The 72,089-nt window shown below is 38.8% G+C and overlaps 1 long non-coding RNA gene across 3 annotated transcripts; it reads left to right on the forward strand.

Annotated features, from left to right (window-relative positions):
• Positions 1 to 2,182: 2,182 nt before the first annotated feature.
• LOC150000895 (uncharacterized) lies at positions 2,183 to 40,171 on the forward strand. Of its 3 annotated transcripts, none has more exons than XR_016513580.1 (5): positions 2,183 to 2,233; positions 3,189 to 3,262; positions 13,881 to 14,069; positions 20,242 to 20,438; positions 40,101 to 40,171. It is a non-coding gene; the product is annotated as an uncharacterized LOC150000895 (long non-coding RNA). The 3 variants fall into 3 exon arrangements; XR_016513581.1 differs by lacking the exon at positions 40,101 to 40,171 and adding an exon at positions 30,260 to 30,501; XR_016513579.1 differs by lacking the exon at positions 40,101 to 40,171 and having other exon boundaries at positions 20,242 to 21,236.
• The last annotated feature ends 31,918 nt before the right edge of the window (positions 40,172 to 72,089 follow it).

A 72,089-nucleotide genomic window follows, 5' to 3' on the forward strand; every position in this document is an offset into this window, starting at 1 on the left:
ATTCCATTTTTATAAATATCGGCAAATATGTAATTATGTTTGTATCTCCCTTTTCCCTTGGATAAGTGGTAACAAACTTTTCCTGTCTTTTACACCTAAAACATCCTGGCGATCACACTATGGTCTCTTACAGAGATACGGCTCATTCCTTCGTACCGGACTGCGAAGGGCAAACGCATCACAGCTTATTTAAACAGTCCCCCAAGGATGGACAGGTGGGTGGTTTCCAGTCTTGCAACTGCAAAGTGTTGCAATTCATACCGTAATACGTCTATCTTTTCACAGTTTTGTCTGGAATACCTTTAGGATACATTCCTATAGGAAGATTGTTAGATGAAAATGTCCATGCATTAAGACAGGCTTCCAGGTAACGTCAGTAACTCCTCCACTAACAGTACATGAGAGTGACTTTTAAACTTCCCACACAGTCACACCTATAGTGATGTTGTCAAACTTTTAGATCTTTGCCAGTCTGGAAGGTTCATGGTATCTCAACAGAGTGGAGAGAGGTCAAGTGCAAAGGGTGGATCCATAGAAAGATATGGTCCAGCTGACAACAGAAGGACATTTTTCAGGACAGAAAAATGACAGGACTTGGTGTATGACGTAATTCAGAGAGAGAAGGAAGGGAATACTAGAATATAAATATATATTTTTACTTGTACACTAGTTCCCCCTCCCATCCTTGCCCTTTAAAGAATAATTTTTATTTCCCCTTTCTCTACATGGAATACTTTTCTCTTTTATTTGTGAAAGTTCTAAACAACATTTCTGTGAAATATATGAAAATGCATTAACTAAAACAAATTTTTCTGAAGAGATTTAAATGGGTCAAGATGAACGTGTAACATTTGAAATGTGTTTAATGCAAATTCCCCAGCTTCTCATTTGGGAGTCTTCCCTCCTCCCCTAATCCTAGCTGAGCTAAACAGGAAACCAAAACATGCCCTTAAAGTCCGAATAGATTGCGGGAGAGTTTCATTAATTAACACTGATTCTTGGGATAGCAATAAGTACACAGTGTGGGTGAATTTCCTTCATTTGCTTCCAATATCATCTCTCTCCTCTTCCCGCCCTCCCACTGTCAGTCCAGCTGCCTGTGCCCAGCGGGCGGTCCCTTCCTCCGCTTGGGCTGCACTTCTCTCTGCTCAGCCCCGGTTCAAACCCTACCTGCACTTTAAAGTTCACATTTTAAAGGTTCGCCTGTATTCTTAGAAACCTTTCTCTATAGTCTTAATACACACATGGGCCTTTCTTATTTTAAGTGTAGGAGTGCACAAAGCAGTAAAGGGAAGGTGGGATGCGCCAGGGGGCTGGAGTGCAGGGGCCAGAAAAACAATGGATTTAATTCGAAGAAAGAAGACCTGGGCCTTTGTTGTTTTCTTGGAATCTGAAGCTAATTTAACTTAATGAACTCGAGACAATTTAGCTTTTCAAAACCAAACTTTCTTCTCATGTAAAATATTGAGAATGATACCTTTCCTGGTTCTTCCTTGTTAAAGAGATGTCATTGTTTAAGAAAACTTTATGAACATGTAGTAAAACGGTACAAGTAGTAAATAACCATGAAGAATTTCTTACCACCTTTTTACATGTCTGTATTAAACTTGTTTAATCTGGATATACATGCAGAAGTTCAGGAAGGTCATTTTCAGTCCGTACTTTAGAACACAGACTTTAGAACAGTTTCCAGTGGCTATAATTTTAAAAGGTAGGTTCTGATAAAAGCCTGTTTAATCTGAACTATATTAGAAATACTGTGCACACATACTCTGTGCATGTGTACATATGTATAGTACAATATATTAGGTTGCAAAATTGTAGAAAACATCCACTAGCAGGTACTAGAAATGAAGGTTAGTAAAAACAATCAAATTTAATCATAATGATTATTTTTAAAAATTACTCATTACTGGTACTTGAAAAAAAGTGGATTTAATTAGAGGAAGTGTAGGAAGTAGATACCTTTTACAGGGATTCTGAAGGAGATTTCTGAACACTTATACGCACACTTTCATAATTATTTGGTCTAAGAACCTTAGAGCATAATCATTAACACTAGTCTTATTCATGTTGTCTTGATGAAAAGTGAAGTGGCAAAATGAGAGAGGGAGGTTAATTCCTAACCCATTAGCAGGAAGTAGAAATAAAAAAGGTTTTAAAGAACTTATTTAATAGGTATCACTTCCTGAAGGATTACTATGAGCGAGATAAAGTGGTCTTCTTACACTCTGTAAGTATTGACATTTTATCTGTTTGTTTGCTTTTGTTTGTGGTCAGGTTTTCTATCAAAAGATAACATATTACATATTTTCAAAAATGCACAAATTCTGAGTGCTCACCTAGATAAATGTTCATAATTTGAAAATGCCTGGTGTGTAACGAGCACCCCGATCAAGAAACGGAAAATGACTCAGAGATGCCTGCTGTGTTCACCTGTCTCAGGCACAAAACCCCGCATGGCTAAGCATTGTTCTGACTTCTAAAACTGTAGGGCACTTGGGCTTGCTTTTGAACATTGTATAAGTGGAAGCACACAGTATGTTCCCTTCTGTGTCTGGCTCCTCTTCCATTTGGGGTCTGCTAGCCATCCATGCTTTTGTATGGAGCTGCCACGGGCTCATTCTTGTTGCTGGATAGAGCACCTCTTTGAGAAAGTGTCTTCTCAAGTCTTTTTGAGTATTTTTACTGGGATGTCTGTCTTTCACTTCGCAATTTATGGAGTTCCTTGCAGGGTGTGAGGTCTTACTCACATTAAATCATATGACGGTCTATGACTATACATATAGGCCATTATTTTTTCCCACTCCATGGCCCATCTTTTCACTTTGCTCCCAGTGTCTATTACGATTAACAAATAAGAACTTTTTTATGTTATTTTATGTAATGCTTTATTACAGTAAAAGCAGAATGTTGTTTTTATTAAGCTTTATCTACCCCAAGGTCATGAAAACATTTTGCTCTATTTCCTTTAGATGCTTGCTCACTTCCTTATTTATTTATTTACCTTTTCTCATTTAAATATGCAATTATCTGGAATTGATTTTTGAGTACAGTGTCAAGTCAGAGGCTTAAGGTTCATGCTGTCTTATACTGGAACTCATATTCGCTTATGTTGCTGCTTTAACACAGTCCCGCAAATTTGGTGACTTACAACAACACAAATTTATTATCTTTTAATTCTCTAGGTCAGAAAGCTGACATGAGTCTTGGCGGCTAAAATTGAATGCTGCAGAGTTGTGCTTCCTTCTGGACACGCCAGGTGAGAATGCAGTTCCTTGCCTTTTCCAGCCCTAGAAACAATCTGCATTCTTCGCTGCGGGGCCATCTTCCTTCACCTTCAAAACCAGCAGGAGTCAAATTCTTCTGCATCAGGTCACATGTCCATAGTTGCCTCTCCCTCTGCCTCGGGCCACTCCTTTCTCCTTCCGCTTCTAAGTACGGTTGCAGTTTTGTTGGGTCCACCCAGATAACTCGGGAGAATTTCCTTATTTTAAGATCAGCTAATTAGCAAATGAATTTCATCTGCAATCTTAATTCCTCTTTGCTATGCAACATCACTAACTCGAACATTTTGGAGATTAAGAAACGAACGAACGTCCTTGGGAGGCACCGCCCTGCCTATCACAGTATCCGAGGGTTGCCGCTGCAGTCGGGTGTCGTGGTTGTCACAGAATAAGTTCACTGATTTCTATTTTTTCCGTTCCAATACTCTTCCTGCATATTCTTGTGTTAATAATATATTATATTAATTATTGTGCTCAATAATAAATTTATTTAGTGGTTAGGGTGTCCGTTTTCATTTTTAAGATTTCTTGGCTCTTTGCCTTTCCACGTAAATTTTCAAGCCAGCTCATCAGTTGGAACAAACTGATCCTGTTTCAGACCACAGTGCAATGATAAACTCATTGACAAAGAACGAACAGTTTTGTTATATCAATGTTTACGTTACAAGTGCATATCTTCCTAAAACTGGGGAAGAAAAGTGGTTTTCTTAACTTCTCATAGTAATGTTTTGTATTCTCTGTGTAGATGTCATTTACAACTTTTGTTAGATTTATTTGCAGGTAGTTGATTGTTTAAAGCAATTGTAAATTGCATTCTTTTTAAGAAGTTGAAATTTTAATTTTCACATTGTATCGAGATGTTGCTATATTAACTTATTAGTTCTTATAATTTACCTGTAGATTCATTTATATTTTGTATGTACACTACTATGTTGTCTCCTAATCTGATATTTTTACTTTTTTCTTTTTTCCCATGACACTGCCTAAAACTTCCAGCAAAATGTTGAGAAGTGGTGATAATAGGTTTTATTGTTTCATTCTTGACACCAGACAGAAAGTTTTCAATATTTCACCAGGAAGTAGACTAATTTCTGTATGTACTTTGTAGATAACTCTTAATCTGATAGGAGAAATGTTAAGAGTTTTATATACGTGAATAAGCACGGAATTTCATCAACTCTTTTCTGTGCTTCAATTGTGATAATCACATGGCATTTCTCCCTTATTCTTTTAATATGGTGATTTACTCTGATTGGTTCTGAAAAGTTAAGCAAATCTCACATTCTTGAAATATACCAATGGTGTAACCAACTATGTTATCCTTTTTCTCTATTGCGGAATTCAAATTTCTAATATTCTATTTAGGACATTTATGCTTTCCTATAATGTGCATGGGAGACATGGGCCCATAACTTTCTGTTCTACCTGAATATGTATCCTTCGGTCTCATTGCAAACCTGGTAACATTTAATTGAATGCTAGACATTCCACTTGGAAAACTTCAGATTCAGGATGATGGTGTCTTTTTTCCAGACATGATTTAGTTCTCTTGTTGGTAGGCAGTTAGGCTGGGGCAGAGGCACAAGCACCTGGGTTGAATGAGGAATTACAAGTTTTCATGGCTGAGTTTTAGTCTTGGTAAGCCCTAGTCTTTTTTGGTTTGTTTACTCCTACAGTTTGGTTCTTTATGGTCGTCAGCTGAAAGCCAGGGTGTTTACAGGGCAGACCCCTTTACCAGACCTGAACTCTGATTACTGGGCTGACAGCTTCTTCTATCTTTCCAGTTTCTCTCTTCAGCTTGGAGGATCATCATGCTGCTTTGTGCGTTTCAGGAAGAGGCAAATTCATTGAGGGGGAAGTTATGCATGATATTGGACAAACTTCTTTGCAAATCTATTTTTGCTGAGAAGTGGGCCTCTCAAGTCCTAGTTGCCTTGGTTGCCCTTCAATGCCTTCAGATGCCTAGTCATTTTTATTTTATACAATTTCTATAATTGTTCTCAGCAGGAAGTCTAAGCTGTTAAACTGCTCCATCATAACCAAAAGTGGAATTCTTTTTTCATTTCTCCTTACAATATTCTATAACATGTTATTATTACTGTCATTTGACAGATGAGAAAATTGTGTCTAAAAAAGTGATATAATTTATTCAAGGTCATACCAGTGAGTGGTCGAGCTATTCTTAGTTTTCTGATTCTAAAAACTTTGCTATTTATGAAGCATTATAGTGAGGCAAAACATAAAGAGATTCTGAAGCAGAATGAGAATACAATATACAGAATGTACTCAATGCCATCAAAAGGTTCTTGGAAACTGCAACTTTAAGTGAAACAGCATATAATGAAACTAATTTTCCCATGGGCTGATTGATATAAACAAGAGTCGAGCCCCTATAGCATGTTTCTGGTCACGAAAACATCACCAAACTTCTACATGAAGATCTAAAACACTTCTATTCTTGAACATTGAAATAAATGAGAGCTTTACATACATTTAAGGAAGGTTAATAAAAACAAGTAAGACGACTCTTTTCCAATTCAGGGTTCTGGGTGGGGGGAGCCAATCCTAGCAGCTCAGGGCACAAGGTGGGAACCAACCCTGGACAGGACACCCTCGCATCGCAGGGCCACTGACAAACCCACATTCACTCAGACTGGACTATGCAGACATGTCAATTTGCCCAACATGTACAGCACTGGGATGTGGGAGGCAACTGGAGGAATTGAACAAAACCCATGCAGACATGGGAAGAATGCGTAAACTTCAAGTGGTCCCCACTGGGAATTAATTTTTTTTTCTCTCATTACCCTTATAACAAAAACATGTTAATGAAATGACATTATTTGAGGACCTGCTGTACTCTATGAATATGAAAGAAAATGGTAGAGAAAACAAGGCCCCAGAACCAGTTAGTAATTAACACTCTGCGTCCACCATGAGTTGGTGGCAATGTCAGTAGGGACTGACAGTTAATCAAAATTTAGTCAATGCTTATATGACCTCTTCACTCAGATACATTACAAATTTCTTAAAAATACAAATTATTTACTGTGTCATTAATACCACTAACTAGGCCAAACACAGCATTGTATGAACTGCAGACAACTTGAATGGCAATAAATTTAACTAAATTGCCATGACACCTTGCCCCTATTCTAGTTTGCACTTTAAAAACTAAATATATACTCTAGCTGTTAACATTTCTAATTATGAATGTTATACTTAAATATAATGTCACACCACCAGTTTCAGAAAGACAGCAAAAGTGCTTTCTCATGGAAAAATCCAAGCAAATTCTCTAGACTTTACGTTCCATGGTAGCAGTAAATCAGTGTCACCTTACTTTACCTACCCACAGCGAACTTCAACTTGCACCACTGTTGAAGAGTTGATGGACACACAACAACTTCACATACACACAACTCTTAGCCGGGGGGCGGGGGGTGGTGGTGGTGGGGGAGATACAGACTTGAGAACAGTGGAGTGACTGCATATGTAGTAAGACCTTAGAGACTGTTGAAAGACTTGATCCCTTTCTCCAAATATCTCCTACCTGCCAAGTTTCACTAAGTAAATCATCCTCTAACAAGACAGACTTCCTCCTCTTAAAAAGTTGCCAAAGCTGCTTAGAAAGTTAATCTCTTATTGATTAAATGCTTCTTGCCAAGAGTAGGCTTATTACCTCATTTATGCATTTAATATATATTTAGTACTTGTTCTTTGAAGTAGCAAATTTGTAAATTGAGTACAATATAATCCCTGCCTTCATGAAACTCATAGCTCAGGATTAGGTACAATAAAAACAGCTGTAGCATAGCATAATAAAGAGTTTCAATTTGGCAATGAAATACTTTTGAATAAAATTCTAGTTTTACTACTTCATAGTTTGAGCTTAGATGAATCAATCAACTTTTCTAAACCTAAGTTTCCTCCTCTGCTAATTGAACAACCACGGGGGTACTTTAACATTTTTATTGAGAAAATATTTAAAGTACTTAGCACTTTAAATATTGTGCTAGCTAATTACAAGCACATACTAAAATTGTACAGAACCATAAAAGATGTCAAATAACTAAAACAACATCAAGAAAGAACGAAGGTGCTCCTGAATTTCAAACTATATTACAAAGCCATAGTTATCAAAACAGCATGGTAATGGCATAAAAACAGACACGTCAATCAATGAAACAGAATAGAGAGCTAAGAAGTAAACTCATAATTATGTGGTCAATTAATCTATAAGAAAGGAGCCAAGAATTCACAATAAATAGTTTCTTCAATAAATGGTGTTGGAAAAACTGGACAGCCACACACAAAAGAATGAAACTCAACTAGTATCTTAAATCACATACATAAAAATTTGAGTTAATTTTAACTCAAAATGGATTAAAGACTTGAATATAAGAACCAAAACCATAAAACTCCTAGAAGAAAAAAAGAAAAAAGCTCCTTGAAATAGGTTTTCATGTTTTTTGAAACTGACACCCAAACTAAACAAATGGGACTACATCAAACTAAAAAGATTTTGCACACAGCAAAGTAAACCATCAATGAAGTGAAAAGGCAACCTACTGAATGGGAGAACATATTTGCAAATCATATATCTGATAGGGATTAATATAAAAAATATATAAAGAACTCACAACTCAATGGCAAAAAACAAACAAGCAAACAAACATTCTGATTAAAAAATGGGAAGAGGATCTGAATAGACATTTTTCCAATGAAGACATACAGCTGGCCAACAGGTACATGAAAAAGATGTTCAACATCATTAATCATCAGAAAAACCCACATCAAAAGCACAATGAGATGTCACCTCACACACATTAGGACAGTGATTATCAACAAGACGAGATAACAAGTTTTGGTGAGGATTTGGAGGAAGGGGAACCCTTGTTGACTGCTGGTACAAGTGTTAATTGGCACAGCCACTACGGAACAGAGTACGGACGGTCCTCAGGAAATTAAAACTAGATTTAGCAATCCTACTTGTAAATGTTCTCTGGTCCTTCTCCGAGTCCTCTCACCTCTGCTCAGCCTCTTTGGCTGCACCTGCCTTCCTGCTGTCTGGCAGGTGGTCCATGAGACTAGTTCCCACATCTTCTTTATGTTTTGTAAAGATGTCACCCTCTCAGTTACCACCCTGCTTAACATGGCAATTTCAAGAATTCCTCCCCTGCATTGTTTTCCAATAGAGCATTTATCAGCTGTCACACACATTAAATATATTTGTTACTTATTTGCTCCTATTTTCATACAGGCAGGGAATTTCTAGAGGGTTTTTTCACTTCTATATTCCCAGTCCCTACAGCAATGCCTGGAACATAGAGAAGACTCAACAAATATTTGGTGACTAAATGATTGATAGAGAACTTAAGCCTTTGTCATTTTTCCTGTGTCGCTTAATTCACATGAAGCAGATGTGAGTTATCTGCACATTAAATCTGTGGTGAGCAGAGCATGGACCGTTTTTACCTCACTTCAATGAGAGGGGAGGAAGCAAATATATTTGAGAGCTGGAAACCCAGTTAACATCCATGCAACGCTCTTTGAGTAATGGGAACAGCCTTTAAGAGGTTTTCTCTACTCCCCACTGAGACCTGAGCTGAAGCAGGCTGTTAGTGTGTGTTGTGCACAGGGTTCCGGAATGTTCTGTAGCGCAGGCTGTACTGTGCGTTTGTGGGTTTGTGACAGACCACACAGGGGCAACAAGGCTGAGGAAAACATATCACAACAATTTATTTTAATCTGTGTGCCCATATGTCAAATGTTTAAAAATTTCAATGGTATTTTAAATTGAAAATAAATATGACTAAAAGCAAATCAAAGAAATTGGGGAAAAGTTTTAACTAAATTTTCTATTTGCTTAGAATAAAAACAAATAGTACATTTGCTCTAGTTTTCTCATAGATAACCTTTGTCCAGTTAAGAAAATGATCTATTTTTACATGTTAAGGATTTTCTTTATAAAGTGTTGACTCTATTGAATGCTTATTCTGCATCTATTGAAATGACCACATATTTTGTTCTATCTGTTCAAGAGGTATATTTCATAATATACTTTGAGTTTAAACAATCATTCTATTCCTGAGATAATCCCTACTTATTCATTATGTGTGTGTGTGTGTGTGTGTGTGTGTGTGTAATTTTACATACAGTGTGACTCAAAAGTAGGTTTCCAGTTGTTCATATGGAATACAATAATTAATAATAACACAAAATAAACTGTTTCATGTACTTGTAACTGTAAACCTATTTTTGTCCCACCCTGTATTTAATGACTAAATTAATTTTAGAAGCACCTCCTGAAAGTTAATAGAAAGATAAGAATGGTCTCTCTCACTACTTCTTGAAAGTGTATTAGAGCATCCAGTCAAGAAAACCAAAAAAAAAGTGGTACAGTGTGGTACAGGAAGATGTCTTTGAAGTTACATCAATGTATTGGCTTCATACAGCGATCTACGAGGTCCTGTGTGACCGGACCCTACCTACCTCTACTAGCTCCTTTCCTCACCTCCCTCCTGCTGTGCGTGTGGCTGCATTTTCTTACTATTAGATTTTTACTTAGAGTCTATAAACTGAGTATTTTTCCCCTTCTTTTTCCACAATGTTTTTCTCCTGGCTCTATTCATGACCGGCACCTTAGGCTTCAGTCCCAGCTTAAATGTACATTTGCTCTAGTTTTCTCATAGATATCCTTAATTTTTCCTCCCTTGCACTTGTCACAGTCTGTAATTCGTGTCCCCTACTAAGTTGTCAGCTTGGTCAAGGTATAAAAAGTCTTTCTGTTTACTGTCACATCTTGAGAGCCTGGCACAGTGCACGGCACAAGACACTGCTCCATCAGGATTTGCCAAAGGAGTGAATGAGTAAATCAGCAACTATCTTGATATAAATACTACCTACCACCCATAATGTACAACATCTTCTTTCCTGGATATTTTTTGAGATGCTTTATCAAAACTCTCCATTTTTATAGGCATATAAATTAATGTTGCTTGTTTTTTGAACTGAGTGTGGTGTTATTATTTGGACATAATTTCTCTTCATTACAATCATAAAATCATAATACCGTTATATTGCACTGAAAGACTCAAGCTAAACTTAAACCCCCTAGGTTCAATCTGGGGTGATCAGAGATCATTTCCTGTCATTTGAAAAGTATCTTTAGAGATCTCCATGGACTGACTACATCCTAGCAAGAGGAGTAGGAAGGAAATGTATCATACATATGGATGGGTTTCTACACACATACATAAAATGATCTAGACCTGATTCCTATATATATTGATATATTTTATCATTTACTTACAGATCTTTAGATAATATATATTATCAAAAAATAATAATATAGTTATATAAAGCCTATAATTGTATTGTATACAATATATAGGTGGTGGATAACTTATGTTACTTATATATTTAATGTATCATCTTCTTTTCAGGAAAAATAGTTTTCCTTGGAAAGCTATTATTAAAATAATAGTGACTTAGAATCAAGAAAATAAGGTAGCCAAGATAGAGTGAAATATTTATCAAATGAACTAGTCATGAGGATCTATATTTAGATATCCTCAACCAGATGCCCCTTCTCCAGAAACCCTTTGATAAAGGTGGCAAATCATTGATACTTGTAAATCAATCACTCCAATTCACACTAATGAATTAAGAACCACTTTGTAAAGACTCTCCAATTCCCGGCTAATGAAGTGACAGCTAACTAGACCAGGCCTACGGAGGAGGATGATATTGTCAACCAATAACTTCAGATCTTTCTCCTGTCATTTTTAATGAGACCCTACATCAATAAATTTGAGGCAAATATAAGAGAAACCTGCATGACGAGATGTTTTGTTCCATTGTGCTTAATTTTCTTTAACCACTCTCTGTGAAATTTTAAATGAAAACAGTCAACGGATTTCTGCTGCGTTCTCTGATGTGAAGCAACACAGATATCCAGGCCCACAGGGAGTAGCCAACTGGGAATCTGAGAGGTCAGATGAAACCTATCTGATGTCCAGAAATGCACAGGCAACTTGACCCCACATCTGGCTGCCAAGGCCACAAGAAAAAGTGATTGCAATGGGACTTTCTCTGCATCTTGTACATACTTAGGAGATGATGTGGAAAACACAGGATTACTGTAGGGTCAAGAAACCTGGTCAGAGAGACACCGATGAGAGTGGAAGGGTGGTGAGCTCTGGTTTCACGTTGGAATCTAATGACTCCTGCCATGTTCCATACGCTTTGCTCTCATTACAGAGAAACCTACAGATTTGCTTCTTTAAGAAAGTCATAGAAATATTACATTAGTTTCAGGTGTACGCCCCAATGATCAGACATTATATAACTTACTAAGTGATCATCCCAATAAATCTAATACCCATCTGACACCATACATAGTTATTAGAATATTATTGATTATATATTCCTATGCTGTACTTTACATCCTCATGACTATTCTATAATAATCGATTTTTACTTCTTAATCCCTTCACCTTTTTCACCCATCCTTTCAATCCCCCGTCCTATAATATTGTATGTCAACTGTAATTAAAAAATTAAAAATGTTTTTTTTTTAAAAAAAGAAGTCATAACAAGATGGATGGAGAAACAATTTCAAATAACCTACTAGAGTTAGTTCATGGTTTATCAAAATTTTGTCCTGAATAGCTGGTCTTCAATATTTGTTCCTTCATCCCTATGTGCAATCTGAGTTTCCCCCATGATTTGGCTCCTGTGGTCTCATTGATGATCTTAGTTCGATGCTTCAATGTGCACCTCCCCCTCATTCTCACCTAGTCCCTGGTTTAGTGTTACAATAAATCAGTGGAATAACATGAACACAGAAATGGATGGTACCAGGCACTAGGACGGGGCACTGCCCTGGCCCTCTGCTCTGTGGAAGAGCCCTTTCAAGTTCAGATACTTCGGCTTTCCAAATTGGATCCTATTCTGGCTGCAATGCACAACCTAACAAAAGCATGCCCTGTTTCCTCTGGGTAGCCAGTCCCCTTGACAGTGGGACGTTAGGGTCAGGCTGTGCCACGTGCTGCTTTTAACTTCTACAACATTGTGTTCTAAATCAGAGCAAAGCATCCGTTTAGAGGGGGCTCAGCACTCAGTGAGTGATCAGGTTCCCTGCAGCCATGATACTCTAGGATTCTGTAGTGTCCTCTAATGTCACGTGGGCATGGCTCACTGGCCAGTTTGGTTATTGTACGCCCTCCACAAGTCACAGTAATGGTCAGGATTGATGTGATCCTGCATCTCTATAAAATACGTAAGTGGCTAAGGGTGAATGTGTTTCTGATTTAAAAGGGGGAAAAACTTCAGTATGAAGACCTATTAGAATAAATAAAAGACCTCAGTGGAGATGATTGCTGAACACAACAGAGTACGGGATTAGAATGTTGGGGCTTTGGTTCAGAACAGAACCACCTGGGATGAAGATGTTTGTTCTGCTGCTGGGTCACCTCTGGTGAGCCATTTAATCTGTATGAGCTTTAATTCCTGTTTTTTATAAAATGGGAATAACAGACTTCATTCATAGGATCATTGTAAAATTAAATAAAATGCAGTCCCTAACACGTAGTGTAATGCCACCAGTTAGCAAGCAGTCACTTAAGGTTTGCAGCTATTATTAGATAATTTATTTATTTCCAATTATTTTCCCTCTCACATCTGTAGTTTTACTTAGGTTCTCTGGGTTTACTTTCCCATTTGTGTTAAGGCTCTTCTCCCATGCAAGCTAACACAACAAGCTCTGATTCATTTCATTTTCATGGAGATTGCATCCTCCTTCATGAAAATAGCAAAGTGGAAAACAATTCCCAATTCTATGCATTGCATGTGTTGAAAACCAAAGGGAGGGAAAAATACTCTATCACATCATCTTTAAATCGAAAATTGTGGGTTACTGGATTTGGGTGGTTAACTCAGTCGGTAATTGACATTCCTGAAGCTGTCTAAGCAAATCCAAGGTATGACAGTTTTTGCATTTCCTCTGTGTTATATGCAGTCATGCACTCAAAAACTATTTTATTATACAGTAGAATAAAATAATTTTGATGCTAGTAGGGAGCTTAGAAATGATTTAGTACAATGTCTTTTTTTCAAGAAATAGGTTCAAAGAGATTAAGTGCCCTGTTTTTAATTCCATAGTGTGTAGAAAATAAACAAAGCAGAACAAAACATCCTGCAAGGCACTCTGGGAAATAGAACGATGAGTAGGAGATTCCACTTAAGTCTCCAGGATCTCAAAGGTTAGCAGGAAAATGAGACGTGTACACCGATAAGTGTAATACAGGATAGAAAGTTGTCAAGTGCTATAGGAGTTTTAATAAGACAAAATATTACTTCTAGCTACATAGAATGATTAAAGTAGAGTCTTTTTTCTTAATCCTCACCTGAGGATATGTTTTTATTGATTTCAGAGAGAGAGACAGACAGGCAGGCAGACAGGCAGACATCAATGCAAGAAAGAAACATCGATCTGTTGCTTCCCGTATGCTCCCCGACTGAGGATTGAACCTGCAGCCTAGGTATGTGCTCTGACTGGAAATCGAACCTGCAACCTTTTACTTACAGGATGATGCTCCAACCAACTGAGCTACTGGCCAAGGCCACAGAACATATTCATGAGGCTTTGGAAGCCATTTTTTACTAACCTCAAAAGGGGATCTTAAAATCTATTCAATACAAAAGTCATCAAGGCTGAAAGACAGAAACATATACATTCTTAACGACATCATTTGAGCAGCTGGATCCAGCTATATGGTAAGTGAATGCTATGCCTGGTCTTTTTCTTTCTATAAGTATGTAAATTTACCCAGTTTAAGGTGGGATTTTAATTTGCAAATGAGAGCAGTGATATTTTAACTTGGCGTTAATGGGCTGGCAGACATTAGACTTGTGTGTGCATGAGAAAGAGAAAGTAGAGCTATAATGAGAAAGCAGATATAGGAAAAGCATCAATTTATCTGGGAAATACAAAGCTTGCTGCTTGGTTGCAGTTAAGAGTGAGTGAAGAGACAGAGTGGGAGGATGACTTGGTAAGCGTGGGATAGGATTAGATTTTGGAAAGTCTTCAATCCTACACCAAAGGGTCTGAACTTGGAGGAGAAATATGAGACACCAAAGACTTTTCAAAGGAGGCTGGCAGAAGCAGAGCTGTGCTTTGGAAAGAGTCAGCAGAATATTGTATACAGGGCAGATTTATAAGGAAACAATTTTCTCCCTTTGGTAGAGGAAGCCGTGTGACAGACATCTTATTAATGTTCTTGTAAAGTTTCTCTGCTTTCTCAGAGGCGGTGCCATACTTCTATTTCCTTCTTGACATAAATTTGTGTTCTGTGAGTCGATTTGTTCCGCTGATGTTTTTGATAGCTTAAATGTCACTCTTGGTTCCTGGAAAATTCCAGGGGTGTCATTTCACATTCAGGCACACACATTCACATCCAGTGATTATTTATAACATCTAATTCCTCCTCCTTGAAATTGCCTTCAACCCAAAGTTTCTCAAACCGATTGTCATCGGCTTAGACTAACATGGGAAGCATTTTGTTCATCACAAGTGTGGCTATTTTGGGGAATCGGTTTTTAATACTTTACATTCCTATTAACTTTTTCCATTTTTTTTTGCATGTTATGCAATGAATACTTATTTATTTATTTATTTATTTCCTCTTTTATTTTTTGGTTTTTCAATTATAGTTGTCCCACTTTTCCCCCATTTCTCTCCCCCACCCAGCCCATCCCCTCTCCCACAATCACATCCCTCCCCGTTGTCCATGCCCATGAGTCCTTTATACACGTTCTTCGACTAAACCCTTCCCTTACTTATTCCCCTTCTCTCCCTGCCCCCTCCCACCTATTGACTGCTATTCTGCTCCTTGTCCTATTTAGTTCGTTTATGTTGTTCTTTAGTTTCCTGTATTAGGTGATATCATACGGTATTTTTCTTTCTTTGCCTGGCTTATTTCACTAAGCATAATTCTCTCTAGTTCCACCCATGTTGTCGCAAATGGCAGGAGTTCCTTCTTTCTTTCTGCTACATAGTATTCCATTGTGTAAATGTATCACAGTTTTTTGATCCACTCGCCTACAGATGGGCACTTAGGCTGTTTCCAGCACTTAGCTATTGTAAACAGTGCTGCTATGAACATAGGGGTGCATAACTTCTTTTGAATTAAGGTTTTAGGATTTTTCGGGTATAATTCTAGCAGTGGAATCGCTGGTTCAAAAGGGAGTTCCATTTTTAGTTTTTTGAGGTAATTCCATACTGTTTTCCATGGTGGCTGCACCAGTCTGCATTCCCACCAGCAGTGCAGTAGGGTTCCCGTTTCTCCACATCCTCACCAGCATAAGTTGTTTGTTGATTTGTTGACGATGGCCATTCTGACTGGTGTGAGGTGGTATCTCATCGTGGTTTTCATTTGCATCTCTCTGATGGCTAATGATGTTGAGCATTTTTTCATGTGCCTATGGACCTTCTGTATGTCCTCTTTGGAGAAGTGTTTGTTCAGGTCCTTTGCCCATTTTTTAATTGGGTTGTTTGTTTTCTTGATGTTGAGTCGTATCAGCTCTTTATATATTTTGGAGATCAGTCCCTTGTCTGTGATATCATTGGCAAATATGTTTTCCATATGGCTGGTTTCCTTTTCATCTTGCTGATGTTTTCTTTTGCTGAGCAGAAACTCTTTAGTTTGATGTAGTCCCATTTATTTTTTCCTTTATTTCTCTCGCCTTAGGAGATGTATCTGTGAAAATATTGTTATGTGGGATATCTGAAATTTTCCTGCCTATGTTATCCTCTAGGACTTTTATGGTGTCACGGCTTACATTTAAGTCCTTGATCCATCTTGAGTTTATTCTCGTGTGTGGTGTAAGTTGGTGGTCTAGTTTCATTTTTTTTGCACGTCCCTGTCCAGTTCTCCCAGCACCATTTGTTGAAGAGGCTCGTCTCACTCCATTTTATGTTCCTTCCTCCTTTATCAAATATTAGTTGACCATAGAGGCCTGGGTTTATTTCTGGGCTCTCTATTCTGTTCCACTGATCTATATGTCTGTTCTTGTGCCAGTACCAGACTGTTTTGATCACAGTGGCTTTGTAGTATTGTTTGATGTCTGGTATCATGATTCCTCCTGCTGTGTTCTTCTGTCTCAAGATTGCTTTTGCTATTTGGGGTCTTTTTTGGTTCCATATGAATTTTTGGAGTATTTGTTCTAGGTCCGTGAAATATGTCATTGGTATTTTAATAGGGCAGATATGCCTGTATTGCTTTGAACTTTCCTCTTAGGACTGCTTTTGCTGTGTCCCATAGGTTTTGGGCTGTTGTGTGTTCATTATCATTAGTTTCTAGAAATTTCTTGATTTATTCTTTGATGTCATTGTTAACCCATTCATTATTTAATAGCATGTTATTCATTCTCCATGAGTTTGGGCATCTTTGATTTTTTTCTCTGAGGTTGATTTTTAGTTTCAAGGCATTGTGGTCTGAAAAGATGCTTGATTTAATTTCAATTTTCTTGAATTTGTTGAGGTTTGTTTTGTGTCCTATCATGTGGTCTATCTTTGAAAATCTCCCATGTGCATTTGAAAAGAATGTATATTTTGCTTCTTTGGGGTGGACAGTTCTATATATATCAGTTAGGTCCATGTGGTTTAGTGTGTTGTTCAATGCCTGTATATCCTTGCTGTTTCTTTGCTTCGAAGATCTGTCTATTGTTGATAATGGAGTGTTGAAGTCCCCTACTATGAGTGTGTTGTTGTTAATATCCTCCTTGTGGTCTTCTAGTATTTTCTTTATGTATTTGGGTGCTCCTATGTTGGGTGCATATATGTTTATCAGTGTTATATCTTCTTGATGGATTGTTCCTTTAAGTATTATGAAATGTCCTTCTTTGTCTCTTTTTATTGCCCTTGCTTTGAAATCCGTTTTTTTCTGATATGAGGACCGCTACCCCAGCTTTTTTTCAGGTCCATTTGCTTGGAATACTTCTTTATATCCCTCTACTTTCAGTCTGTGTAAATCTTTTGTTTTGAGGTGTGTTTCTTGTAGACAGCAAATATGTGGGTCCTGTTTTCTTATCCATTCCATTACCCTATGTCTTTTAATTGGAGCATTTAATCCATTTACATTTAAGGTTATTATTGACAGGTATTTATTCATTTCCCTTTGTGCCTGTGTTCCTCTCCTCTTTTGTTCTTCTTTTTTCTTAAAACATTCTCTTTAGCATCACTTGCAATGCTGGTTTGGTGGAGATGTATTCTTTTAGTCTTCCTCTGTCTGGGAAACTCCTTATTTCACCTTCCATTTTGAATGAGAGCCTTGCTGGGTAGAGTATTCTTGGTTGTAGGCCTTTGTTTTTCATTGCTTGAAATATTTTTGACCATTCCCTTCTGGCCTGTAGTGTTTCTGTTGAGAAATTGGTCAATAGCCTTATCGGAGTTTCCTTGTATGTTATTTGCTGTTTTTCTCTTGCTGCTTTCGGGATTCTCTCTTTGTCTTTGAATGTTGCCATTTTAATTATGATGTGCCTTGGAGTGGGTTGTTTTTGGTTCCTCTTCATTGGAACTCTCTGTGCTTCCTGAACTTGCATAACTTTTTCTCTCATCAGGTTGGGAAAATTTTCTGTCGTTATTTCTCCTATCAGCTTTTCTATTCCTTGTTCCTCTTCTCCCTCTTTATCCATTTTTTTTAAATAGAGCTTCAACAACTATTCCTTCCTTTGAATATCCAAATATCCTGTCACGTATCTAGGAAAGTTTTTATCCTGCTTTAACCAATTAGGTGACTACAGCCCACAGATGCTAAGTTAAATGCTTAGAGAGAGAGGTCATACTAATCACAGAGCCAGAGTTTTAACTCCAAACTTCAAATACTACCCCAGAAGTCTTTCCATGATTCTAACGTAATTTTTCTAAGAAATTGTAAGTTGAAAGGGAACTCTCCATCTAGCTAAAGAATAAATTCATGTAGGGATGTTTTTATGTTTTAGGATGAAATGTGATGAAGGATTTTGTGATTGACACGACCTCATGTTTATATTAACTATAGAGAGAGGGTAGTTTATATTAACTATACAGGTTTTAAAATAGCTTATATTAACTATAGCTTACCCTATGGCCACTAATTTGACAAAGACCTAAGAAAGAAGGGTTGATCAGTTTTCTTCCAACAGGAAAATCTTGCTTCTTCTTTAGAGATGCTTAAGAGCATTCCTTTCAGAACAGTGTTGCTCAAATATCAATAGACATCAGAATCATCCACGGTACCTAGGAAGAATGCAGTAATTCCTCAGGCCTCCCTGCACAAATTCTGACTTAGTGGGTGGGGCCCTGTAATCTGTATGTCGTACATAACTCACACTTGGAAGCCACAAAGGCCCTCTGACCTTGTTAGCCAAGCGGGTTCTGAGCTACGTCTTTGTAGTGAGATTCCTATAGGAACATTGTGAAGAGCTCCTCCACGCCAGACGTACGTACTACTGTTTGCTGAGAGTTAAACAATGAAGAGAGGATTCTTTTAGGGGGATGTAAAGTCACTTTAAAGAGTCCTTATTCACAACCAGATGGGACACTAGAATTAATAAACCTGAAGCAGTAATGGGTCAACCGGAAGAGGCCACTTATAAATAAAGCACAGGAAAATGGTGCCCCAGCAGCAGAGAGCAGCAGCAACTGTCCAGGGAACTCAGTTCTCTGGCCCACTCATGGAGCTCCCCGCATCCACGGCAGGTAGAGTCTTAACATGAAAATCAGCTGTTCAAGGCTCTGCCAAACTGCACCATCGCACATTTGAAATGAAATAACTTCCTTTTTCTGGTTTATGTTTTCCAAGAAAACGGAATTGTTTCATGGTTTCTCATGTGGCTTTCTGTATAGAAAATGATTACAGATATCCTGGCTCATGTGACATTTAAAAAATTTTAAATGACAAACATCAAGGTCATTCTGGAGTCTATCAGTTTTTATGATCCTGATTAATAATGACAAAGCTTGTTTTATACTTCATTTACTAACAAAAATAAGGTTTCTAAATTTGCAAGACTGGATCCTCTTACGATTGAGCAGCTGGGCTTTCTTTATACACTGGGTGTGTGTAAAGAACTTACAAAACTTAACGCCAGGAAGACAAATAATCCAATTAAAAAAGGTCGTTCACACCTTTTCCCCCCTAATTGTTGCCCCAGAAAATTCTATTATCACATATATATTGCATATGTCTGTGTTGCATATCTCTCTGTTGTGAAATATGTGTATCTGTAATGTATGCATCAAGAGTAAAATATTTCACTCCTCCCTCTAAGAATCAATTTTTGCCCCTTTACTGCCCCTATTGAGAATGCATGCTCTCAAAATCCTCCAAACTTGATCCTTGTCTTGCAATTAAACTTATACAACAGATTTTTCAAAGATTCCAGCATGTTTTCATTTATATTATTTTAGTGGATATTCTTAGACTGATGCTCTAAAAACAACCATGAAATTATCTTTCTTTGTATGGAATATACTTATCTATACTTAAAAATGTGAAACTGCAGATACTGGCTTGTTATTTAGCCAGATCAACTGATCTGATCTCAGGTTGGCCCCTGTTTCTCTTGTTGAAAGTCACTGGCCAAAAGAAAAGGACCTGTTAAGTCTTGTTGCTAGTTCTTAGTTACTAGAACCACACATAAGTCTCTCTAGACTTTGTAACTTTACTTTGTCATTGCTCATATTTGTTAAATGTCTCCTTGTCTGTTTTTCTGGGACAGGGGTCTATTTATTTCACCCTTGTCCCCAAATACAATATCTATTCTGTTCTCTGTATTTTTGTTACTGCTTCTCTTCTTGCCTAAATGTTATCCTCCTTTTACCCGTCAAAATTCAAGGCACATTTTTTTTTTTTTTTTTTGGTAAAGCATTCACAGCCCACAGTGACCTCTTTCTTGTCTCTTTCAGCAGCGTGTCCTCTCGCTAGTGCTCATTGGTATGTATTTATGCACTCCCTATGGACCAAGAACAGGACCCACGCACACGGCACCAGAATGAAGTGGAGGTTCTTTCCACTACTTTACCCATGATACATCAATAATCAGTCACCTCAATCCCACTGAACAACAAAGAAACTCAAGAGGGATGCTTCTAGGGATGCCAAGGTAATACACAAATAAAAGCTGATTGCTTTTTGGGCTTTGTTATCTTTGTAGATCCAGCGCCCCCAGCACAATGTTCTGCACACAGACTATCCTCAGAAATAACTATTTCTTTGGTAAACAAATGTATGAATGTATCTGACTAATGTGGCTGCCTCCAAGAATGACACAGCCCACATCCCAGAGCCCAGTGGAAACCTGAATGGCAAGGTCAGAGAGAAATGAAGACATTCAGTAGGAGATAAATATTAAACAGATCTGGGTGACCTGAACTCTTATTGTCTCTGATTTTCTATTTCTTTTAGAAAGTGCCGAGTAATTTACTCTTGGACCAAATCCTTAAGTTTCCCTATATCTGAATTCTTAGAATAATTATTTCTCGTTAGTGCCTTGGACATGAAAACATTTGCCAAGAGAACAGAGGCTCAGGTGGGCCCCAGTAGCTGCTTTCGTATATAGGGAAAGATGACTGAGCTTTCAGCTTAATGTAAAGAAGAAATTTCTTACAGTAAATGCCAGTCAAGGTCATAGCACACTTCCTTTGGTGATGAGTGTGCCCTGTCAGTAGAAGAGTTGACGATATCTTTGAGAGGAACCATTACGAGAAATTCAAATATCAGAAAGGAGCAAGAGGAAACTGGATCACCATTAAGTTCTTCTCCAGCCACACAAGACTGTAATTCAGATAGTTTGAAGGGGTTCAGAACAAGTCTCCTCAGAATGAACCACTATGGCATACAGACTATTTTGAATGCACGACAATTAAGGCCCAAAAGCCCCAGGAGGAGCTGCCTTTTTTTTTTTTTTAAACTCCTTCTGCTTAATGGCCTGAAATAATTTAGATAGAGGGCCAGGTTCAGGAAGAGAACTAACATCAGAGATAACTAAAGAGTGAGGGCTCGGTATGGTAAGCTTGTGGAAGGTCAGCGGGGCCTGGAGGTAAAATTCCTATCTGTGTCCCATTTTATCTGCATGGCTTGGCAGAGAAATATCTTTTTCCTGTTAATCTTGTATACCAAACATTTGCTCTTCCCATTTCCTGTCAATTGTCTTCCTCCCCTTTGAAGTCCCAGACCCTACTCCCCTCTTCTTAGTTCAGGGTGGCACATAAGTCTTCTGACTGCCTGGAGGACTCTGATTTTTCTGGGGCCCCCATATGTACATAATTAAATTTGTTTTCCTCCTGTTAATCTGTCTTCTGTTAATTTGTTGATTAGTCCATCCAAAGGACCTAGAAGGGTGGAAGAAAATAATTTTTCTCCCCTATAAGTTCATTTCAGTGCTACCTGGATCATTTATTGAAAGTGTCATGTTCAAACAATACAGGCTATTCTCTGAAGGGCCCTATCCCTTTACTCTCATGAGGACACAAACTATACTCTCAAACCTTGCCACTGCCTATGCTCAGTGACAATCAAACAAGGAAATCATCACATTGAAGAAAAACAGAAAATAGCTTTTACATTTATTACTGCTGCAAAGAAAAGTGTTGGCTAATTTCCACCCTTGTCCTCCTCACAGAATTACCAATATGTTTTCCTCAGGTACAAAATAGTTGTTTTGATTACAAGTTGTTTGAATATTAACATTTCTTTCCAGACAGCAACTTTGTGTTGTAGGTAAATTGAGCTATTTCATGTAAATATAGCCAATGTTTCAGCAATATTTTAATTACCAACTCTATTGGGTACCTGACCTTTTATTTTGGCATGGTTTTATACATTGAACTTTCTAGAAATGTAACTATAAGGAAGTCAAAGGAACAAACTATAGAAAAGATCCATGAAAATAAAAATCCTAGAAGAAAACATAGGCAGTAAAATCTAAGACATCTCTCATAGCAATTTCTTTGCCAACACATCTCCTAGGGGAAGTGAAATAAAGGAAAAAATAAAGAAATAGGACTGCATCAAACTGAAAAGCTTCTGCACAGCAAAAGAAATCATCAACAAAATCAAAAGGGTACCCACTGATATGAGAATATATTTGTCAATGATACATTTGATAAGGGGTTAATTTCTAAATATATATAAAGAATTTACACAACTCAACACCAGGAAGACAAACAATCCAATTAAAAAATAGGCAAAGGGCTTGAATAGACACTTCTCCGAAGAGGACACACAGATACGGCCCGTAGACATATGAAAAAAATGCTCAACATCACTAATTATCAGAGAGATGCAAATTAAAAGCACCATGAGATAACATCTCACACCTGTCAGAATGGCCATCATCAATAAATCAACAAACAACAAGTGCTGGGAAGGATGTGGAGAAACGGGAACCCTCGCGCACTGTTTATGAGAATGCAGATTGGTGCAGCCACTGTGGAAAACAACATAGTTTCCTCAAAAAATTAAAAATAGAACTGCCTTTTAACTCAGGAGTCTCACTTCTGGGAATATATCCTAAGAATCCCAAAAGACTAATCAGAAAGAATATATGCACTCTTGTGTGCACGGAAGCATTATTTATTATTGCCAAGGTTTGGAAACAGCCTAAGTGCCTATCAGTGATGAGTGAATAATGGAATTCTACGTGGCTGTACCTCTTGTGACATCATGGATGGACCTGGAGAGCATTATGCTAAGTGAAATAAGCCAGTCAGAGAAAGACAAGCACCATATGATCTCACTCATATGATCTAATCAACAAAATAAACGACAAAATAAAGCCAGAGGCGTGGACATATGCAACAGACTGATAGATCTCAGAGGAGGGGGACTAAAGAGACTAGCCAAAGACATATATGCATATATACAAAGCCAATGGACAGCGACAGCAGTGGGGTAAAAGTGGGAGCAGGGGGTGCTTGGAGAGGGAAAAGGGAGAAAAATGGAGGATATCTGTAAGACAGTCAACAATAAAAAGTAAAAATAATAAATAATAATGCTGAGAAACCTTGTCCTCATAAATATGAGATGTCAGTGTCAAATTCCTTCTGAGTTACATGTCAAAAGCCATATACATATCTACCAATAAACATTATTTTAATGATAAAAAAAGAAAGTCAAGGGCAGATTGCACTTTGTTTTGTTCAGTGCTTTACTAAGACTCATTTACCACTTGAGTAAACCATGCAATCAACAACAATACTGTTCATGGTGTTTGCATCAGTCTGCATTTGCAGCTGTGACAGTCATTGTGATGCTAACCCTGTGTGTCTATGTGTGTAAGTCCTAATTTCAAAACAGCAGCTATAAGAAAAAGTCTTGCTTATATTCAGTTAGATGTTGTCTTGCTTCTCTCATATCCAAACACATTCATTACAAGTAGAGGTGGGTGTTAGTATGATTGTACCCAAAGGCTAAGGGAGTAAACCCCGACAGAAAATCCGGAGCCGGAGTCCCTAAGGCGGTTTGACATTGTAGTCAACACCGGCAACTCCTGCGGCGCACCTGAAGCCAAGCTGTATTGACTCCGTCTTTCCCTTGGACCCTTCAGCTGCGAAGAGAGGGGGGGTCTGCTGCATGGGCAACAGCAGACCCTCCATATCACCCTGCCCAGGCTCTGTAGCTTCAGCGTCATCACAAGATGTCGATTCAACACGAGAGGAGACAGATACCGTGTCACTCCCGAGTCGGACTGCACAGCCATTCTCGGCGGTGCAGATAGACTCTTAAGAAGCTACACCATCGTCTCTCGAGACGGACGGCTGCCAACAACAACTAAGTAATATCTCTTTATTATAAATTGATTTAAATTTTTTTCTTTTATATTTTATTTAGAGCATTATATTAATTTTATAAAAGTATACATGAAAGTGGTTATGTTATCTATAAACTTTGTATGAGGGTATAAAAGGAGCACATTACAAATGCTTGTTATAAGAGGAGGGCTTTGGGTCTAGTAAGGCTGAAATATGGATGAATAAATGGTGATGTCTTGATGTTTGTTACCTGGACTATCAATGCCACAAGCCAGGGGTCTGTTATGTTCACCACTGTAGCCCTGATGCCCAGGACAAAGCATCTCGCCTAGTGGGGTCCCTCATTTGCTCCACAGACACTTGCTGAACTCTTGGTCAGGCATAACAGGGAATATGACCATGGATGAGCCAAGCAACCAATCAGCGAACAGATAATGATGCACAGATGGCAATGATGTGCCAGGAGGAAGATGCTGGTGCAGAAGGGTAACAGATGGTAGGGGCAACTTAGAGAGCATGCACATCTCTGTGAGAAGGTGGCTTTTATACCAAGGCTGACCCATGAGAAGGACCCCGCAGTGTGAGAACCAGCAAGAGCATTCGAGGCAGAAGGAGCAGCAAATACAAAGACCAGAGGCAAAATAGCGCTTAGTGTGGCTGGGGATGGTGAAAAGGAGAATTTGACACCTCTTGGCACATGGATTATTTTAGGTTCATTACTTTTAAGAAACAGCAGACACAAAGAAGTTACCCATTTGTAAGAGACATGTACATTTCTAAGGAAATCTCCACTGGTAAGGGTGTCTCCCGGGTGTGTGAGGAAGAGGGGGATGACCTAATGTCTAGAAACTATCAATTGGGAAGACAGACACTTCAATCTGCATCACAGCCATGCTCTTCCTCATCATTCACCCTGCTTTGGCTGACATCCTTCCATGACTGGCTTCCCACTCCCCAATGTCGTACTCCCCAACGTCGTGGGGTGGTGGTGGTGGTGGTGGTGGTGGTGGTGGTGGTGTGTGTGTGTGTGTGGTGTGTGTAGCTGGAAATGGTATTTAAAGTGATGGCTTGAAGCTTTTGGGGAAGTTATTAGGTTTTTCTGGGTCCCTCTCATGTGTACAGGAGGTATACATGTTGTTAAACTTGTCTTTTTTTTCTCCTGTTAATCTGTCTTTTTATTATAGGGGGTCTCAGCCAGGAACCTAGAAGAGGAGAGAAAACATTATTTTTCCTCCCTTCAGTGGTGATGGAGATAATGGGGGATGAGACTGATACAAGATGAGTTGACAGAAGCAAGCAAGGGCCAAACAGTATTTGGCTTCATAGGTCCTAGGAAAGTATTTAGGTTTTATTCCAAGAATAATGTGAGGCTCCTGAAGTGTTTTAGACAGAAGGGAAATAAGGAAAAAACAGCACAGGGAATATATAAAATGAACTCACTTTAAACAGGCTGCTAAAATTATTAACGTTATGAAGGTTAAGGCATGAGGATATGGTCCTACTCTTTTTTCTAACTAGCCTGGTAACTTCAACTTTTGAACTCTCTAGTTCTGCATTATGGCCTGGATAGACATCATTTCATGTGTGTCAATACCTGGGTATACACCAGACCTCTGATTAACCCTGAAGGACTCATGTAATCAGACCACCTGACACCCACCAGACATCTATTATCCAGACCACTGGATGTGACCAGATTTCCTGGTGCACATTTTCCAGACCATCTGGTATCTATCATCCAGACCCCTGATCTCTGACTCATAACTATCTTAGAACAATACAAGAGCTAAGAACAAAGGACTGATAATTCTCAAGAATGCACTTTTCACTATAAGAACTCCTTAACTTTTCTTTCTTCTTTAGAACACTTCCCAGTTTTGCCTAGCTGTGTTTCCAGTTTGCAAACTCTAAGACCCTTCAATAAATCTTTATCATTTATTTCTAGCAAAGACTCCAGACTCTTTTGAGTTTGTTTGACAGAAATATGATCCAGCTTCCATTTTGAAAAGATATATCTGGCTGCAGTGAGGAGAATGAATGGATTATTGGCATTCACCAGATGCTTAATTAAATGCACAGGTACACACATCCCTGCATTGAATGAATAAATCTATGGATTCAGTGGTGCAGAAAAAGCCAAGGGCTGCATGCCTGTGCTGGGCTCTTCTGTCTTGCCCATCAGTTCTTTCCTGAGCCTCAGGTTCCTCATGGGAAAACAAGAGGCCTTGATGATCCCCCTCCAGCTCTGAAATAATTCAGCAGCTCCTGCCAACCCACCCTACTGCCAAGGCTCTCAGGCTTCAAGCAGCTGGAATGAAAAGCTGCTGAATGCCTCTGCTGTTTATCATCCTCCGTTTGGCATTTTGTCTGCAGCTGGGGCCCTCGCTATAAGACCACTCAACATCTATAAGCTGACTAATTTCCACGCTGATTGCAAAGCTGGAAATGTATACACTTGTCATTCTTATTCTTGGCCCAAACGCTCGTGCTGACAGTAGCTCTGATGATGGGGCACTGACACCACTTGCTAGTTATTGTCTGATGTGCAATTGACACGAGCGGGTTTAGGAGGATGTACAATTTGATAATCAGACCCCATCTGCAAAGCAATCACGAGTCACATTATGGAAAGAGTGCAAGTAAAAGCTGGGGGTGTGGCTCTTATTTTCTACTTCCCTTACCCTGGCAAAGACTGTGGAAAAAGATGTTGCTGTGAAAAACAATTTTGTATACATTTTTTAATACAATGAGCATCTCTTAGTGCTTTGAATTTATACAAGTACAACAAGCCGCAGACTATGAAACAAAATGCTTTTGTGTATATGATCTCACTTTGCAAATGCATTATATTAATATAGTTATAAAGTAACGTGTTTGATGAAGATACTAAAACCACACAGAAGCATGTAAAATGTGAAGATAATATACTCTGCTCACCTCAGTATGATGCAGTGGTGGAGAGAAGACTATATAATCAGACTACATGGATCCTGTCTCAGCCTCTTCAGATAATTTTCTGTTATAACCTCAGGCATATTATCTCACTTCTCTTACTCCAGTTTTCTTATCTCGTAAATAAAAATAATAATAGCACCTGTATAATGGCATTCTGATGGGGATTAGTTTATAAATGTAATGTAAAATATGAATGTCAAGTTTAGGATAGTACCTGACATATATTACGAGCTTCATAAATATTAGCTACTCTTACTCTCTATTTTATTACTCCTCCTCTCTAAAGCCAACTGCACCTGGCAGGTGCCCTACATACAGCTTCCAATTTAACCATCTACTCAAGAAATCTTTTATCTCTATTTTCTTTGATTAAAAATGGGACTGCAAGCTAAAACAGGTTTTTCAAATTTCTTTTCTTCCCCAGCCAAAATGTATCATGGCAATTCTTGTTCTTATCAATATATAGATCTGCAATGTTCATAGTTTTATAGTATTTATTTTATGGATAGGCTAGAACTTACTTTTCTTCAGCTGATGAATATTTAGGGTGCCTGCGACTTTTTGCTGCTACAAGTAGTGTTGCAGTCAAGTTCATTGTCAATGTCTCTGCATGTTCCTAATAGTTTCTCTACAGGATAGATTCTGAGAAGTTACAAGATCCCCTTGGTTGTATATTCACCAAAACCAAGGGGGAACCAGGGTGAGTGAATATTGGAGGGGGAGCTTTTCTACTACTCTTGTAGGTGTTTTGACTAATCTAATAAGACAGATACACAGGAGGGAAAAAAAAACAATTTTAATTTCATATGTACAGGGGCTACCTAACAATACAAGGGTCCAAGGACAATCAGTCAATTGAGGCTTCTATGCCATCCAGAGATAAGGAGAAGATGGTCAAAGTCTGAGATTTCAACAAGGAAGAAGGCAATTCACAAAGCTATGGAATAACAAATGTTTGGTAAACAAATGTCTGCCATGCCATGCAGAGGCCAGGGGACACAGAGAGGACTCTGAACAAGATTGATTTGCTAGGTGCTCCCAGTCCACCATTCTCAATCATTAATTATACTGTAGAAAAGAAGGAGGCGGAGGAGGGGCAAGGCGACATGAACATGGACATTTATTATCACCCTGGCTGGTTTGGCTCAGTGGATTGAGCGTCGGCCTGCGAGCTAAGTGTCGCTGGTTCGATCTTCCAGTCAGGGCACATCAGAGAAGGAAAACTCTGATTCCAAAAAACCTCTGCTGCCTTGCGGCATACCTCTTCAGGGGAAAGGCTAAGGGAGTAAACCCCGACAGAAAATCCGGAGCCGGAGTCCCTAAGGCGGTTCGACGTTGTAGTCAACACCGGCAACTCCTGCGGCGCACCTGAAGCCAAGCTGTATTGACTCCGTCTTTCCCTTGGACCCTTCAGCTGCGAAGAGGGGGGGCGGTCTGCTGCATGGGCAACAGCAGACCCTCCATATCACCCTGCCCAGGCTCTGTAGCTTCAGCTTCACTGGAGAGGACACTCCAGCGACATCGCAAGATGTCGATTCAACACGGGAGGAGACAGATACCGTGTCACTCCCGAGTCGGACTGCACAGCCATTCTCGGCGGTGCAGATAGACTCTTAGGAAGCTACACCATCGTCTCTCGAGACGGACGGCTGCCGACGACGACGACTCTAGGCCTTCAAAATAAAGTATTTCCTGAAACCCTGCAAGCACCTGGAAGTTTAGCAAGAAAACAAAAGAAAGGAACAATTTGATTGGTTTAGTGTAAATGAATCAGGAACTTATGTTCTGGGTTTCTCAATACGGGAACATGGCTGGCAAAATTCACTTAAGCTGCGCAGAGCCCATGGGATGTGAAAGGAGCGTGCAGGTTGAATTTATATCCATGCTGCCCTGTAAGCGATACAAATAACTCTTAATTTAAGCCCAGACTTTTCCCCACAGTGGGCCAGGAAACCTAACTGCATGATAACAGCTTGCATTTTCATAGCTATGATTTTCCCCCTCAACAATCCTGAAATACTGTGAGCAATGCATCCATTTCCCTCTCCCTACTTAAACAGCAAGATGGTTTTGTGTGGCAGAACAAACGTGAAAAACTTACAAACATACATCAGATATACATATATACACACATATTAATCTTGTGTGTATATAGAAAACATAAATGGCATCCAGTTAAGTTTAAATTCCATATAAACAACAAATAATATTTTAGCCTAAGTATATGCCATGCAATATTTGGAGTCACATTTTTATTTTTAAAAAATGTTTTAAAATAATTTTTAGTATAAATATGTGTCACACAATATTTTGGATATGCTTGTACTAAAAAGTACTTGTTTACCCATGATTAAAATTTATCTGGATATTCTGTATTTGTATTTCCTACATCTGTTGACCCTAGTTCTTTTGATTTCCCCACCTAGACCAATGAGACAAGACATGTAGTTTTTGATTTAGAGAAGGCCATCTTTCTTCAATGGAAAACACATCTAGAATAGGAAGAGGATGGAGGTGGTAGGAACTATCCATCAATTAGTGGGCTCAGCTAAGTATGTTTAGAAGGAATATGGTGTCTATAATCTATTTGCAAGACTCATTTGGAAGGCAGAGCCCAGGAGGTCACTGCCCAGCTGAGTGGGAGAAGAGAAGGGCAAACTCTGAGTGAGGACACCTGGTAGGTGGGTGGGTTCCCCAGGGAGAGTGGTGTCTCAGAGAGGGTTGCAGACTCAAAGTCAAGAGTCCTTGTGAGACTCCTACCCTCTATTTTGTTATATTCTCAGTTCTCAGTACAGTGCTTAACAGGTAAGTACTCAATAACTTTGTGGAGTAAATTAATGAGTGGGCTTCCCTGTCTATAAAATAAAAAAATGGTACCAAGTCAGGTTAAACTATTGCGTTTCAAACCAAGTCATGTTTCGAACTAGGCCTCAATTTCTGAAGAAATATATCTGGGTTTCCCTGGATTGAAGAAGAAACTGAAAGAAGCAGGCAGGGACCCAGGCACACCATTTCTGCCTCAGCCAGAGACCCTTCTTTCTAATTCTCTTTTACACTGAGGTTCAAATGAGATTTAACTTAAATATGATTCACTGTGAAAACTAAATAGTTATAAAAATACGTTGAAGATTTAGAAGAAATGTTTCAGTTCTAAGTGCTTTGACTCCACCCACATCCTTATTTTTCCAAACAAAACGATCTGCATGTTTGCTCAAAGCTGGCAGGAGGTGGCTGAGAAGACACAGTCTCGAGAACAGGAAGAAAAGGGACTTGCAAGAGGACTTCTCACTCTGGTCTCCAGTTTCCCCAGCCAGTTCACCTCAGTAGCAGCAAGTCTTGCCTGGAGTGATAATTACTTGTCAAATCCCCAGACAAAAATGAGGAAGACAAATAATCCTGTGCAATCTCTCCAGCCGTCTGTCGCGCTGAAAATGTGGCCTAATTGATTCTGCAAATGCACCCGGGGAATATAAAACTGTAATCAGTTTTTCCATCGTGTTTATATCTATAGTGACGGAAGTCTAATTGCAAAATTTGTCATTATGAAATAAACTAGTGATCACAGGTATACATGGCAATCCGCAGGATGGTGTTACTAGCTTTTGTGCAAATCACTGATGGCATTTTTGTGTTCAGCACACAAACCCAGTCTGGGACAAGCTCCGTTTTGACCATGTACGATATTCCAATTGCTAAGTGTTTCAATGACCTATGCCATCTGTTAAGTGTGATATTTCTGTCCCCACCTTCACCTCCAGGAAATGTCTACCTGTCTCTAGCTTATCAACTCAGATGAGGATGTTACATGGGGGCAACTGTCAAAGGGCCCTTGAGCCACGCTCTGGTCTGAGCAACAGGCTTCAATGGCCGCCCAGTAGCCCGGGACAAATTCAAGTTGCCTCAACAGCTGCAGCTACCCTTTTGGTCTCGCCACGCGCCCATTTCTCCCCAGCTCTATCGGACTGCTTGCCCGTCACTGCAAACGTGATTATCCTGTCCTTCTCCGGTCCTTTCTTCATTTCTCTGAACCCTCGGGTTTTATATGCATATTAAAATGTCTACGTATAGCCATTCTGACACCAGGCATGCTTCTAAGCCCGTAGCTGTCCTTCGGAGAAGGGTAGCAGACCTCTGCTTCTGGGAGGATAGAACAGATGCACTTTTCCCCTATTTCTCCAGGCAAAGACTTTGTATAAAAAACAGACAGAAGACGACTGAAAGGTGAGGGAAAGAAGGCAGGACAGATGGGGCACTGTGCCCCAATTCATGAGTTCTCTGTTTTCCTTTTGCTTCATGTACCCACCCTGGGTGCCCACGCAGCCTGTCACTGGGAAGTGCCAACAGACACGACCACAAAATAAGACACGCAAAAGTCAGCCAAAGGAAAGGGAAGGCAGGCCGAACAGAACATTTTTAGCCAATAATTACTGTACTGTAGCCCAACAGCACAGAGTCCGTGGCCTCACCTCTACCTAAGACTGAGTGGGAGCCTGCATCCACCCTCACCGGGCTATAAGGAGGAACGCTGACTGCACCCCAAACCCTGCCTGGGTGGTGTCTGTGAAGGCCACATGAGAAGCTGGCACTTTCACCCCTGCTGGGCAGAAATAACCCCCCCCCCCTTTGCGTCAGTGTCAGAACAAATCACGTTGGGGGCCTGAACCACCACCTAAATATGTCAGTAAGGAAGCACATGCCCCTCCCCTCCCCTGGGTGCTACAGCAGGAGTCCTGATGGAGAGTCAGGCCTTTAACACCACCCAGTGGTGACAAGCCACTCCTCCACCTTGGTGTCAGTGGGGACCACTGAGGAGCAGTCAGATGGACTCTTCTTCCTCCCAGGGAGGCAGGGAGACTTCAGTGGAGGCCTAATGGGGAACCCAAAGTCCCAACAATGCCCAGCCAAGCTGAGAGGCTCCCCACCCTCAGGTGTAAATGTAGGCCAAGTGGGGCACCTGGACATCTACTGCCCCCTGGCAGTAAGGGGAATAGAACCCTCCCACATGGCCTCTGCCAGGCTGGTGTCAGAAAAACTAGTTAAAACAAAAGATATAAGTAAGATCCAGAGAGACACAATATAATACCCCCCAAATCCAGATTTCCGTTAAAAACCACTCATCATACCAAGAACCAGGAAGACCTCAAACTGAATAAAAGAGCATTAATAAATACCAACAATGACACACTGGCGAGGCTAGACTTATCTGCCTCAGGCTAGACCTATCTAACAGCCATCACAAAAAGTGCTTCATCAAATAATTAAAAACATACTTGAAACAGAGATAAGGAAGAACCAAATGTAAATGGAGAATTTCACATACAATAACTAAAAGAAAGAAACCTATGATTGGGCTCAAATTAAAATTTAGGAGAAAGAAGGGAAAAATCAATGAACTGGAACACAGAATAGAAATTACCCTATATGAACAACAGAGAAAAAACAGACAAAAATAATAAACAGAACCACAGGGACGTGTATGTCATCAGTCCCAGAAAGAATTCACATTACAGCGTTCTCTCTGACTACAATGGAATTGAACTATACAGATCAATAACGAAAAGATAACACTGACATCTCCAAACATGTGGACACTAAACAACCTACTTCAGATAATCCATGAATCAAAGGGAAAGCTGCAAGAGAAATTTTAAAAAGTTACTTAACTGGATGAAAATAAAAATACAACATATATTATCTAAGGAGATAGACAGATGGCAAAAAAGCATAGGAAGGGATGTTCCACATCATACATCATCAGGAAAATGGACACTAAACAACATGAGATTCCTGAATACATCTATAAACACTAAATACATCAAATGTTGGCAAGGATAAGGAGTGGAGGGAACTCTCATCGTGGCTAATGGGAATGCAAAATGGTACAGCCACTTTGGAAGACTGTTTGGTGATTTCTTGCAAGATTAAATATTCGTAACATACCATCTAGTCATCACATTCTTTGTTATTTACCCCATAAAGTTAAAAACATATGTCCATACCAAATCCTGTACACAGATGCTTATAGCAGTTTTATATTCATAATTGCCAGGACTTGGAAACAACCAAGGAATCCTTCAGTGGCCAAATAAATAAAAAAACTGGTATATCCAGACAATGGCATTTTATTCAGCACTGAAAAGAAATGAGCTATCAAGCCATGCAAAGTCATGGAGGAACCTTAAATGCATATTACTGAGTAAAATAAGTTAATGTGAAAAGACTACATGACATTCTGGAAAAGGTTAAAATCATGAAAAAATTAAGAAAGATCAGTAGTTGCCATGGGTTAAAGGGGAGGAATAGATGAATAAGCAGAGCATGGAGAATTTTTAGGGCAGTGATACTATTTTATATGATACTACAATGGTAGATACATGTCATTATGCATTTGTCAAAACCCATACAATGCATAACGCCACGACTGACTATAATGCAAACTATGGACGTTGGGTTATGTGTCAATTCATCAGTTGTAACAAATGTACCAATCTGGTGGGGATGTTTTTAATGGGGAGTCTATACAGGTGTGGGGCAAAGGGTGTATGAGAAATCTTTACAACTATCCCTTAATTTTGCTGTGAACCTAAAACCACTTTTAGACAAGTCATAAATAAATACACACAAGCATGAGCATACACATACGAACATACCCCATGTCAAAATCTGTGTAACGCAGCTAAAGCAGTGCAGCAAGGAAAACTTATAGCACTAAGTGCATACATTTGAGAAGAGGAAAACTCTCACATCAATAATTCATGCTCCCACAGAAGGAAGAAAATAATAAATGGAAGGGCAGAAGTAAATGAAATTGAAACAAAAAAGTAGAGAAAAATCAATGAGGTGAAGAGCTGGCTCTTTGTAAAGATCAATAAAATTGATAAACCTCTAGCAAGACTGACAAGCACCAAGAAAACACAAATTACTAATATCAGTTTTGACACAGGCTATTATAACAGAATCTGCAGACATATAAAGGATAATCAGAGACTATTACGAACTCTACACACATAAATTTGAAAATTTACATGAAATAGACTAACTCCTTGAAGCTACCATAACACTAAAATATGAAATAAAGAATTTAAATAGCTCTATAACTATTAAGATAATTTAATTCATAATTAAAAAACTCCCAATGAGGTAATCTCTAGGCTCAGATGGTTTCATGCAGAATTCTACCAAATTATTAAAAAGAAGTAACACCAATACTGCACAATCTCTTCTAGAATCCAGAAGAGGATAAAACATTTTTCAATTTCTTTATGAAGCTAGTGTCACCCTGATACCAAACCAGACAAAGACAATACAAAGAAAGAAAACTATAGACAAATCTCTTTCATAAATATGGACACAAAAATCCTTACCAGGATATTAGCAAAGGAATCCAACAACACATAAGAATAATTATACACCGTGATGAGGTGGAGTTTATTCTGGGGATGCAAGGCTGGTTCAATATTTTAAAAAATCAATGTAATTCACCATATTAACAGGTTAAAGATGAAAAATATGATTATATCAATCAATACAGAAAAGGCATTTGATGAAATTCAATATTTATTCAAGATGAAAAAAAAAAAAGCACTCTTACAAACATTGGAATAGAGAAGGATTTTTTTCACCTAAGAGCATCTACAAAAAGCCCTACAGCTGACATAGAACTTAGTGGCCAAGGACTGAAAGGTTTTCCCCAAAGATCAGGAGCAGCCAAGAGTATTTGCTCCCCCTTTTGAATTCAACATGGTGCTGGCAGTTCCTCCTAGTGGGACAGACAAGGAAAGGATATAAAGGGCATAGAAATGAGAAAGAAAGGAATAAAACTGCCCATACTTGCAGATGATAAGATTGCCTATAAAGGAAATTACAAAGATTCTAAAAAACCAAAAAACAAAACACAAAACCTCCTAGAACACATGAGTTCAGCAAGGCCAAAAACTATGAAATAAATGTACAAAAAATCAGTTACATTTCTAGTCTATCAATGAGCACAAGGACATCAAAATTAAGAATAAAATGATTTATAATAGCTCAAAATGAAATACTTAGGTGTGTATCTAACAAGGCATGTATAAGACTTGCGTGGTGAAAACTAAAGACTGCTTATAAATCAAAATATACCTAAATAAATAGACATACTTTGTTCCTGGATCAGAAGACTCAATATAGCAAAGCTGTCAGTTCTCCCCAAATTGGTATATATAAGCTTAATGTAATTCCCGTCAAAATCCCAACAAGTTTTTGTTTGTTTGTTTTTTGTAGATACAGGCAAATTTTTCTAAAATATATATGGTATTGCAAAGGAACCTGGATAGATAATACCATTTTGAAAAGAAGAAGAATGTGGAAGGAATCAGTCTACATGATTTAAAGATTTAACATACAGCTTCCATAATGAAGACTGTGTAGTATTGGTAAAGGTACAGATAGATAAATTGAACATAGTAGAGAACCCAGAAACAGATACACACAAATATACCCAACTTTTGATAAAGGTACACAAGCTATTTAATGGAGATAAGAAAGGCTTTTTAACACATGGTACTGGACCTACTAGACATTCATAGGCCAAAAATATTTAGTTTTAAACCTAAATATCAGTCTCACACCTTATAAAAAAGTTAACTCAAAACGAATCACAGACTTAAATATCAAATGTAAAGCTATGAAAATTTTATTTAAAAAAACAAGATAAAATCTCTAGTATCTAGGTCTATGCAGAGTCTCTTTATAGACTTGACACCAAAAGCATGAGCCATAAAAGAAAAAAAAATTGAGAAATCGGACTTCATTAATATTAAAAACGTTTGCTCTGTGAAAGACTGAATTTTAAGAGATAAAAAGCAAGCTACAGAGTGGGAGGAAATATTTACAAAACACATATCTGACAAATAACTCATATCTACAGAATAGAAAGACCTTTCAAAAGGTGACACTAAAATATCAAAGAATCAAATGAAAAATAAGCAAAATGTATGAATAGACATTTCATAGAAGAGGAGTAACAGGTAACAAATGAGCAGATGAAAAAATGTTCAATATCACTAGTCTTCAGGAAAATGCAAATTAAAACCACAATGAAATAAAACTACACACCTAGCAGGATGACTAAAATAAAATATAGTGAAACCCCCCAACTATTTGTGAGGATCTAAAACTATTTGATCATTTGATCACATTATTGGTGAGCATGGAAAAAGGTACAGCTAGTCAGGAAAACCTTTTGGCAGTTTCTTAAAAAATAAAACATGTAACTATGGTACTACCAAGCAATTGCAATCTTGGGCTTTGTCCCAGAGAAATGAAAAATTTATGTTCACACAAAATCCTGTATATGGGTGTTTATAGCAGCTATATTCATAATTGCCCCAAACTGGAAACAACCCAGATGCCTTTCAGCAGGTGAATAAATTGTGGTAAATCCACACCTTATAATGCTGCTCAGCAAAGACAAACAAAAAAACAAAACAAAAACTAAAAGAACCCACTGATCCATGTGATCAGGTGACAACCTAGATGAATCTTCAGAGATTAATTCTGAGTGAAAAGCCAGTCCCAAATATTTGTATATACGGCATGATTTCATGCATATAACATAATTGTAATGACAAAATCACAGAAATGGGCAAATTAATGGTTTCCGGGGGTTAAGGAGTGAGAAAGGAGCAGAACCAAGTGAAGGTGGGGTATGAAAGGGCAAAGTGATCCTTGAGGTAGCAGAAATGTTCTGTAGTTTGACTGTGTCAATGACGATGCCTAGGTTGTGACCCTGTACTACAGTTTTTAAGATGTTAACTTTGGGATAAAATAAGTAAACGGTAACTAGAATCTTATTTCTTCAAACTGCCTATAAATCTAATTATTTCAAAAGAAGTAGTTTAGCTTAAAAATTTAGTAGCATGGAGTAGAGAGAAGGGTGTATTTCTAAAGAGAAATAAGGGACAGCTGGTGCATCTGAAGGAATCGACAGCAGAGGTCCTCTCCTACTAATTGAGAGGTGGTAGTATATTCTCTGGCACTTTGTGTAACATCAAGCCTTGTCATGTGATTTTATTCCTCTCGCCCTCTTTGGTGCTTCTCTCTCTTTAATATCACCCACCTCCCCCATCTCCTGGGCCCATCGGTCAATCCCTGTTCATTAGTTCTTGGCCAACAAGTCTTCGAACAAAACTTCCCATCTCTATATTGTAATTTAGTTAGTGCCTATCCTGTTTAAGGCAATGGGGACACAGACGATTTTAGGGGCTTAGTGTCAGGAGGGACAGCTTGGCCCAGATAGCTCTGCCTTGGGGTGGGTGTACTCCAAGCCCTGAAAGAAAGGCACAGCCTCGGGGGAAATAGAAGTGAGAGGTCACATGTTACGAAAAGGCTAGGGGGAGTCTTTGTGGTGATGGGCAAAGTGTTCTGCCATCTCCAGGGTGGAGAGGACTGAATCTGCCAGAGGTGACCGAAGGAACACTGTGAGGAACTTGAACAGGAAAACAGGGGCCACACCTTGGAGGACTACAGACCAAATGAGGTCAGCATTCCTGTGCTTGCCAACACACCCAGTGCCCAGACGTGGCAGACTCATAACCCATCAACGTCAAAGCCAGAAGATATGTCAAGGACGTGGCCTTCTCTTTCCTTTTTATACAGAGACTAAGTATATGGGTCAAGTTCAAGAATTGGGATGAAATCCAAGGATCCTGCCTCTTATAAACACCATGTTTTTTTCCAGTTTCCAGGGGTCTGCTCCTGGGTACAGAAGCAACCAATAAAGATCACTCACCTCTGTTCCTCTGCTTGAATCCCACTTTCCCCAGATTCTACACTAATAGAGACTTTTTCCTCATTGTTCAAGTCTCAGCTCAAAAGTCCCCTCCTGGGGGAGGCCTTCTCTGACCACGCTGTCTGAAGCAGCCTCTCCTCACTGTCCAGCCTACCAACCCGATTGTCTCCACACCTGGAACCGCACTTCAAAACTACTTTGTTCATTTCCCAATTTGTTTTTTGTCTGTCTTCTCCTTTACAACGCAAACTCCATTCTTTGTCTCTGCTTCTGCCACAATTACATCTTGGATTGCCAGCACTATTCTAAACCTAGGAAAACGGAAAAGTGAGAGACAACCAGGAAGGTTAAGAAGGAGAGAGGAAATTTGCAAGGAAGTTAACTAGTTTATTCAACAAACTGTGAGCACCCACCGTTTGTGAAACACTGTGCCAGAGAGTAATGAGAGGAATACAAGAGTGAACAGACATGATGATATGGCCCTTGCTCTCAAAAAGATGAAAATCCAAGGGTGAAGTCACAATGTACCTGACTCGTTCACCAGATAAAAATAAAACTACAGCTAGGATTAATGCAATGAATGAGAAATATAAGTTGCAGTGATTCACAGGATAGCAAGGTTTGACCTTATCATGGAGAGAGTCACTTGGAAAATGATGCTTGCGCTGAGACTGGGGAGTAGGTATGAGCAAATGAAGTGAAGAGGAGGAGGAGCACAATAGGAGGAGGGAGCGGTATCTCGGCAGCTAAGTGTGCACGTCTGCTCACGCTATGGAGGGTGGTCCCTGGCAGCCCAAGTGCCCCTCACACTCCGGGACACTGTCAATCAGCAGAGTTCCTGGACATAGGAGGGATATATGGGGATCGGCCATGCCAATTAATTACCATTCTCCGCGCTTAAATCATTATTTGTTAATATCAGAGTAAACACTGACTAGCTAATGCAGCTTTATCTGCCTACAGCAGAATTTTAATTTGCATGCTTTATGACACTAATAATTGTACAGTATCCAGGAGATAGCTTTTAAAAGTCAGCTTTTCCTCCTCTTTCTCTCCCCCTCTAGAATTTCTCTTTCCTATGGGGATTGCTGTTTTCTTTTCACATTTCCATTAATTTACTCGCTTATTAATTTAACTAACATTTGCTAAGTCCATGATGGGCAAGGTCCATGGCAGGAACTGGGGGGAATTCTAGCTCTCAGGAATCAGATGTGTTCACAGGCTGAACAATCTCTCTTCTTTTACATTGAAGACAAAAATCCTCCTCTACTTGCCATTCCCCAGACATGCAATGTTGTTCCAGGCCTTCATGCATCGGCTCTGCTATTTCCTTTGCCTGGATTCTCTCCCTCCTTAATTATACACCTGCTAATCTCTATGACTAAGCTAAATTCTATTTCTTCTTCGAAACCATGGACCTCTCAGGATTATTCTGATTGCAACTGAGAAAATAAACCCATTCTAACTAGTTTATGTTTAAAAACAAAATTTATTATCTTACATAGCTGAACAGCCCTGGGGAAATCTGGCTTCAGGGACAGTGTGTTTTAAGAATAACATCACTAGGAACCAGGTCTCTCTCTCTCTCTCTTTTGTTTCTTATTTTGGTTCTTCTCCTACATGCATCTTAGCTGCTATAAACTGTTGGTTTCACATCTCTTAGGGAAAACAAGAGTATTGTCTCATAAATATCAGAGAAGGGTTTCATTCTTTTCCATTGGCCTGTCCTCATGACCATTTTTGAACCTATTACTCTTCTTGGGGGGAAGTAAGCCTCTGATTAGGCAGGCCCCTCACATGATAGTCTTGTTGACCTGTGGGAATTTCTTGAGTACCTCTTCATTCCTACCATGTGGCCCTGCTTTTCTTTAGCCCCCCCCCCACGTACTTATAAAACTCTATCTTCTATATACTCGAAAATTCACAGCAGCAGGGGAGACGGAGAAAGGCATAGGGGCACAGTGACAGTGACAGTAGAATCGGTAAGAGATTTACTTGCAAAAATATTAATAAATCAGTATTCCTTTGTTAATGACTTTCTGTGCCCCAAGTATCACAGGAACCACACAAAATTACGGTTTAAAAGAGGAGATATGGTTACACCCAAGAATCTGGATGACAGTGTTGTCAAACATGATTGTAATTAAAATATCATTAATGCACATTTATTATGTATCAGACATTTTGCTGAGGGTTTTACTAACATTTTGCATTTAAAACACACAACCGTGCATTAATTTATAGATGGAAAAAAAGAGACTGGAACCTAATAATTTTCTCCATCTTTCAGCAAGCGCATGACTGTATTAAAATTGGAATCCACTGTGCCAAGAGATGAGACTACAACCGTGTACATGACTCAGAAAGGTATTGTCCTCATAGAGTGATGCAGTAAGAGAGTCAGACACCATTCTAATGCCTATAAAGATTAAATTACACAGAGAACAGTTAACAGTAGAGAAGCACAGGGTGCTATGATAATATGTAGCAGGGCATCAAGGGATAGTCTTGTGGAGAAATTATGTTTTAAGACGCTGGGGAGGGTCTAGGGTTCAAAAGATGAAGAAAGGAGGAATACTCTGGATAGAGGACACAGTGTGGTCAAATGTTCTGAGGGGCAAAGAAACGTGGTATATTTGAGTGTCTGAAGAAGGCCAGAGTAGCTAGGGTACTGAGGAATATAGCCTGACCTTTGTATAGCCTGGTGTGGAATAAAGCTGTGAAGACAGTGGCCAACTTTGCAGAGCTCTGGTAGGTTGTGATATGTATTTTAATTTCAGAATAACCAACCGATATTGGGTTTTGAGCTGAGGAGTGACATGATTATACTGAATTACAGAGCAAGAAAAAAAGCTAGAAAGCAAAGTAACTAGGAATATATTGTATAGTCCAGGAGGCAGAGTGTTATGTGTTAGCAATAGAGGTAGAGAGGTGGACTGATTCAAGAAATTATCGGGGGTAAAATCAGAGGTACTTAATCATGGCAGAAGGTTTTAGATTGAATGCAGGAGGGCAGAGTGAGAGAGAGGGAACTGTCAGCATGAACCAAAGGGAACAGGAAGGCAGCAAAGTATGTCCACCACTTCTATAGGGGAACTGGGGAATGCAGAAAGGATTGAGGGGAGGCAACCATGTAATCAAAAGGTAAGCAAAAGACCCATGTGGGATGGTTTTGTGAGCAGAAAATCGGCAGGAGCCATTTGGTGAGGATACACACTAGGGGATAAGGTTGGAAAACAGGATGGGACTAGATCAAGCAGGGACTCAGGAAACTGTCTAAGATGTTTATACACAATCTAGTAGCAAAAGAGAACCATCAAAAGTTGCCGAGAAAAGGAACGTCTTGACCAGGTGAGCATGTCAGTGAACTTTTGGTTGCATTGTGTAAAGGAAGAACAGAGGGGCACAGTGAAGGGGAGCAGAGGAGACAGGGGGAGAGGAGCAGTTAAGGAGGCTGATGCCATATGCTCAGAGAAAGACAGAAAGGGTTTGAAAAAGGAAGATGGGGCAGTAAGGACAATCAGAACCAAAATCTAAAGTAGCATGAATGTATCATCACTCTGGGCACTGTGAGGTTTGTGGATGAAAAGAGCTATCCTCTGCCTGGGGGAATTTAAAGTTTAGGGCGCAGCAAAATTTCATTTCTAGAAGCCCAACTAAGTCATATGAGACAGAAAAAGGCTACCAAATTTCAGAAGACAGACAGAGGGGTGCTTCTCCTTGAGGGGATCATGGAAGGCCTCAGAGAGTGACTAAAAGAATTCAGAATGGGGTTTTAGTTCACTAGAGAGAAGAATGAAAAGCGATTTCGGAGGTCACACCTCAAATGCCATGTCTCCAGGAGAATGCGATTTTGACATTTGCCTAAAATTGTATCACGGCATGTCTGAGGCCTTGGTACGACTTTGCGCCTCTTGGTTGTCAGCACCTGCCAACTAAGCACCTCTACAAACTACTCTGAGGCCAGCAGCCCTATTCCAGAGTCGTTAATGAAGGTGGTAATGAGACTGGGCTGTGCTCTGACCCCAGAAAGTCCCCTGTAGACACCTTGACCTCCCTGTAGCCTGGGATGCCACTCATTACCACGCTTTGCCAGATTGGCCATTACACTCTTTGACAGTTTCCAATCTTGATAACAGCACTTATATCCAAGCCGATTTACAATTAATCTTGCAGGAGGGTTCCCATCAAACTCTATCACACAATTTCCTGAGATGCCAACATGCAAAACACAATGCATTTATTTTATGTATGACAATTATAATTCTATCGGAAAACCAGCTAAGGATTTCTAACAATTTTATCCTCATCACTCTAAGTAGCATATCCATTTATATTCATAGCTGTGGGGCTGATGGCTTTGTTAGAAAATGAAGCTCTAATAATCAGTAATTTTTCCAGAATCACAGAAAGAAAATATTTTCCAGTAGGAAGGGGAATAAAAGGCCACCTGATAATAATGCTAGTATTTGTTCAACAGTTTTATAGGTTTTAAACACTCTTCTCATTTGCCCCACAAGATGCACGAGGTGAGAATTACCATCACCATTTGGTAGTTGAAGAAACTGTGTTTTTAGAGAAGTAACATGACTTGCTCAAGGTGACACAGCTAATTACTGGCCCAGGAGCCTGGAACCCAGGTCTTCTGATTCTTAGATTACTGCTAATCTAAGTACTTCACTGTGAGGACTTTAGCGTGTTGGTCTATAAAGTGTGAACCCTCTCAGAAGGTTGTCCAAGTCAGACAGCAGCAGAGGACAGGGAAGTATAGACATTTGAAGCACTTGGGTATGGACAAATTTGGGAGAGATGGAATTGCAGTCCGCAGGGAGAGTGCCCGCCTTGTCTAAAGGCAGTAACAGAAAACATAATCCAAACACTCTTCTGCCTGACCATACCTTGTTTCGATTTGATTCCCTCCACCCCTAGGATTCTTATATTTTGTTTATCTTTGTGAGAGTGTTTGATAACTTCCTTCTTATATTTCTTCATCAAGTACTCACATCTTCAGGTTTTTATATGTGCTTTGTAGAGTCACATTTATATCAGGGAAGCTGCTAGGCATATGGCTCATATGGCTATCATGATCATTAAGACGGTATATTGTATATAAAATAAGAGGCGCAGCTGGAATGACTAGGGGAGCTCAGGAAGGGGAGGTTTTCGTGGGCGCTGTTGTGGTTAGCACAGGCTTCCTGGAAAAGACGCTACTTCAGCTGAGCTTTAAAAAACAGGTAGCTCACCCAGTGGCCTCTTCCATGCAGGATAAAGTAAAACATATTTTGGGCAAACACAAGGATGGAACTGGTAGAGAAAATCAGATCGTCTCCTACAGAAGAGGCAGCGCAGAGCCCATGACTGGCAACGGGAGAGGGCCCTGCTATCAGATTTCTCTGTTCTGCTCTTTTGTTTGGTTTTGACAAGTCTACCTGACGTGGCTGCCAGGAAGCCCTTAATGACCGCTGGCAGGGGCCACCTCTGGAGCGTTGTGACAGCACACTTGCAAGAACTTTGAGTGGCTTCTGCTGGCTCAGCGGAGAGAGCAAAACAGCCTCATGCAGGCTGCTGACCCACTGTGAGCTGGGGCCTTTCCACAGGCAGGGGAACGAGCAAAACTTCACACAGACAAGGACTTCTCTTCAAAAGTGCATGCTCCCCAGCATCACTACTATGAATCCTCTGTCCCCTCAGCCTCTGTGTCCTACTGGCCTTGCATTACATTATTTTCAGTTGGACACACTGAAGTTTGAAAGGCTAGAAACACTTAAGAACTTCCTAATCACAGGTTTAGTCTATGCCTTCCTCCCCCCCCAGGCACTAACATGGAAATACAGACCAAAGAGTCCAGATTAATTCTGAAACATTATAATTTTTGTATGTCTCTCAAGAGGCGTTAGAAGATGTTTCTATTAACCTTCTCAGAAGACTTTGTCTCCTCTCCCAGCCTCTCATGTGCCGCGTGCATGTGACGTTCTTAAGAGTCGGTGTGGATTTTCCTTTTTTCCTGTGTATGATGTCAGTGACTCTAACATATTTTATTAAATCTTTCCTCTCCTCTTTCTTCACTTTGGTTTTATCCTTCTTAGACTGTTCACTTACTTGTATATTACAGAACTCCGAGGCTCCGTCTGGAAAGGCAGACCGTTCAAGAGCGGTATGAAATGGATTGGGGACAGACTATAAACACACTTTTGGATTTTATCATCGCTGCCTAGCTGCCAATGCTTTTATAGAATTGCCTGTTTCTATAGAGTTAGCTCTTTAAAGTATGATACTTATTGTAATGAAAACCGCCATCATGTTATCTGCCAGCAGCTCAAAATTAATTAGACACTAATTAAAAGAACTTCTCAATGCCTCATTCCACGGTAGGCATGGGCAACGTAAGTGCTCTTTTGTATGCAGGAATCCAGAGGGTGGAAACCACACAGTTAAACTTGGGCAATATGTATCCATCTCCAAGCACTGCTGAGCAGCTGTCTGAATTGGACAGACTACCAAGCCCTGTGCTGCTCGGCCTGGGGCGTGCGAATTCAGTGGTGCATCGAAGGTGAACAAAGCTACCAGGGAACAGCGCACAACATTATGGGAAAACAACTGGATTTAGTAGAGTACAGAATTCAATGAGTAAGTTTTAGAGTAAAACAAGCATAGAGATACTTTTTATTTTTCAAAAAAATAAACAATTGGAGGTCACTTTTAAGATACGGCAATTGATATTTTGCATTGGATGGCATCAGGCTATGCCCCCGCTCCTGACTAGAGTGTAAACTCACACCCTGCTCATTTAGGACAGAGATGTCCAAATCTGCGCGCAAACTACAACAACCTGGGGGTACTCTGGTGCACATGAATCCCGCGCCCCCCCCCCCCAAAAAAATTGGAATCAGAATCTCTGGACAAAGTGCCTGGGCATCTGGGTTTTCTTATTGTTGTTATTTGTTCTGTTTTTAAAATTAAAGCTCCTTGGCCATGGGGATGTGAAGCCAGCACTGAGAACCACAGGAGGTGCATCAGCAGACGCATAAGAACAGCACTGCGCAGCATATTCTTTTCATTTTCCACCTGCGGCACCTAAGGCTCAGACATAGGAAGGACCTCCTCAGGTCACACGGCATATTGCTGTCAGAGCTGAAGCTGGAATGGGGGTTTTCTGTGGTCTACGCAGTGTTTTTCTCTCTATTATGTTTATCATTACAGCACTTAGAATCGGCTGGCATCAGTTTCCCAGACATTAGCTACATAGCACTATTTAGAAAAAGAACCTCAAGCCTAAACCACTGAAGAAAGCATTTTCTTATATAAAAATAATTAAGCAACCAGAAGTATCTGTACTGATCCCCACAGATTATTTCCAAGGGAACAGCTTGACTTGGAAGAACTACGGTATCTCCCCATTTCCAAGTATATATGCTTATTTTTGTAACTTAATAAACACACATTCAGGCACACACAACCCAGTACTAGAAATCCCAAGGAGCGCAAGAGGATCACAGTTTCCCAGGGCCCTCAAGGAGCTCTCTAGGCCAGGGGGAGTGGCAGGCATGCCCACACCTGCTACTGGTGGAGGCGAGGTAGACCGAGGGACTGATAACTCAGATACCAGCACAGATGGATGCTAAAGGTACGATGCTTTAGGCAGGAACCAACAATGTTTCATGGAAAAGGGGATTTTGATCTTGGCCTTGAAGACTGATTAGCATGTGACCAGGGTAAAGGGAGTGTGGGGGCCTCACCTACAGGTCAGAGAGAAGCTGGGGGAAAGAACATGCAGGACACACAGAAGAGCTACAGTTCACATAGGAGTTTGCTCTCGACCAGGGATAATGAGAAAATCACACAGGTAAAAAAGGATGTGCTTAAAACTATTTAAGTCACCCATAGAGGAGGATACATATTACATTATGTAATCAAACTCATACAATAATTCTTATGTACAGGTATAGGGAAGGAATAGAGAGCAAGTCTAAAGAACAAAAGAGGAGAAGTCTGTATGACTTTCTGGTAATTCAAATCAGTCTATTTGGAAGTTAAGATTCTTCAAGGTGGTGAATTACTAAAGGTTCTTGCTTGCCGGAAGGGCCTGTGATCCTTCCGTGTGGTGCACATTACAGATATGTTTGCTGGGGTAAGGGTTAAGTAAGGTAGAAGAGTCACACTTCACTCAAGAAGGTGCAGTTTAAACTTCTCCCATGAAATAAATATCTAGATGAGTAATGAGGGCTGGATTCTAGGCTGTGTGAAGCACCAGTAAATACAGAATCTATTCCAGGAAATATGCCTCATAATCTATGCCAAGGAATAAATAGAGAGTGTGCAGAAGAACAGAATGCATGGGCCCTCCATCAAACCAGCTATTTCAGGAGGTGAGATTCGTGGTAACTAGCAAACATGGGATTCAATGCAGAGTTGAATTTGAATCTCCACTACTAACCAAAATGACCTGTTTTATTTTCTTCCTGGAAGTCAAGGAAGTAGGTTTGGCTGAGGAAGAATGAGGTTGATGGCTGGTGTTAGGAATTGGGGCTCCAGGAGCAGAAAGCAGAATCAGTCCAGATAAGACTGTCTGACGCAGTGATGTAGGCTTGTTCGCCATGACTCAGGAAAGCCGCAGAAGAGGAGCCTGTCTCCCAGGACCCAGCAGACCTAGGCTGCAGTGACTGTAGGAGCTGCCTCTTCCTCACTTACTTTCCCCCTGGCCTTTGTTCTCTTCTCCCTGATTTCTAACTTTATACCCTGGGATTGGATTTTTTTTCCTCTGGGACTAGAAGTATCATAACTGAGCTAGGGTGGGATGGAGATGTCATTACTATTGTGGTTGCTGCTGTCTTTGAAATACATTGCAGTTTTGTACAAGCTTGTGCCCATATCAGATTCATACATTTGGCTTTCTTTTACCATGAGATATTCACACAGATATTAAGAGTAAATAAAAAAGAATGGTCTGAAAAAAAAAAAAGAACCCTGGCTGGTGTGGCTCAGTGGATTGAGTGCCGGTTTGTGAACCAAAAGGGCAGTGGCTTGATTCCCAGTCAGGGCAGGTGCCTGGGTTTCGGGCTGGGTCCCCAGTTGGGGGCTTTTGAGGGGCAATTGACTAATATTTCTCTCCCTTTCTTTCTCCCTCCCTTCCCGTCTCTGAAAATAAATAAATCTTAAAGAAAAAGACTTGTTTTAAAAAAAATAAAGAAAATGATCCCATTTATAATAGCATCAAAAACAAGAAAACTTAGCAATAAATTTAACCAAGGAGATAAAAGATCTCTACAAGACATTTGGTAAAAGAAATTGAAGCAGACACAAATAAATAGAAAGGTATCCTGTGTTCATAGAGAGGAAGAATTAATATTGTTAAAATGTCCATACTAAACAAAGCCATCTACAGTTGCAATGCAACCCTTACTAAGATTCCAATGGCATCTTAGAATTTATATGCAACCACAAAAGACTGTGAATAGCCAAAACCATTCTAAGAGAAAAAAAAAACAAAGCAGGAGCAATCACACTCCCTGATTTCAATTATATTATAAAGCTACAGCAACAAACAGTACAGTACTGGTATAAAAATAGACATGCAGATCAATGAAACAGAATTGAGAGGCCCCAAAATAAACTTACGCATACATGGTCAACTAATATTTGACAAAGGAGTAAAGAATAGTCAATGGAGAAAAGACAGTTTCTTCAATAAATGAGAAAATTGGATATTCACATGTGAAAGAATGAAACTAGGCCCCCACCTTACACCACTCGAAATAATCAAAAACTTAAGTGTAAGACCAGAATCCATACATTCCTAGAGGAAAACACAGGAAAAATTTCCTTGACATGGGTCTTGGCAATTATTTATTGGATAGGACACTTAAAGCAGAGGCAGTAACAACAAAAAATAAACAAGTGGGACTATATCAAACCAAACGTTTCTCTACAGCAAAAGAAATACAAAATAAAAAAAAATGTACAAAATGAGAAAAAAATGTTTGCAAACTATATAGTCAGTAAGAGGCTACCATCCCAAATATAAGAAAAAACTCATACAACTCAACAGAAAAACGACAACACACTAATCCAACTGAAAAATAGGCAGAGGACTTGAATAGACATTATTGCAAAGCAGGCATACAAATGGACGCCGAATATAGGAAAAGATGCTCAACGTCACTGAACCTCAGAAAAATGCAAATCAAAGCCACAATGAGATACCACCTCGCACCCCTCAGCATGGCTATTACCCAAAAGTAAGCAATAACAAATGCTGGCAAGGTCGTAGAGAAAGAGGAACCCTTGTACCCTGCTTGTGAGATTGTAAGTTGGTATAGCCACTGTGGAAAATAGCATGAAGGATTCTTAAAGAATTAAAAGCAAAACTACTACATGATCCATCAATCTCACTTTTGAGAGTATATCTGAAAGAAATAAAAATCTATGTTGAAGAGATATCTGCACCCCCATGGTCATAACAGTTATTTCCAATAGCCAAGACATAAGCGTGTTGATGAACACTTATGTGTTCATCAACAAATGAATAGATAAAAATGTCGTGGCATAGTTATAAAATGGAATATCATTCTGCTATATAAAAGAAGAAAATCTTGCCTCTTGGGACAACATGAATGGACCTTGAGGGCATTATGCTAAGTGAAATAAGCCCCTAGTCATCAAAGAAATGCAAATTAAATCCATGATGAGATATTACCTCACACCTGTCAGAATGGCTACTATCAATAAATCAACAAATAACAAGTGTAGGCAAGGATGTGGAGAAAGGAAACTCTCATGCACTGTTGGTGGGAAAGCAGACTGGTGCAACTGCTATGAAAAACAATATGGAGGTTCCTCAAAAAATTAAAAATGGAATTGCCTTATAAATCAGTGATTCCACTTCTGGAAATATTTCCAAAGAAACCTGAACTACTGATTCAAAAGAATATACACATCCCTATGTTCATTGCAGCATTATTTATAATAGCCAAGCTTTGGAAGCAACCCCAGTGTCCATCAATAAATGGGTGGATAAAAAAGCTGTGGTACATTTACACAATGGAATACTACTCGTCCATAAAAAAGAATGAAATCTTACCTTTTGTGACAGCATGGATGGATCTAGAGGATATTATGCTAAGTGAAATAAGCCAGTCAGAGAAAGACAGGTACAATATGCTTTCACTTATATGTTTATATGTGGAATCTAAAGACTTAAATAAACAAATACACACAATAGAAACAGAACCATAGATACAGAAAACCAATGATTATCAGAAGAGAGGGGGCTGAGGGCCTGGGTGAAAAGGGGGAAGGGATTAAGCAGTACAAATTGGTAGTTACAGAATGATCATGGAGATGCAGATTATAGCATCTGCATAGAGCCAGTAATATTGTGATAGCTACATATGGGGCCAGGTGTGTGCTTGAAGCATCATGGTGGGTGGGACCACTCTGTAAAGCACCTGGTTTTTTAACCACTTTGCTGTACAACTGAAACTAATACAGAATAATATTGAATGACAACTATAATTAAAAAATTACTAAAAAATTAAAAAAGAACGAACCAAACTCCTAGAGAAAGAGATCGTATTTGTGGTTACCAGAGGTGAGGGCTGGTGGGAGGGCAAAGTAGATGAAGGTGGTCAGGAGGTGCAAACCTCTAGGTAGAGGTTGAATAAATAATATAGGTGTAATGTATGCGGTATATGAAAGCTGTTAAAAGAGTAAATCCTAAGAGTTCTCATCACAAGGAAAAATTTTTTCTTTTCCTTTTTGTATCTATAGGAGATAAGAAATGTTAACTAAACTCACCGTGGTAACCATTTTACAAAAGATGCAAGTGACATCATTGTGCTGGATGCCTTAATCTTACCCAGGGCTGCCTCTTATCAATTATTTCTCAGTAGAACCAGGGAAAACAGCTAAGTGACAGTTCAGAGGAGCAGGCCATCGAGACAATTGAGAAGAAATGGTGATAAGTAGCAGGGAGGTGAGTTGAAAAACTGAGATTTTTTTTTTAAAGCCTTGTGGAGATGGTCAGGGAAAATATATGCATAAGAGTCAAAATGAGTATCAGTAGGAAGAACCCATGGAGACATAAGACATTTTGCAGGAACGGGTCACATGTGTGTGTCCTAATCTGTCACATGTGCCTCCCAATACTAGGGAGTGTTGTTCCCAGTGCTCTTCCTCCTACCACACTGGGAACCCCGAGGGCAGGGACAATGCCCTGTGATTCTTTGTATCCTTGGCTTGGTACTAAGAGGCAACTATAGATGCTGGAAAGAAAGGAGAGAAGTAGGAGGATTATCTGACAAAGCACCTGCTTCCCAGGCTTGTTATAAAAACAAAATATTTGTGAAAATGTGTTATACTCTGTTTTGTACACAGTTTGCCCATAATAAGTGTGAGCTGAATTTGAATGTGACGAGCCCTCTGGAAATGCTCATCAGAAAGGGAACAGTGTGGTTTCTCAAGATCTTTTTAAAAATCCCTGCCTGATCCACTCATCTACGGATGGGCACTTAAGCTGTTTCCAGCACTTGGCTATTGTAAATAGCACTGCTATCAACATAGGGGTGCATAAGCTCTTTTGAATTGGGGTTTCAGAATTCCTTGGGTATAACCCTAGCAGAGGAATTGCTGGTTCAAAAGGCAGTTCCATATTTAGTTTTTTGAGGAAGTTCCATACTGTTTTCCACAGTGGCTGCACCAGTCTGCATTCCCACCAGCAATGCACCAGGGTTCCCATTTCTCCACATCCTCGCCAGCACTTGTTGTTTGTTGATTTGTTGACGATGGCCATTCTGACTGGTGTGAGGTGGTATCTCATCGTGGTTTTCATTTGCATCTCTCTGATGGCTAGTGATGTTGAGCATTCTTTCATATGCCTATGGATCCTCTGTATGTCCTCCTTGGAGAAGTGTTTATTCAGGTCCTTTGCCCATTTTTTAATTGGGTTGGCTGTCTTCTTGGTGTTGAGCTGTATAAATTCTTTATATTTTTTGGAATAAAACCATAGTACATTTATACAATGGAATACTATGCAGTAGAAAGAAGGAACTCCTACCATTTGCAATAACATGGATGGAACTAGAGAGAATTAAGCTTAGTGAAATAAGCCAGGCAATGAAAGAAAAATACCATATGATATCATCTAATACAGGAGACTAATGAACAACACAAACAGATGAGCAAAATTGAACCAGAGGCATGTAAACAAGGAGCAAACTAACAGTTACCAGGGGGGTGGGGGGAAGGGAGAGAAGGGGATAAGTAGGGGAAGGGTTTAGTAAAGGAACTAGTACAAATGACCTACGGACAAATATGATGAGGTGGGGATTGACTGTGGGAGAAGGGGTGGGCTGGGTGGGGGGGAGCAATGAGGGAAAAAATAGGACAACTGAAATAGAAAAACAATAAATAAATCAGAAATTTAAAAAATATATAGTACATCCAAACAGCAGAATATTATACAACCCTGAAAAATTCAAGGATGTTTAAATAACATGGAAAAATGCTTACAATGTAATTCTAAACAGAAAAAAAAAAAAATCCCTGCCTGCATGGAAACTGATGGGCATTCCTTGCCCAGCTACCTCTTGGCATTGCTGAGGAGGTCTAATGTGAGGTCTTGATTTGTTCCTGGGCCTCTGAACAGAGAAGCCAGAGCCTGGCACCTTCTTTTCCTCTCACACCTTCCTCATGAACACAAGAACCATGTTCGTTTGTAAAAAGAACGTTTTCCTACCCATCTTCCAAAGCACTCAGCTATCTGTCTCACTTGCATCCTTTAGACAGGTTATAACTAATGCCTCTTTTCTATTTTGAAAGACAAGTTGTTACTAAGCTTTCTAAGAGACAACATATAAAAAGCTATTTTTTTTTCAAGTGAGGTGCTAGCAGTTACATTGTGCTACACTGTAAAAGGCTTCTCCTTTCCTTTCCTCCTCACCGTGCCCCATCTTGTCACTGGAGTTTCCTGGACATATACATGTCTATTCTGCAGATTGCCATCGGCATGCTAATGACATGTGCAAATGGCAAAACTGCTGGTTTCTCAGAGCTTTTATAGCCCAAACTTCAGAAAGGCAACAAATGAATGAACAAGACAAACGGACGAAAACTCATAGGCACAGACAACGGTATGGTGATTACCAGAGGGAAGGGGAGTGGTGGGAGGGAAATAAAGGGTAAAAGGGGTCAAACATACGGTGATGGAAGGAGACTGGGCTTTGGGTCATGGGCACACGATGCAATATACAGATGATGTATCATAGAATTGTACACTTGAAATCTACATAATTTTATTAACCAACATCACCCCAATAAATGTGAAAAACAACAACAAAGAAGTACTGCTTCAAAGATGATAGGGGGGCGTGGCTAATCAGAAGGCAAGTGAAGATGGAAAAGAGGGGGATTTGGGTAGCAAAGAGGGGTGGGGAGCTGTCTCAGACACGGTACATCCCAGATTCATGGCTGACTGCCCAACGGTGGGCCTTTTTGAAGGACAAGGAGAAAGCACCTCCTGTGCAAAATTGTTCTAAAATGCGGGAACACAGAAGGTTCTTCTTTGGGGTCACCCTAACATAACAGATGTTGGCACCAGATTGTATACATATGTTTGACAAGTCCGGGGACAGGAAAGAGGAAGTAATCCCCCTACTACATTTTAGCAGAGTCGTCGGCAGCCGTCCGTCTCGAGAGACGATGGTGTAGCTTCTTAAGAGTCTATCTGCACCGCCGAGAATGGCTGTGCAGTCCGACTCGGGAGTGACACGGTATCTGTCTCCTCCCGTGTTGAATCGACATCTTGCGATGACGCTGGAGTGTCCCCTCCAGTGAAGCTGAAGCTACAGAGCCTGGGCAGGGTGATATGGAGGGTCTGCTGTTGCCCATGCAGCAGACACCCCCTCTCTTCGCAGCTGAAGGATCCAAGGGAAAGACGGAGTCAATACAGCTTGGCTTCAGGTGCGCCGCAGGAGTTGCTGGTGTTGACTACAACGTCAAACCGCCTTAGGGACTCCGGCTCCGGATTTCCTGTCGGTGTTTACTCCCTTAGCCTTTCCCCTGAAGAGGTATGCCGCAAGGCAGCGGAGGTTTTTTGGGGTCAGAGTTTTCCTTCTCTGATGTGCCCTGACTGGAAGATTGAACCAGCGACACTTAGCTTGCAGGCCGACGCTCAATCCACTGAGCCAAACCAGCAGAGTACTAACAGTTTAATTGTATATTGACTGTAATTGTAGTCAGGATTAGTTTGTGGAATTCATTACGATGGATCATGTACGGGTTACAAATTGTCCTGAAAGGCACAGCTTTTAATGTCTGAACTCAACGTTCCTTATTAGGCGCTCCTGACCCTGACCCCTGTCAGCCTTCTCTAGCCCTCCCCTCACTGCTCTCAAACTTGAACCCTAAGCTCCAAAGCCACTAAACTTTTCTGAGGCCTTTATTATTGGACTTTCATGGCTCTGTCTCTCCTATGCTTGCATCTCTCTCCATCTTTAAAGGGGGGGGGGAAGAGAGGGGGAGAGGGGAGGAGAGAGAGAGAGGTTTTATTTTGTTCATGCATAACTTTAATAAAAGTATTTTTAAAATACGTCAAAGGTACTACCTTGATTTTTTTACTTTTTGTGCCTGTTAGGGGTCAACTTTTTAAAATCACTCAATTATTTTTTAGAGCAGTTTTAGGTTCACAGCAAAATTGAGAGGAAAGTACAGAGACTTCCCACGTACTCCCTGTACCACGCATGCGCAGCGTCCCCCACCGTCGGCAGCACCAGAATGGTACATTTGCACAGCTGAGGAACCTACAGTGACACGTTATCACCCCAAGTCCATAGCTCACAATAGGGTTCACTCTTGGTGCTGTACATGCTATGGGTGTTAATAAAGGCATAATGACACGTGTCATCTAAAATAGTTTTAGTGCCCCAAACATCTGTGCTCTGCTTAGCCACCCCTCTCTCCCCCTTAATGCTGACTTTTTTATGTCTTGATAGTTCTGCCTTTCCAGAATATCATTTAGTTGGAAATATACAGTAGGTAGCCTTTCCAGATTGCTTTCTTTCACTCAGTAATAAACATTTAAGGTTCCCCCATGTCTTTTCATGGCTTAATAGTTCATTTTGTTTTAGCGCTGAATAGTATTCTATTGCCTAGAAGTACCACGGTTTATTTATTCGCTTACCTACTGAAGGACATCTTAGTTGCTTTAAAATTTTGGCAATTATGAATAAAACAGCAGTAAACATCTGTGTGCAGGTTTTGTGTAGGCATGAGTTTTCAACCCACCTGGGTGAATACCAAGAAGCGTAACTGCTGAATCACGCAGTACGAATATGTTTAGTTTTATAAGAAGCTGCAAAACTTTCTTCCAAAGTGGCTGCCTCATTTTACATCCCTGCCAGGAATGCACGAGAGCTCCTGTTGCTCCACATCCTCGTCAGCATTTAGTGCTGTTTACCTTGGATTTTGACCTTTCTGATAGGTTTGTAGTGGTATCTCACTTTTGTAAGGCATCTGTTCAGAGCTTTTGCCCATTTTCAATAGAATTGTTTGTTTTCTTAATGTTGAATTTTAATGATAATTATCTTCTACTGCCTGCTGAAAGATAAGGACATTTTCTAATTCCAGGGTCTGCTTTTAAATTTCCAAAATTAATAGACACAAACTTAAAGTTCACATTTGGACTGACACATGAAACTTTGATCTGAAAGCAAGTGGAGGTGAATAATCACACACTTTGTGTGTGTGCGCATGCGTGCGTGCGTGTGTGTGTGTGTGTGTGTGTGTGTGTGTGTGTGTGTGTTTGGGGTCATAGTAACTGATTACCTCCCATACAAAATTTCAGCAACAGAAGTGTGAACTCAGCACAAGAGGAGCCTGGCAAAGCAGAGGATGTGGCAAATGAAAGAACAGCTTGTCATGAAGCAGCAGTGAGTAGTCTCCATGAAATCTGCACTTTCACCCCAACCAACAGACTCATTTCACTTTCTGTAACCTTGTGGCCTGCCAGGAGCTTTATGATAAATTCAATCCTCTCAGGCTTTCCTGACTCAGGGAATCTCATAGTTGCGTCCTCTCTCATTCCAGAGAGAAAAGGAGAATTAATCAGTGAATTATTAATTTTACTAATAACATTTTAAAGACAACGCCTAGGCCAAGAAGAAGCTGCCATCCAATTAAAAGAGCAATTGCTGCTACCATCTTAAGAGAAAGGAGGGTGTTCATTTATTAGGAGGAACATTACCATTTTGGTAAAGGCTGAAATGAAGTTACTGGAATGCAATGTCTTCCTGGAATTGTTTTTATTTTAAAGAAACACAACCATCTAGTTCCACTGAGTTTCACTTTTCCTAGAAAAGCCTAGAGTAGATGTGATATTAACATAAAAAGCAGTGATGTGAGAACAAGAAGAAAATAATACTGCTATTTTTATCTTCTCTGTGTACTTCTCACCATCCAGGACAGAGAAATTACAGAAGAAGGGCTCCCTGTGTGAATTTTTTGAAAAAATGTTATCACTGACAACTGGGAAACCAAGATAATGTTACCATTTTTAGGCCTTTTAAGTTGGTGTTTGTCTGCTTTCAATTTGTAGAAACTGACTTCAAATACCTCAACCAAGTAAGTGAGGTGGAGTAGGAAAATAATGAACAATTTCTTAAAAGTGAAGGACAGCTAAAGGTCTAAAACCACCGACTGGAAAGTCATGCAGGAGTGTGGCTATAATCTATTGCATCTTTCTCCCATCCTCTTCCCATAGCACTCGGACGGACATAACTTCCTGAGGGCTCCAAGGTATATGTTTCCTCCATTCAAGTACAGAAGCCAGAATGAGATGTCTCTCAATCCAAATGCTAAGTACCTACGAAAACCCAACTGATCCACTGCAAGTCAGGTGTGTGCCCTGGCGTGCTCAGTCAATTATGGCCATGAGAGGGGGGTGGGACCACACTATTTCCACATGGCTTCTAGGGCTGGCCCCCAGGAGTGGCCTTGGCAGCTGTCAGAGGAACAAGACCATTATAGGCTGAGCACACATTCACAAATCTACCTAGAGCTTTGCTCTGGGATAGTAGTTCTCTCTGTAAAAGTCTCTACCCTACTCAATCGTCATCCTAACCCCGCAGAGACCCAACGGTATGCAGAATGGAAATTAATCCAACAGCTCTCCATGGTAACCAGTTTATCACCCACCCCCACATATTTCTTGTGGTTTTTTTATTTCTCTTTGGTTGCTTTTTCAATTTTTTTTTTTACTCAAGAAGCAGATGTGGCCATCTGACAATAGGTTTGATATAGTATTGTCTTGGGTTTATATCCAGATGTGGCCAATTTAACAGCTCAGTCAAAGGCTGACAAGTAAATGCTTCTCAGGGAGAAAGCAAATGATGACATTTAAGCCTTAATTGCTGCTTATAATAACACCCTTTTTAAAGTTTGATTCAAATAAATTGATTCTCTTGTTTTTTTAAAGTTTAACTTAAGAGTTGAGTAAAAAAATACAATAATTCACTTCTACGACATTTCTTGAAACTAAAAGAAATGTAATTTGTACAACCATTTTTATATTCATGAAGCATGACTAACATGTATTTAGTTATATCACAGTTTATATCTCATCTCCCACATACTTACTGATGTACATAACTTATTTCTTACTGTAACATGGAATCCCACAAACATCTGTCATCCTGTGTACCTCCACATCTATGTAACAATAGGATCTTGTATTTGTGAAGCAGGAGATTAGCATTTTCTCTCTCTGCCAGCCTGGTGCCTGAAATTCTGCCTTCAAAATACAAATTATTTTTATTTAAAGGATGTGCTTTCAGGAGTCCCCTAAATACCACTAGAAGGGGCATTACATTAATTCATTAGCCGAGTAATGCAATGTAGTTCAATATACGGTGAAAATGTGCAAGTCCATGCTAATAACTCGTTGAAGGGGAAAATGTAACACCTGAACAATTGATAAATTTCCTATTGCAGGAGGCTCCCAGCAGAAGCTAAATACCACCTGGAAGAGGTATGAAAGATAACTATTGCAGCAATGAATGAAATACCGTATTAAATATGATGATAGCTGACATTACTCCCACACACGAAATTCCAGTAGTTTGCTTCTCTGTGCATGCATCCGTCCTGTATTCAGTGTCTGCTACTATTATAAGCTCTGGCCAATCAGTTGTAAACAGGAGACAGAGCCAAAGAGATTATAATCAAAGTTCTATGATTAGCCTTTGGTATTATAGCATGAAGTCGTTTATGAAAAATGTAGGCATGTAACTGCTCAAACAGTTGCAGATAATTATATGGTGGGAAGACTACTAAATTTGGTCCAGCAGATGCACAAGTAGATCATAGGGATGGGGGTCCTAGGATAGAAAAGATCAGAAAAGAACTGGACATCAGTGGAAATGTACCAGAGGTGCCTAGAGAATGATGCTGGAGAGGTGCTTCTAGAATCACAGGATTATGAACACCCATGCCTCATGTTCAAATCCCCTCTACACCTCATCTCTCCCCACTTTTAAAAACTAATATGCAGTGACAACTATCTTATCTCCCCTTGAAGCAGCCCCACTATTATTATATTCTAGACCTTACTATTAATAGTACTAGCATAAATAGCAACCATAGTATGAGTGCATACTATGTATCAAACATTGTTATTAATTTGCATGTATTATTTCATGTTAATCAGTACAAGTGCCCTCTGAGGTAGAGTTTCATATTGTTCCCACTTTGCAGATGAGATCACTGAGGCTCAGGGTAGTGAAGTAATATGAACATGATACAGTAGGTGGCCAAGCTGGGACTCTAACCCAGACTAATCTAATCTCAAAATATTTTCTCTGTGATTTTTTTTTTTTTAAATATAGGGCTAAAGATCATTTCTCTGGAGTTTCAACCAGTGAATCTGATTCTATTTCCTAGATTTTCATAAAAGGTATGCTGATCATACATTTGACACTAAAGACATGCTCCCAAGACTACAGTGGTTTTCTCTTGATTAAATGCCACCATCTTCTTTATTCTATATTAATAGGATATGCCTTATAATTGCCTCCCTTACCTGGTCTCATGTGTCTCTGTCCTAGAATTCAGTGGCATTCTCCTCCGACTCCCTAGAAATGGTATATGAGAATTGATCCGACAAGCACTACATGGAGTAGAATCACCTTGTCATCATTACCATCCACTGACCATTGTCTACCGCCATTATCGCAAGAGAAAATAATACTCAAATTCAAATTAGAACTTACAATCGAATTTATATACACAACTGTTCTTGATCTACATAATTTCCTACTTGGTTCAAGGTACCTTTCATGCAACTGAAGAACATTTAAGCTTTTCTTTTTTTTTAATAGAAAACTCCTCGTTCTCATGAGTGGAAGCCTATCTTCCTATAGCTTTCAATCTTGGGTCTTAGTTCTTCCAGAAGATCACAATGACAGTGAATGGAGGTGCTTGGGTTCCAGTGCAGGTCTGCATTTCTCCAAATCCCATGCTCTTAGCCACATTTCAGTAATGTGTTCAATGTCATGGTGAAATGTAATCAGCATGCTCAAACCACTAACAAAAATATCAATAGAATCAGGATGAGCAGATAACACCGTTAGATAATCATCATGAACTTTTTTTGTTTCACCAAGGGTGGGGCTCTCAGACTGTATTCCCTTGGTTCATCCTAGAACTCATGAGAACATTTGAAAAGCCAGTGAGAATCTCTCCATACCACTCAGCAAATTACACATCCCTGTTGCAAATGCTGTAAGAATGAGTCCCACCATCTATTTGAGCCACTGAAAGTACTCATTCCTCCAAGGAGCAGCTTGCTAATTACCTGCCACTCGGGTGGGAGCGGCACCAAAACCAGAGTCTCTGAACAAGACAAATGCTGGATTTTAGATGCTTTTTAATGTCAGTGCCAGATATTTATTTAATAACTATCAACCCCTTGGAGTCATGTTTAGCTCCTTTAATACTAATAACTTAGAGCGGCATCTATAGATTATGTTCTTTTTCTAATTTTTATACCTACAACTCCCTTTTTTTCTCATAAAAAAATAGGGAGGAGAGGTATTATTTCCCCCAAATGGCTATGAAGGAATCGAAACACAGGAATAACATTTATGACTTACAAAGAGTCTCATAGTAACAACATTAACAAAATTAGGGTGACTTGCAACAGGGCACATATTACTTGAACTGACAGCATTAAAAAAAATAATAAAATCTATATAATCAGGATATGGAAAAGAGTATCACTGTACAAGAAAACTCTAGACTAACAAGAGCTACTGTTATTTGTCTTGAAAATCAACCCACGCTTATTGGCAGCCAGGAGGAATGAAGGAAAACCTATGGACTCCACAGGGAACATCATTTAAAGAGGGACGGACACCAATGCACTGCACAAGGGAAACGTGAACCATGGAAGTCACAGACTGATTACATGAAATGTATCAAGGAGTTTAAATATAGAACCATACATAGTTTAAAAACAGGAAGGGAATTGGAATCTTTTTGAGTGATCTAATTTTATAAATAGACAGACTTGGGCACACAAGTAAAGTTCCTAAGAACATAAAGACATGGAATGGAGAGTGCTAGGACCAGAGGCTCAGACTCCATCACGTTTCCTATGTTACTTTATTTACTTGCTTTGAAATCCACACAGCTCCTTCCTGTGAGAGAGGAAGGAGGAACCACACAGGTCCTGATCCCTAGTCCTGTGCTAAGAACTCAAAATATAGAAACAAAAAGCTCAGAGTAAGTAAAGACTCAAACTTCTTCCCCCTTTTTTCTCTTTTAAGAAGTCTAAGTTTAGAGAGCTTTCTTTAACTATGTCTCGGTCGACAAGTAGAAGTGAATAAAAAATTGTAGGGCACAAAGTCTCTGCAATTCTCAAGGAAGAAAAGGGATGAGAATTAAAAAAAAAAAAAGGTATATACCAATTTTAATCACAGAAACAGAAACAATAGTGTTTATAGACAAAACCAAAGCAAAGTGGATTCTGAGTATGTGCCAGGCACTGTATTAGGTATTTTAATAAGTATCTAATTTAATCTTCACAAGATTTTTCTAAAGTAGGATCCCTATTTTATAGACTTAAAAAAAAACAAAAACAGGTAAAGAGATTATAAACATTTTGTAGATAAGGAAACTGAGGCGGAAGTTACATACATTTTCTAGAGACAAATAATTTAGGGATGACACCAGGACTTGAACGAAGGTCTGCCTGACTCAGAACCCCCACCTTTCTTGCTGTGCTGAGGCATGACCAGAATCTAATTAACAGGAGAGACAGAGTCTGTAGGGGGTGAGACTGAGCGGGTTGGGAGCAGCAGGAAGAGTATATCGGGAAGAGAATTCCTAAGAAACCATACCAGGATCCTTGGCTTTACGCCCTAAGTCCACAAATGGATTATTTTCCCCTAGTTTTGTTTTTGGACTATGTTTTAGCTATTTGTTTTTGCTTTTAGCTTTTACTTGTCTTCACATGGAAACTAAGCTTCTGTTTCCAATAATGAAATGAATGCTGATCAATAAGGAAGTACCTTCTTCATGCAGGGGAACAATTCTGATGCCACAAGCCATGCTTCTAGAACAGCGGGGCCGCAGCTCCGAGAGCCCCATGTGCACTCTGCGTCAAGGACCACCCGGCTCATACATCCTCCGCCCCAACGCAATCAGGGCCCTCGTACAAAGTTTAACCACCAGGAAAGGACACCACACCACTTCTTTATGTCTGTCCTACCGATGCATGTGCCCTGTTCATATTTTACATAATTACAAAATAAGACTTTTAAATTTCCCAAGTCAAGAGCCAAAGTTGACAAATGAATTCCAGTGTACATCAAGTGTGCATAATCACAGAGAGAGGAATTATTTCAAGTGACTGTGAAGTACCGTGATTTGGCAATACATCCTTTTGAGATATATTTTAAGAACAAAGGAAACTGCAAAGAAGTCTTAGCAGCTTTTAATTAACATCCTGTTAGTGAAAGTGCTATGGTAATGTACCTCTGATACAATTATAAACGAATTACAGGATGGAGCAAAGAACATCATCAGGAATCAAGAATTTCATCATAAGGGAAATGAGGTATAAATATAAAAATCAAAGAAATTAAAGTCCTGTAATTCTAAATTTGAATTGGAAATAATAGTTTATAGTCAAGAAATATTTTATTTCTTTCTCTTTTCCAATGCTCATTCCTAGCTCTGTCTACTAAAAAGACCTATAAACGATACATTAACCTAGACATTATAGTCTCCAGTATAATTTCCTAACCAAAAGGAACCAGGGCATTTTTTTGAGAAAAGGTTGATTCTAGATTTGAGATAGAAAATGCTTAAGAGGATAGACTTTGTCATATCGGAAATCAAAGACGTTATCAATTACTATGAATGTCATGTCAAAAAGACTCAGAAGCCAATGTGAACAGGCCCAATTAGGGGTATTATGGGACATTATTCGATAAGGATAATATCTAAAAATTAATTATAAAAATATCACACTATGTAAAATCAGTTTCATTAGAAAATGTGAAATCTATAACTCATAAAAATTAAACTGGAAAACAGCATTTTCCCAGATTTTTAAATTTGATTTTGAATAGGTAATATATTTACAAGGTTCAGCAAAATATAAGTATAAAGAGTTACAGAGTAAAAGTTCTCCTTTCATCCTTACTTCTCATCTCCCCAGCCCCATCTGCCTTATCCCCTACGGAGTCATCGTGTTTAGTATCCTTCCACAGTTTTCTATGTTTAGACAAGGAACTTTAAATATAGGTTTATATTCCCCCTTTATAAAACAGACAGCATGAAATCACAAAGAAAGAATAATAATTGTAACGTCCTTAAATATATCAAATATACAAACATATGTAATGGGGGGGGGGTATAAAAGGACTAAATGGTAATGGAAAAATACAACAAAGATTAAATAAAAACAGATATCTAATAAATGTATAAGTTCATAATAACACCAGACAACAGCATGCAAGAAAAATATATTGGTCAGCTTTAGAGTATGATAAAAACAAACAAACAAACAAAAAAACCCAACAAAACAGTTTAACAATTTAAAAACTGGTAAGTAAAATAAAAAAGAATCAAGTATTTATCTTGCCTTTCCTATATGAACATTAACTTCAGATGGTCAATGAGTGGAAGCCTCTGGTCAACCATTTTCAATTCAGTGCACACAGTAAAGAAAGAGTCACCATTTTTTTTCTGTTTGCAAAGTCACTATAATGTGCCACCTGATGGATCTATACATTCCACTTATGAAGATTCTTGCTCCCAAAATACTGATCTTATTCAAAAATCACAGAAAATACAAGTGAGAGGAAAATGTGAAATCACAAAATCAAGAGAACATAGGAAACTTTATAAAAACCTAAATTGTTTCTTCAACAAATAAATTAGAAAATAAGTAAGGGATGGGAAGCTATTGATTAAGAAACTTAAGAGACATAGCAATCAATTAAAATGTACAGACCTTAGATTTTTTTTTTTTTGAACAATTTGTGAAAAACAGATAAGAGAGATATACAGACACAGCTTTTGGGACAGTCAGCTGAGAAAAGCTGAATATTTTAATAATTATTGTTTATACAAAATCTATTTAGATGTGCTAATGATATTGTAGTAGTTGTATATATTTTTAAGAGTTGATTTTTTTTAGAGATATATACGGGCATATTTGTAGATGAGATGACATGATAGGATTTGGTTTAAAATTACTCAATATGGGGCATACCTTTAAAACAAGATTGGCCATGAGTTATCTTATAAAAAAAAACAATTTGAGAATTTTTGTACTTTTTTTCCATTGCCTAAAATAAGCACTGCGATGATGTGATCTTTACATCTTTGATATAGTTCCCCTGTGAATCACCTGGGTCTGGTGCTTTGTGTGTGTGAGAGAGAAGGAGTACACAGTCTTAAGTGGACACCTTTTGAAGCTAGACATGACTTTAATTTGATCCTGCTACTTCCCAAGAGAATGACTACATCAGCAGTTACTTAAGCTCACCTAGCTTCAGTTCAATAGCAAAATGAAGATAATAATGCCTAGAACTTAGGACAGTTGTCAGGATTTTAGTTTCTTATCATCACTATGCTCCTTCCATCATCTAGGACATTTATGCATAATGTTTCATCTGTCTAGATTTCTCTTCCTCTCGTCTTTGCCTAATTAATGTCAACTGAGCCTTCCTATGTCAACACCCACGACTACTTCTTAAGGAAATTCATTCCTTTTTCTTCCTGGCCAGGCCAAATCCCTTTATTGCATCTTCCTATAAAGCCATATGCCTCTCTTTTGTAGCTCTTACCACAACTTCAAGTCTGTATTTGTTAGTTGATATTTGATTTATATTCCCTTTAGATTCTAAAATCCATGATATCAAGAAAAGTGTCTATCTTCAGCACTGAATCTCTCTGGCAGTGCACATGACACATATTCAGCAGATATTAGTTGATTAGATAAACAAACGAATAAACAGGCAAATGAATGAAGTGCTGTGCACAGTACCTGACTCAGAGCCAGCACTCAATAAATGCTGGTTGTTACTGTTACCTCCCTTGTTATTGTTATTCTGGTAAAGGGAAGGGCTGTTAAGAAAAATATAGGGTGTTAAATGTAGGGCATCAAACGTAAGATGCCAAGATCTAGAGCAGTTCTCCAAGCTCAGGAAGAAACAGAAGTTTAAATGGTAACTGAATCAAAACCCTGTGGTTTAACCAGTTCATCATGGAGCTGTGGTGTAGAGGGCCACTAGCCCCAGACACAGATACATGGGGCACTTTAGGCAGAATTGGGCTGGGAAAGACAAGGGGGTACATTCTTCACCTTAGTTGTCCTACCCTGGGAAGCATGGTTTCCTCTAAGTTCTTAATGAGTGTGTTGAGTTGATTGTGAGTGTGTTGAGTTGATTCTGAGTGTGTTGAACTCGATGTAGAGCAATGACATTTCATCAGAAAATGCTGATCACAGAAGAACAAAAGGTTGGGCATTTGATGAAAGTTTTGTGAAATAAATGGATTGATCCAGTTTCATCATGACTGTTATTTTACCAAACTTCACCCCTTGCTTTGAGATATAGAGGAAATAAAATAAAGAATATAATTTCCACAGACTGCTAAGAACTAAAATATATTCCTATTCCATCTGCTAAAAGTTTGTTTTAATTTGGCAAGTTGGGAATGCCTTGTAAATATTTTATAAAACATCTAAGGCAGTGTTTTAAATTTTGCAGGTTACAGTTCTCTCTGAGATTCCAAAGTTAAATAAAGATACTTCTCAGAAAAATTCCAATACAAACATATTTGCTTGAGGTTTTCTGTGAACTCCTTGGAGCTCACACAGAGATCCTAGGGCAGAAGAGCTGCTGTAGAGCTGCGGCACTGCACGTGTGTTCTGTAGGTTAAATCTAACTTTTCATAATGCGGTGGCTTTCACGTTTGTCAGGTCTACTGATTCACGGTCAATATTCATTGAAAACAAAAACAGGAAAAATGCCTAAACCTCCTGCTGCATTAATAATTATATCATTTGGTTTAAACTGATCATTTCAATTCCTAGCAACAATAAAAATACACTGTATCTGTATGTATTAATACAAGTTTTAAAATCATTTAGGTCCAACGGCATATGATTTATTGATTATGGTTTAATGTTTAGATACAATAAAATGCAAAAAATTATAATTTTGTGGATATAGAAATGTGTAGTAGAAAAATAAAACATTTATAGAAAATGCAAACACTCAAGTTTATAATAATGTTTACTTCTCGTCAGAGAGGAAGGGAATTGAATACAAGCAGAAAATAGGGGATTTTAACTGTAATGTTTTTTTCCATAAAAAAGAAAACTGGAACAGATATGAAATTAAAACTTGATAATTATGGGCTGGTGGTACAAAGTGGTTCATTATGTTATTATTCCTCATTGTCCATAAAGAGATAAACAATTAAAAAAACGCATTGCCTAGCTCACAGGGATGCCATTAAAAACAAATGAAAGGGTAAGGGAAAGTGCTTTGGAAAGTGCCTTGATACACACAATTTAGACAAGTATTTCCCCCACCTAAATTCAATTCATCGTATTACGTTTCACCCAACACATACTTATTAAGCAGGGTTAATACCCCCATTAGACCTAAGGACCAAATGAATATAAGGTAATAGTCACACACTCCAGATTCTATGAGGCCTTACTATTGAACTTGCTCAGTAGACTCCTTCCTCAGTGTTCTCCTCAGACTCTTAGGAAGATATATACATTGAAGCAAAAAAAAAAAAAAAAAAAAAAAAAAGTGTAATTTGTTAGATCTCTGGGGACTCACGATGCTTCAGCCAGAAGAACATCCCTCTTATTATACCTATTTTGTCAAATATTTTGTTGGCAATATTGATCCACTGTTAAAAATGCACTGAAAATTGATCTCATTGCTTCTCTAGAACTCAAGTACTACCATGAAAACTTGTGTTTGCTGCCAACCATTCATTTGTCCTTATGACACCAGAGCCCTGATTTTATTTTGGGTAACACTCTTCACACACTGGATACTGTCTGTTGAGACAGTGAAGACACTTGTGGGCAGGAGGGGGGAGCTTATCCAGACATGGGAATCAAGCCATGTTGAAGGTCATGGGACAAACTTCTTCAACTCTGAGCCAATCTTGAGACTTCTATATGAGCACTTGGCTGAGAGGGATTCTTATTTCCACTAACTCAAAACTGATCATGTCACATGTAAATCTGAATCTTCCAGAAGCCATCTTGCCAATATGAGGAACCAGGACTTGCTTGGGACAATGAAGCTGACAAATGGAGCCACCATAGAAGACAACAGAGTCAAGAAGTAGAAAGATATTATGTCCTTATGATATTACTTGAGCCCCTGGATCCAGCTGGGACTGGATTATTCAGCCACCTGAAACAATACATTCCCTCATAGCCTCTTGATTTGTTGGTGCTATTTTCACTTGAAATTGAAAACTGTCCAAATCAAGTGGCTCTCAATGCTGTCTTACCTCCATTTTACCCTAAGTGATGCGGAACTTAGCATCATATGTGACTTCCATCTTTTGGCTGACTTTAGAAAGTTCTTTATGTTTAGCTAAAATTTATCTCCTCTACTTTATGTCCATTGGTCCTGTTCTTTCACTTGGAGTCAGATGAGATGTATCTTATTGTTCATGTAGGCCTATTTATACTTGGATATTATACTATCCTCTCATCCATCCCCTCTGCCCATCCCCTGCCTGGAGTTTCTTATACACTGAAACTTTAAGCCTAAAATTTAAGCTTACCTTATCTACAAAATATTTTTAATAGGACATCTTAAAGTGACTATTTTTGTTATGTTGCACAATCATTGGAATTAAAATTCAATGATGTTTAGGTGTCTACACACAAGTTGAAAAATTTCCCTTTTTAAAAAATGTCTCAATATGCTCATGAAACGTAAGCACTCAAATGGGGAATGATTAATACATTCCATTTGTACAGAACAGTGCAAACCCACTTATCACAAAGCAACATGGAAACAGCTGCCAAACCTACTCACTTCATTTTTTGTGGAATGAGAACAGCTGCTGAGTGTTTCATAAATTTCTAGGGCAAGACATAAAGAATTTGCAACGGAAACCCTTTCAAAGCAGGAAGTATATGTTTCCAAATCCTTGAAAAATAACCTTATAGAGAGTGGTAAAACCAGGCAAGATGTTAAAAGTTAGCACATGAGTTCCAGAGAAGAGACTGTGTCAAGGTCAGAAAGAGAGGGCAAGAGATCTCAGATCTCAAGCCCTTTGCATTGTTTTGATGCTAATTTCACCCAACAGCATATAATCAATTAGCAAAGAAATCATTCAGACATCAAGTGCATTAGATGCGAAGGGAAGAGATAACAACTTGTGTTCTAGAAAAACAAGAAATGGAATTGATAGGCAATTTGTGAGCTTGGCCCATGACTGAGATTTAGCCTAATCTAAACAGTAATCTCAGTAAGATGAGATTGTATGTACCAAGGCAAATTCTGAGTCAGCTTGCTCAGGTATTCGTGCAGGCTTAGGTTCACCAAACACTTGTGAGTACCAGAGACAAGGCACTGTGGTAAATACATCATAAATATTTCAGAGGCAGAAGGAGTAGAGGTGGGTAGCAATGACGCCTGGTCTTGAGAAGTTTACAAACTCTGAGCAAGTTCCTAAGCTATGAATATATATTCCATGTTAACAATAAATGAAGTGTGACATTTGTCCCATCCTCTCTACTACAGTCACGGGGAACTCCTTCTGTCCCAAGAACATAGTAGACCACACTGGCACACTGGCCATGTTGTTTGCTAAATACATGTTTGGATGAAAAATTGAGAATCTTGAAAGTATGACTGTAAATGCTCTCCTTCTCTTATTTTTTTTCCCCAAATACTACCCATGTTTAAAATCTATCCCAAGTCTCTTCTCATCTACAAAGCTTTCTTTGAAGTCTCCTCCACTGACATTGACCTTTCTATGAGCACTTGTATCTCTGGCATATTTTTTTGAATGCTCAAAGCATATGCTGCCTAATGCAGTTATTTAACTGCTTTCTACGTTGCAGCTTATTTCCCCAGTGAGACTGAGCATCTGAGAAATAAATGCCTTTTTTTTTTTTCTTTCCTCCTCCTCCTTCTTTTTTTGTTCCCGGAACAGCACAATTTAAGTGCTCCGTGTATTCAAAGGAAGAAATGAGCAAATACTCCTTCCTTTTGCCTCTCAATGGCCAGTCGAGTCTGCTCCAGAAACCTTGTCCTGTTACCACCTAAACTCACTCATGACTCCGTTACTAGAAAAGGGGCCTCAAGGGCAGGGGCTAATTTTCATCTGTTTTTCCACAGTTTCCCTGGGTGAAGAAAGCCCCTGGTTTCATTCCCTGCACCTACTGCTAGCCTGAGGGACGTGTGCAGAAGAAGGAAATTTGCTGATAAGAAATAATTAGAATCAAATTAGTCAAAATGGTATAATATTGTCTGATATTGAAGCATAATGTATTCTGGAAAAGTAGAGTCTAAGCTAACGGAGCAGCCCCTGACAGCTACGGGCAGCTCATCAAACTGTCTTATGTAAAAATGTACGGAATTCCAACAACCTGGCAATGCAGGGAACGCGGGAGAGGTTCAGGGCTCTCGATGGGTGTGTGGAGTCTGTGCTTTGAGTAGTTAGAGAGCTCGGCAACTGCAAACGTGGTGGTTTAAGGAGTTGAAAAGGAAAAAGAGGATTAAACTATCCTTAATAGAAACTTAGTAGGCGACTAGTAAGTTTTAGATGTATAAATGTCCAGTATATGGCTCTGTGGGTACGTACATACGTATACACACACACACACACACACACACACACACACACACACAGTTTTTTATGATATTATATGACTTTTTTTACCCATAAAAAGTGGGGCTTACATGTTTGGTCACTTAGGTCCCAGCGTTGCAGGTAAGGAGCCTACCTGGAGAATCTCCCCTCAGGCAGAGGCAATTTTTTAAAGGACATCAGTCAAGATTAATGCTTGCAAACTGCCCTCAAAGGAGCCATCATCATGGAGAATTTTTCTTTTTTTGATCTACTTCATTTCTGACATAATTAACACGTTAACTGAAATAGAGTAAGAGAGAGAACAATACAATAGGGTCTCCTTAAACCCAGTTTGCAGCTGGAGCATATCCAGAGGAATGCTAATTCAATTATTAAATGGCAACATCTATTTGTTCTAAGTGAGCAGCTGGATCTTATGGAAGTGGCAGATCTTTGCAGACTGTCACCTGCTAAAAAGAACATCCATGGTTATAATGAGGCACACATCTAAGTCTCTCAGGAAAGAGAGCCAAGACAGTGTAATTTATCTGACACCTTGAAGCACGCAAAATCCTCACCAGCCTTCTCTCCAATTCAAGTGGCCTATGTTCCTTTCTGCCTCTTAGCCTTTGTACACGTTGATACTTAGTCAAAACTGTTTTCCCTTCAAGCTGGATGACTACAGAGATTATGATTCAAACCAGAAAAAGTTTGATAGTGAACAGCAATGCTAAAAATTGTAATCTATGTAATATTGAAAAATTACTGACCCTTAAATTTGTTTTACTATATACTTACAGTTCTATTCCAAAAGTATTTTCAAAAATAAAAGTATTTCTTAAAAATATAACACAACCCGTCTTTGAACATTTAAGCAAAAAATTTTAAAGCTTTATATTGATTAAATATTAAAAATAAAATGAGCTGAATAAGCTTTAATCAAGTACTTTAATCAGTTTCTTGGCCATAATTATCTTTTAAAAATGTGTCACGGGTATTTTTTCTGAGGAATGTATTTTTCCCCATCTTCTTCAAAGTTTCATTTCATGTTTAATAAATTTGAAATTTTTGACACCTTCAACTGACTCTTCTCTATAAAGCATATTTTAAAAACTATTTTGAAAACTCTCTTTTCAGGTGTGGCATAAGCTGTTTCCATTCTGCTAAATGGAAAATGGTCTCTTGTACCCAAATATTTTGTACTCCTTTAGCTTCAATTTCGAGTTTACTTTTTCCCAAGTATTTTTATAGAATAAAATCTTTTAAATAACTTACTTCTATGATTAATTTGGTACTTTGTTAAGTTGATAAAACAAACTCATATCTCATCTCAATTTTATTTTGCTCCAGGGGAGCATAAAAATCTACTCAATTCAATACAGGAGCTCCATAAAAAAGTTTTCTTCCCAAACCAAAATCAAATCCCAATTTTAGATTTTCAGGCTTAAATCTGGTAAAACACTTGAGCTCAATCATTTAATTTCTCTGCATCCTTTTTGTTTTAGAGGAAAAGTTTTCACTATTAGTTTCCAAGTGTTATTTCAGTAAGTGCAATTCACTACGACATTTATACAAGCTGATGTGCGGATGCAGCCATTTTAGAAAACTGGATGGTAGTTTCTTGGATTGTTAAACAAACACACACTTAGTAATCAATCCTGTAATTCCACGCCTAGGTATTTATTCAACAGAAATAAAAAGTTATATCACATAAAAGCCTGCATGTGAATATTTATTCATAGTTGCCAAACACTGAATACAAAATGTCCTCCAAATTCCTAATGGATAAAACCAGTGTGGCGCGCCCATACCATGGAGAAGTATCAGCAATGCAAAGGAATGAACTACAAGACACACAGTAACAGCCAGATATCAAATGCATTACTTTAAGTGACAAAACCCAAACTCATAGGCTACTACTAACTGTATGGGAAAGGCAAAATTAGAAGGATAGGGAGTGGGAATTGGGAAGAGGCTTACTATAAAAGGCATAGGATATTGGTAAAATTATTATATACCTTGATAGCAGTAGTGATTGCATGATTGTACTAGCTGATGAAAATAAACAGAAAAGCACACCAAAGAGAGTAAATTTTAGTGTATGTAAATTATACTACAGTAAAATGATTTTCAGAAAGGTCTAAAAACAAAACATAACAGAAAAGAAACAATAAAGGTCTTTAATGATAAGAGTTACATGGTAGCTGCAATAACACTAGCATTGATGTTGATAACTCTGGTCAAAAACTCCCAAAGTGTTTTATTTTAGGTAATACTCAGGCCACAATGCAAACCAAGGATTCAACCTTATGGGGTTGGGGAAACAAATGTATGCTTTGTGTTCCACTATTTTAATGTTTAAATAAAGATTTCCTACGTATATTGAAGACACAAAGATTTAGGATGATCAATAATACTGTAATCCCTTAAGCTGACTTTAATAAAAAATGCAAATATATCTGAAAACAAACTGAATTTGAGCAGCAAAGAGAAAAAATGAATATGACCACAATGAAGATTTTTAAAAAATATACTCAATATCACTTATCAAATAAATGTTGTGGTTTAATTATTCTAATTTTGCCTGTATAAAAATGTTTGTAAATTTTGACAATTTCTGTGTCTATTTTGATTGGTGAAAACCATCTTTTTAGGAGGCAATTATATTTCATAAATTCTACCAAGTACATTTCGGCTCCATAAATACAATTTAATTTAGTGAGAATATAATGTTATATACCAGCAAAATGTGCATTTTTATTATCACTACAAAAATTATCCTATGTGGTGAATTTTAAATTGAATTTACATTAACAATCAAAACAATGTCAAATTTCACCAGTGCAAGATGAAGTTTAAAAATTTGTATTTTGATGCCGTGGATTGGTATCAAATTGAATTATGATCAGAATGAATTGATTTTGTATTAGAAGCATCTGATAATGGTGGAAAACCAGCATCATTAGTTGTTTGCAAAGTCTTTTTTCTATTAACAGAGGCCATATTATCAATTATTGTTTCATTTGCGTAATATTCACACAAAAAACTTAGAAATAAGAATGAGAAAAATTAAATTTAGAAGAACATTGATTTGATTTTTTTATTAGAAATTTGTTTAAAATGAAAATTGTTTGACCCTCCCCTCCCAACCCAGACCTACTGAAGCAGAAACTTTGGAGTTGGACCTCAGCCATCTGTGTTTTAATAAACCCTCCAAATATTCTAATGCACATGCAAGTTTGAGAACCAGATAACTAAATGAAAAGTCATGCTTCACAGAGTGCTCTGTACATGTACAAATATACCTCTGAAGGTACCAGAATTGAGTCATTTTCTTGGGCTAAGTCTTTACAAAATACCTACTGACTAACTGTCAAGTACAAGAAATAGAGCCACATATATATTTTTTACTTTCCAACAAAGGTGCCAAGGCAACTCAATAAAGGAAGGGTAATACTTTTAATAAACGTTGTCATAAAAACTCAATCCATATCTCACACCACATATAAAAGCTAACTCAAAATTCATCCTAGACCTTAAAGTAAGTGGTAATACTATAAAACTTCTAGACGAAAATATAGGAGAACCTATTGGTTGCCTTAGGTGAAGAGAACCTCTTAAACAACATGAATAGCAAAACTATAAAAGAAATTGATAAATTAAATGTTATCAAAATTTAAAGACTTAGCTCTTCAAAAGACACTGTTAAGAAAATGGAAAGCCAATCCACAGACTGGAAGAAAGTATCTGAAAAACTTAACCAGCAAAATCCTTCTGTAGTGGAGATATAGATATAGATATATTATTAGATATATATAGAGAGAAAGAGAGAGAGAGATATACAGATGCATTATTGGACTTAGATGTGAGATGTATAGATTCACATACAAATAAAATATTGGTCAAAAGTTGAACAAACACTTCA

The sequence above is a fragment of the Furipterus horrens genome, unplaced genomic scaffold (genome assembly GCF_987537825.1).
Source record: "Furipterus horrens unplaced genomic scaffold, mFurHor1.1.pri manual_scaffold_10, whole genome shotgun sequence".
NCBI classification, from domain to species: domain Eukaryota; kingdom Metazoa; phylum Chordata; class Mammalia; order Chiroptera; family Furipteridae; genus Furipterus; species Furipterus horrens.